Source organism: Gossypium hirsutum, chromosome D08, assembly GCF_007990345.1.
Source record: "Gossypium hirsutum isolate 1008001.06 chromosome D08, Gossypium_hirsutum_v2.1, whole genome shotgun sequence".
Classification (NCBI taxonomy): Eukaryota; Viridiplantae; Streptophyta; class Magnoliopsida; order Malvales; family Malvaceae; genus Gossypium; species Gossypium hirsutum.
The window spans coordinates 7,206,907-7,267,854 of NC_053444.1; the positions used below are offsets into that span (position 1 = coordinate 7,206,907).

A 60,948-nucleotide genomic window follows, 5' to 3' on the forward strand; every position below is an offset into this window, starting at 1 on the left:
ACAAAGGTTTCTTTAGAACACTCCCAGGTTTATAAGGGCGAACATCTAATAAGATCCATTTTCAATTATGCCTTCATATATGGTATTGATGTGAAAACTTCCCAACACTTTCTCATATATTGCGTTCACCCCATTGTTAATCATGATTGGGTGGCGAATTTTCTGCATTAGATGAGTCACCAAACTTGACGACACCCATGTTGATGAGCTTTCAACCAGTTTCTTGAAGGCTATACAGTTCTCTATGGAATGCCCCGTATTTCCCGCATGATATTCGCAATGTGCATTCGCATCGTGCCATTTGGGGTACGGTGGCTGTGGAGGTTTCGTGTAGAGAGGGGCGACAATACGTGCGTTGAATAAGCTTTGATACAACTCCTTATATGCCATCGGAATTGGCGTGAATTGAAGGTTCTCAGTGCCTTGCTTCACATACGATTCTTGTCTAGATGAAACTTGCTGACTAGTAATCACCTTTCTTGGCTGTGTAATCGATTTGTTGTAGGTGTTCACATTGCTCACCTCGTTTTCCTTCTTCTTTAAGTCTGACCTCCTATTATTTTCTCCAGCATCAATCTTTCCACTTCTCATGGCACTTTCAATCATTTCACCGCTCATGAATATGTCTGAAAAACTCTTCGAAGCACTTCCTAACATGTGGGTGATGAACGGGGCCTTCAATGTGTTGATGAAGAGCATCGTCATTTCTTTCTCTAGGAGTGGCGGCTGAACTTGGATAGCGACCTCCCTCCACCTTTGTGCGTATTGCCTAAAACTTTCATTAGGCTTTTTCTCCATATTTTGAAGGGTAATTCTGTCAAGGACCATATCAGCTACATGACTGTATTGTTTCATAAAGGCTTGTGCTAAATCCCTCCAAGAGCTAATCTGGATACGCGTCAATTGATTGTACCACTTAGACGCTGCCCCTGTGAGGCTATCTTGAAAGCAGTGTATGAGCAGTTGGTCGTTGTTGACGTATCCGGCCATACGCCTACAGAACATAGTAATATGAGCTTCTGGGCAGCTGGTCCCATTATATTTCTCGAATTCCGGCATCTTAAATTTGTAAGGAAGTACCAAATCCGGAACTAAACTCAGATCTTTCGCATCTATTCCACGATAGCCGTTGATACTTTCTATCGCCCTAAACTTCTCTTCAATCCATTTCCATTTCTCCTCAAACTGCTTTGGTAACTCCTCCTTCATCTTGTCTTTCTCCGCTACTTCATCGAAGTCTGGGACAACCAGATTATCGTCAGGACTAGAACCAGATCTGACCTGAAGGTTCTTCGGTATTGAAGCGTCACCTTGAAAGTGTTGAGGCCTAATTGAAACAGAAGATCTTCGTGGATGTGGTTCAATCTGAATTTGCGCTTGCGGAGGCGTGTATCCTGGAGAAAAAAGTGGCTCATCATTGTTTCCTTCTTCATCGCAAACCACAGGATTTTTCCCTTTATCCACTCCCTTGGTTATTAATTGCGTCAATTTAGTCATTAGTTCATCCTGAGACTCCTTCATCTTTTGTGCCATGTCTTTCTGGATCTTTTCCATATGTTCTTTCATTTGCACCTGTAACTGGTCTTGCATCTCTTTTTGCGTTTGCTCCAGTTTCTCTAATCTTTGATCCATTTCTTTGGCTTTGCGACGAGTACCGTAAGGATGTTTGGTTGATTGGTTTTCCAGATTAGCTGAAATAATTTTACATAATTAGGGTCACTTCGTGAAAATCTAATGCATATGATGCAATGCAATGCAAATGCATGAAATGAATGCCTAAAGAGACGTTGATTCTGATTCAATTACATTTAGGAAACTTTTCTAGAAAGCAAATTCCCTTACATAAAACGGATACATGTACGACCTCACCCTCATATTCCAAGAAACAACATCGATTTTTTTTTTTATCCGCATGTTTGAGGCAATCTCACCAATGGATGCCATTGCTAGCTCATTTTCTTGATCTTGGTCGCGATCCATCATCTGCCCATCTTCATAAGGCTTGTCAGCTTGTTGAAGGCTTTTGGACAATCGTCTCGAATCCCCAGGCCACCAAGCACGGTCACGAACTCTTCCATCGCTATTCTTGTGTTTCTCAGAATATGTTTGGGAAGTCGTATTGTTTTCCACTTTATCAAGGAATTCGTATTCCATGACAAGCTTTCTAATTTAGTAATTGGATTTGAATCCATATCTCTTTCCTAAAATGCAAATGCAAGGCAATCATAATCAGAACAAAACAAGATCGGTTAGTAAAAAAAACAGAAGCAAACAAGGAAAACAAAAAGTACCTAATCAGGTAGATACTAGGGGTTTGGAGTGGCTCTACCTAGGTTAAGTTCCTAAGTCTACCATATGAGGGTTGGTTCTAAAGTAAGGGTACCCGAACCAGCAGATTCCTCGATCCTCACCCATTATAGGCTCATACGGACTGAGTTCAGTTCAGGGGAATACATTTCCCTATGGCCATGCGGAGATGAAAATCTCACGAAGACATAGGTACGGATGTATCCCGAAAGCGATTCACTATCCCATGCGGAGGTGAAAACCTCACGAAGGCGTAGCTTCTCACTCCCACTTAAAAAGGGTATGACCAACGGTCATGCAATGCAATGTGCAAAAATAAATCTGAACTTAAACACAGCAATTATGAATCACAATGACGAAGATCATAATAAAGATAAATAAAAATACAATGAAAGGATCGTATATTTAAACTAGGTTTTTGATTTTTGACAAAAAGACAAAAAGTAATCAACTCATGGCTTGACTCTCTTATTTAAATTCCTCAGTGGAGTCGCCAAGCTGTTGACACCATTTTTTGGATGAAAAACGGGGTCGACTTGGGTTTTGACGAAAACAAAAAAACGGGAGTCGCCACCGATCTTTTTAGATGAGGTGTGATCGGGTCACCTCGAAAAGTGGTTGTTTTTAATAAACGGTTTGATTTTATTAAAACAACAAGTTTGGTCCATGAAATTCAGAAAAATGGGTTCGGGAGTCGGTTACGCACGAGGAAGGATTAGCACCCTCGATACGCCCAAAATTGGTACCTAGTTGATTACTTAATGTCTTAATGTCGAAATTTTAAATACGATCCTTTCTTTTTGAATAAAATGAATTGGAAGATAAAGCTCATTTATTTTAAAGAAATAAATTGTTACACTGAGTAAGTTAGAGTGCAACATTTCAAATCCTCAAAATTAAGCTTATTCTTCGTCTTTTAAAACCTATGCATTTTAAGGAGGATATCCGATTATCTGAGTCAAATGAGAAAATCAAAACCCAGTAAGTTAGGGTTCGATTTCACAAAATTTCTAAATATCGAGCATTGCCTTTATTTTAAAATCCTCGTCTCGAGAAAATAACATGTCATATCCAATGCGTTAGGATACAACGTGTCGAATTCCCGAGAATGAGCTTTTTACTTATGGGTTTTGATTAAAAAGGATGCTCGGTTATCTAAGTTCATCGAAAAATTTGAAGCCCAGTAAGTGAGGGCACAATTCTCGAGAACTATGAGAACGAGGCTTTTTTGAAAATTATGAAATAGGGTGATTGTAGTGCTTTGATAAAACACGATTTTTACAAATATGACATGATTGAAAAGTGATGTATGACGTAAAAGATAATATATAGTTCAAATGCATATCAAAGAATAATGAACAAATAATGAATTAATACTAACAAACATAGCAACAATAATCTCTATTGTACATTATGCTAATATCAATATCTACATTCAAAAACTAAAAGAAAACGAGTCAATTAAGGCAAATACGGACCAAATGTATGAGTTTTGAAATAACTAAAAAATATATAAAAATGAAATTATATTTATATTTTAGATAAATAATATATAAATGAATATTTGAAAGGAATTAAAAATATGGTTAAAAATAAATACTACATAGAATAATAGTGTCCAAATAGGTTTTAAAGTAAATATTATATAAGGAATAAGTCACAACACATTAAATAATATATATATATATATATGTGCACGTATACATGATGAAGATTAAACAATAATACATAATAATTTTGAAACGAATGTATAATAAACCCAAAGTGTTAATACTATTTTATTTATTATATAAAATAATACTACATTAAAAATACGTGATGAAATTAACCATTGATATAATAATACTCAAAGTAATAATATAAATAATAAAATTATAATACGTGTACATAGATAAATAAACATATAAATAATAAAACTAATGTTAACAATAGTAAAGATAATAAACTAAACAAAATTAGTAATAATAATGAAACAGAGGATCAAATTGACACCAAAGCTGAAATTAAAGGAAAAAATCTAAAATAAATAAAAGGGAAGGTCCGAATTAAAAAGCGCGAATGACATGGGGGACTAAAAGGGTAATATTTCCCACCCTCCAAAACGCAGCGTTATGACGAGGACCGAAATGAAGCGGACATCAAATTAAAGGGCGAAAATTAGAAATAAAAAAAAATTGATTTGAACGCGCTACAAAAAGGGGAGGACCATCTGCGCAAATATCCCCAAAATGGAAAACACGCGGATCCTCCTGGTAATGGGTCGGGTCGACGCGCGGATCCACCCCCACCAAAACGGCGCCGTTTTATAATTAATATAAATATAAAAAAAAGGCCCAAAAATTTCATTTTCATCATTTTTCTAAAGAAACAAAGGGCTTTCTCTCTCTCAGGCCCCCAAGGCCTGCCAATGTCCGGCCGCCGCTGATCATCGGGCCACCGTCCGTCGGCCACCGTGCACGGTGGTCGGAGTTCCAAAAATGGGCCTTTTCGACCTAAAATGATCTCCTGAACCCCGATCCGAGCCCCAAAATATCAAAAACACTCTCTAAACTTAAGAAAAGGATGAGGAAACCTTCGTTCCCCTCAGATCTGGTGCCGAAGACGAAGAGTCACCCCCGACGACGCGATCTCGGGATGACTCCGGTGAGTATCCCTTCCTCCTTTTTGACTTTATTTTAATGTATAAAATAAACAAAAAATAAAAAATAAAAGACGAAAAAAATGATGTAAATCTGAAAAAAAAACTTTTAGAAACGTGATTCTGTTTCTTTTATTTTCTTAATGTTTGTCAAAAGCCCCCTCTTTTACAACGTATTCGGCTTTTGCCGAAAGAAAAGAAGAAAACATAAAGAAAAAAACCATTACAGTTGAGGCCCCCCCTCATGATATTACATTTGTTTGGTTTTTATAAAAGAAAAATATTTGCTGCTCTCTCTGTTGTCTATTTCTTTGCGTGCTTGCAGGTGGCGATGGGACGTGGCGATAGACTGGTGCGAGCAGAGGGCAGGTACGGTAGTAACGTACGGCGCACATGGGAGCGGGACGGAGAAGCGGTGCTGTTAGGGCTTCTTGTTTTTTTTTTAAAATGGGTTTTGGGCTAGGGTTTGTAATTTGGGCTTGTTATGTAGGTTTTGGGCCTATTAGGCCCGGGTCAAAAATGGGCCGTACAAGCATTGTGTTTTATTTCTATTATTTCGTGTTAGATTAATTTTATTTGATGCATAAATTATGATTTTTGAATAAGCAAAATCTCGTGTTTAGATTCGAGAAGGTCGTACCCTAACTTACTGGGTTTCGATTTTCTCAATAAATCTAAATACACGAATCTTTTCAAACTCAAGTTTTAGACGATCTTGGGCATTAAAAAAGATCGTGTCCTAACTTACTGGGCATGATTCCTTTTCTACACCCGAGATAATTAAATATCTTTTTAAATAAGTAAATTTTCGGCATTTATTCTCGTATCGGGAATTCGATACGTTGTGTCCTAACACATTGGATATGACACGTCGTTTTCTCGAGATGAGGATTTTTCTAATAAATTTTCGGCATTTATTCTCGTATCGGGAATTCGAGACATTGTGTCGTAACTTACTGGATATGATTCTTTTTCTCGATTAACGTGAAATATGCCCATTTTCTCAAAAATTTTCAACACTTCAATAAAGGATTGTATTTTTAAATCTCTTTAAAGTTTTTAATTTTCGACATTAAGACATTAACTAATCAACTAGGTACCAATTTTGGGCGTTACGAGAGTGCTAATCCTTCCTCGTACATAACCGATTCCCGAACCTATTTTTCTGAATTTCGTGGACCAAACTCGTTGTTTTAATAAAATTAAATTGTTTATTAAAAACAACCACTTTTACGAGGTGACCCGATCACACCTCATCAAAAAAGATTGGTGGCGACTCCCGTTTTCATTTTCGTTTCCAAAATCCAAATGAACCCCGTTTTCATCTAAAAAATGGTGTCAACACTGAACATAGTAGTTTTGATTGAACAATAAACTCATTCATTCATTCATGAGTTTCTAATAATGCGTCTGTATATACTTGAATAAATACCAGTATTTTCCACAGGCTGTAACCATAAGGCATGTCCAAAATGTTACATCACATTCCTGATAAAACATGATATTATATGACCTATATATATATACTGCACATGATGTGAACTGAGTTTTAATTAGAGACAGCAACATCATAATTCGTTCATTCCCACCTTTTCTATGAACTTAGCAGTTGATTCCACACAGCTCTACATCTGGTCCAGTAACTCTAGTGGTGAAGGGATCAATCCGCACCCACAACAAAGAGAAAATGGAGGCAAGCAGAATTGACCATACAACAACGATGGTCGGTGTCCGGTTTTGCCGTCCCATCAGACCCTTCAGGAAGGGGTAGAGATGGATGATCACCCAGAACGCAAAGAACAACTTGCCAAAGAGAGGACCCCATGATTGATAACCACTGTTGATGGCATAAGAGATTCCTGCAACAACCCCCACCAAGTTTATAATAAGGAGAGTAGTCGGTGGGATGAGAAGGGTTGTCCATTTGAACATGTAAAGTTCCGCAAAATCTCCGTCTTCATCTGATGCTTTCGAGGTAACGGTGAAGTTAGTGTCAATGCCGGCAAGAACTTTGAGAAGCCCTTGAAAAACAGCAAAAAGATGTGCGGAGACACCACCAATAACCCAAAACTGTTCGTTTCTCCACCACTCATCTATTCCAACACCACTCCACCTCATTTCTAAAATACCAGTTGCGAAGATGGAAAGAAAGAGAGATATAAACCATATACTTGCAATGTTACTAATCTGCAGTCACAGCAAATCAAACAACAGAAATTAACGTAAGATTCACCCATTTGTAGCTTTCACCATAACAAAACGGTTGGGAGTTAGGGAGGCACTAATAATCTATCAAAAAGTATATGAATAAGGTCTTTTTCGAGAGAAGACTGTATCTTCACATGAATTATTTCCAGACTCATAACAGTTCAAATAACCTATAAAATAATAAAAGGATACCGATTAAAAATACAAATTTAAGGTAAATGAAAATCAAGTTGAAGGTAAGCGAAGTTAGTTATATGTGCAATTAAACCAGTTAATTCTCCTCAGCAGCCAAAAGCTCCCATCTAACCACTAGCCAACCTGATTTGACCATAAAAATTCAACAACTTAAACCATAAAAAGTTATCCGAACCAAAATCATAGGGACTGTATTGACATGGACCTGAATTAATTTGAACCTGAATGACCTTAAGTAAAAGTAAATTTTTCAAAATAAAAAATAATGAATATAACATGAATTATTAATTTATATTAATTACTTTAAATTGTTAATTGACCGACCTTCCTAATAGAGAAGTCTATGTTAGGTGATAAGTCCATGTGCATTTTTGCAAATGAAACATTGATTATGTAGAAAAGACTAACCTGTGGGATAATGAACTTGTTAGTGAGCAGACAGACAGCAGGCAATGTGCAATACATAAGAAGAGGAATAGCGGTGACTGGGTAGATGGTAGTGTTAACATATGCAAATCGTTCAAGCCACTTCAGCCTACCACCATAACCATACCAGATAGGACAATGCCTACTAAAAAGAATTTCCACAGAACCAAGGGCCCATCGAAGCACTTGGTTGAGACGATCTGAAAGATTAATAGGAGCAGACCCTTTAAAGGCTGGGCGTTTTGGCATGCAGTAAATTGACCGCCAACCACGGGCATGCATTTTGAATCCAGTAAGAATATCTTCTGTAACAGAACCATAGATCCATCCAATCTGTAGGCAAAAGGAACATGAAAGTTTAAGTCCACTATGGCAGATTGAAGGAGAAAGATGTTAGGAAGATTAAACAAAAATACATGCATAAATAAAGGACAAGAGACTATCCTGCACAAGCAACAAAAATTGAAATTTAAAATGGAATAAAAGCAAGCATTTGTCTAACTTCCCAGAACGGCAATTCTAAAATTCAAAACTGAGTTTTGAATACAGAGTCACTGATCTAGGAGCACAAAATGCACCCAAAACAAGCTTATATTCAACGGTAATTTTCTTTTGGGTTATATTATACTCTTTCTTTTCTTCTTCTAAAGCCCTAAAACAATCATTGTAAATAATTCAGTACATTATGAACATCAACTGAATAGCCATAAATCCAGATATCAATTTTACACATAAAGCAACCACACTATCTTAAGATGAGCAATAAACTTTTAGGTGCAGTGAAAAAAGGGACAAGAAGGAGAACAACTTACCTCACTTCCCCAGTCTGTTTTGTCTTCATATCCACAGCTGATAACATGAATTGCTTCCTTAAGAAGTGTTTCTGGCGTAGCAGACTGAGGAACACCGCCATTCTCCATAAGTGTAGAGGCAACAAAAACAGCAGACTGTCCAAAACGTTGCTCCAGGCTCATTTGCGACATTAGTAGCGACTTTTCATCGTCAAACCCAGCACCTAATTTCACATAGCACAAGGTAGGAAATGGAAGGGCTTTTCCCCGTTAGGCCAAAAAAGGCATGGAACTAATACATAACAATCACCACTTAAAAGACAAAAAAGTGCATTTTACCTTCAACACCCTCCTCTATATCATCTAGACTGAATACTGGTACAGTAGGATCTACAGGCTTGCCAGATTTCTTCTTGTCTGATCCCTTTTTACTTGATTTTGAACTCTTCTTCCGAGAACCCCCACAGAGTGAAGACAGCACCCCTGCCCTTTTATGCTTGGGCTGAAGTGGAGGTTCATATCCATATAATGCTGTTCTATTGAAGACACATCCCGTACCGACATAAACAGGTCCTTGAATGCCATCCAGACCCCTCAAGTTTATCTATAGTTTAACAAAGTATATAAGATGCATCAAAAGGAATTCTACTGCCAGTATGTTCTATAAAAAATTGATACACACAAATCATTCTACATGGCTGCAGTCATCTACATGAGTGAAACATTTTGCTTACATCAAAGAAAACAGTATTTCTGTTGGCATATCGATCATTCCGATCAATACCATCAAATCTTTGTGGGAACTGAACATAACAAACTTGCTTCCCAAGGTTTGGATCCATCAGAAAACACATAGCTTCCCTTATGGCCTTGCTATTATTTATGTAGTGATCACAATCAAGATTCAACAGGAAAGGTCCATTCGTAAGAACTGCTGACACTCGAACCTGCAAGAAAGATTCATTGAAAACTAGATTGACATATGATAGACAACAAAGAATACAAATAAAGTATTATTTAAGAAGTAACTTACGAGTGCATTCATAGCACCAGCTTTCTTATGGTGTTGGAAGCCTGGACGCTTTTCACGAGAAACATAAACCAACCTTGGCAGCTCATTGCCCTCAGCATCAAGGCCCCCACTCTGGCCTAAGAAAACCTACAAATTTTACAAAACCTTATTGTAGTTATTAATGGATCCAAATTACTTATACCTCTGGCAACCCAGTAAACTTCATTCTGAATAATGAAAACCATGTGGATAACAAAATAAATAAGCAATAAACTTGAAAATGGAGTGGAATAACTCAAGCAGATTTGCTTTCCTCTCATGCGTACATTAATATGCACTGTTGGAGTTTTTCCAGTCCACTTTGCCTTTGAGTGCATAGAATCATATAATCTAGAAATTAGGAACATATGCCATCCTGATCAGGGTTGGTGCATGTGTAGTGCATCTATGAACGCAAAAAATTGTCCTACCTGGATCATTCCTGGATGATCTCTGGTGTTATTACCGGGCCATGGTGTACCATCCTGCATAATCCATCCTTCTTCAGGAACTTTCTGTGCCTTTGCGACAAGCCCATTAATTCGAACTTTAAATTCTTCATATTCTCTCTGCAACAGAAACAAAGAATTGAACATGATGAAATTTTGAATATGGAGCAATATGGCACAACCAAGCAGACCCTTACCTTCATAGCTCTACGATCTTTAACAAAAGATGTTTGAACTTTATCCTTCAGGTAGTCAATCTTCTGTGCAAAATACCATTCTGGAGCCCGAGGTTCAATGTTATATTTCTTGCAGAAAGGTACCCATTTCCTGGCAAACTCTGATGTCTCAGACAGTGCTTCAAAGGTTAACATGGCAGCACCATCATCAGAAACATAGCAAGAGACCTTGTCAACTGGGTAGTCAACAGCAAGAATGGATAGTACAGTGTTGGCTGTCACAAGTGGAGGCTCCTTTAATGGGTCGACAGTACTCACAAATATGTCAACTGCAGCTAATTCCGACGGTTCTCCTTCTCGATCATATCTGAATTCATCCAAGGAATTGAAATCACAAGAAGAAAAATCACAGGGACTGAGTTGGCACAACAGCTCAAAATATTAGCAAGGATTCATGAGATTGGCAGGAAGAAACATTCCACCTTAAGGCAAGCCTATCAAGATACGTCTCACGATTAACAGGAAGCCATTTGGGGAACTGATCCAATATCCAGGATATTGCAAACCAAATCTCACATATCACAGATATCAACCATAGAGCATAGGCATTTGGAACAGGGTTTGTTATTCGGTAGTGCAAGAAAATGCAGAGAATAACAAGACGCAGTATGATGACCATCCGATAAGGATTTATTTTAGATGAGGAAACGGAAACCTTCCTTGATAGAGGCTGTCTAGCTTCATCATTCCTGCAAATTAAGAAGCAAGAGTGCGGACAATTAAACTAGGCAAGACAGATTCATAGCAGGACTCAGATTCCACACACCAAGAATTTCACAGTGATTGCTTAAACTAGGTTTCTCCTATTTCAAAATATGTATGAATATACACACACTTATATACATTGCAGGACTCAGAAATACCATACACAAAGTACTGAAGTGTAATCATGATTCATATAATTTTTTGACTTTCCCTGGACAACTATGCACAAGAACAAAAAACCTCACAAAAGTTCTAGAAATTAAACAGATAGGAACGCACAGTTGAGAGTCATCCACGAGCACATCAGTGCTGGCATCAATATCTCCAAGACCTCTTTCAGAAGTAGCCTGGCATGTACTCATAGGAACAGTATTCTTCTCCTGCTTCATCTTCCAGCCATCAACTCTCTCCTTCCAGGCTACATTGCCTAGTCCTGATGAACCAAACTCCCTCACTGGATCCACAACCCTAATACTCGCTGCACAGGAATTACAATACTTATATCAACTACCCATAGGTACCTATCGACTAAACAATAAATTTCTGTTTGTGCAATTAATTGATCTCAGCCACATAAGGAAAAGGATTCATACATTTCCCACCAGCAACTCCAGGAGATGCCATAGAAAGCCGCTCAGGTGATGCAGCAGATAGCTCACCAGAAACCTACAATATTCCAAGAGAAAAAGAAAAGTTCCAATCCATCATTCTATGCATGATCAATCTCACAGAAAATCACTAGCTTTTAGACAGCAAATGAATTACCTCCTGCCCACTGGTGAGCAGAGGAATATGGTTATGAGAAATTTCTTTATCATAAGTTGGAGCACCAACATCCTCCCCTCTACCATACTTTGCATTCCAGCCCTGCATCCTTTCTGCAAGTTTCTGCTTCTGCTCTTGGTTTTCTGAGTAAATGAAATCACTGGCGCCATCATCTGCATCACCACCCGTTTCCCTGTCTCCAAGAATAGCAGGACTGCCTGGAACCAGTAATAACTATAATTGGAAAACCATTGATAATTATTGGTAAAATTGAAGGATGATTTGAGTACAATAATGTGAAAATGTATTCAACATTTAGTGTTAATGAACAGATCCTACATACAACAAAATATCTCACAAATATATATTTGTAGAACTTTGGACCATGTGCATATCTAGTGAAACATTAATGTTCAAAGTACCTTTTTGCCACTTGTATCTGGTCTTGCATTGAGGGCAAGACTGATTCCCGTCCTTCCTTTCATATTCATAACAAGGCCTGCATACAGGAAATGCACATATATTGCAAGCAATGAATGGATCACCATCTGTATTTTTGCCAACATTGTCACCACAGATTTGGCATGTCTGGCCACCAAGATTCTTCATGGGCTTGCCCTGATCAATCACAGAGTAACAATTCACACATTTAGCAACAGAAATAGACGACTTGTTAATCTAAGTATAAACATTTAAACCTAGCAAATATGTCCAACTATAAGTACTAAGAAAACAGAAAGTATAGGGAAATCATCACAAGCAGTGATAACTAGGTTGTGATTGTCATAATAAATTCAGGAAACCAATTGCAAACATGGTCAACTCGAACTCCTTAAAATCATGGAACCAAAAAGCAATAGTTTTTACTCGAGGACCTGTTGCAGGTATTTAGCTTAATTGGGATACAATTTTTAGCCAAGAAAAAATAATGGACCCATAAGTGGTTTAATTTTCTTTTGCCTTCAATTTTTCCAATCAATAAAGCAAACAGCAAACCGGAGACAACTATGAATATTTCTTTCATTTCATACCCCAATATCTCCTTCCGATTCCATTGTCACGTGCTTCTTTCTTTATCTGAGAACAAGGGATATAACAGGTCGTCCAAATATCAATAAGAGATGTGCATGCCTTTTAGATGAATGTAGCAATTCACTTCAATTAATCCTCCACTTCAAGAGTAAGTTGTTGATCGCAAATCTGAAAAAATAAATAAATAAACAATGAGAAAAGAGATTATCGTTCACTAACTAACATTTCCCATGCCTCGGAAACTATTTCCAAGAAAGTACTTTTAATGGAAAATGCAACTAAATTTGAAGTATCTTATTCTTAGAGATTCCACCGTTTAATATTTTCTTCAAATGTTCGATAAACGCCACTTAATTGAGTTCCAACTGAAAGAGTTAACCAAAATAACCACGATCTGAGCTTTCTATCCGAAATCAGACTGAGAAAATAGAAAGAGTTAACTACTCCGATTGTAATTTCATGAGCAAAAAACGTTCTAACGAAATGCGATTACAAATCAAACACAATATATTTCAAAATATTAAAACAAATCCGCGAATAAACCAAGAAAACATTATCCAAAGCTAAGGCTATATAACCACAAGTTTTAGAGTGAAAACAAACATGAGAAAAAGAGTTGGGCGCTTAAAAAGCGAAATCGAACTCAAAAGCGACAAATTGGCTTCAATCTCTTGCAAAAGGAGAACAAATCTACACCAGATCTTGTGGGAAAGCAGCGAGAGAAAGGGAAATCTAAGAGAGAAAAGTGATGTACCAACCTTGCAAATGAAGAATTGAGGAACGAAAGAGACAAGCAATGCAGAGTAACAAAGAGCTCTCTCTCTCTCTCTCTCTCTCTCTCTCTCTCTCTCTCTCCCTTCCCAAAGAAGATATAATGGAAATAATAGCTCTAGTTCTAAAGCAGAGAAATGCTTACTTACAAGAAACGAAAGTGACAGTGCAACAACGAGCTCTTCAACACACCCGGACCCGGACCAGTATCCGAAGACTGCCGACATTTAGAGATGGCAACCGGGCGGGCCGGTTCTAGCTCCGACCCAATCTGAGTTTTATACCTTCCACCAAAGTTTTTAAAATTTGAAGGATCGATCCAATTCATTAAAATAATGGTTGGATTATTATTTTTAATTTGATTAAATAAATTTTTAAAATATTTTAAAAAAATAAATTTAATCGTTCAATTTAAATAATTTTTAATTCGATTGAAATATTTTTCTGTAGACTAATATTATTTTACAGTCTAATTAATTCGATTAAAGGTCGAATTCAAACAACCATACTTTTCACTACTTAAATTTTCGAAGTCATACAAAATTTAATTTTTTTCACCTCTCACTCGACCTGAAATATTAAATAAATATTATATTATATTTTTTTTATAAAATTAAATAAAATACATATTTTACCTTAAGTTAACTAGAAATTGAAAAAAAATAATTAAATAAAATAAAAATATCCCGTACCTCTTTCTCTCTCCATCTCACCCTCCCGCTCCCTTTCCTTCTCCGTCTCCCTCTTCTCTCTTTCCTCTCCATCTTCTCCCTCCCACGCTCCCGCTCCCGCTCCCTCTCCCTCTCCCTCTCCCCCCTTCCCCCTCTCCATCTTCTCCCTCTCTTCCAGTTCCCCTCCCCCCTCTCTACTCCAATCATAAACCTGCAAATGAAGTTTGTTGTTAATTAAAATGAAATCACCTTAAAATTTTGTTAGCATTGTAACAGCAAATTAAATAAAATAACTATGCTTTTGTATGCATAAGGATTGTAGGGGAAGAAGAAGAGGGAGTAATAGGTGTGTTGAAACTTAATTAAGATCGAATTAATAGATCAAATTGATCTAATTTGGTTAACCGATTGGTTAGCCAATCAAGTTAAGTCGGTTAAAGGTTTTTTTGAAATTTTAGTTAATGAATAATTTAATTCGAAATCGGATAATTAATCGAATTAACTGAACTTAATAAATAATATTATATATTACGTATATTAGGCTATTACTAATTCGAATAATTCGGTCAAATGAATATTATCATTTTTTTATATGTTATATACTTATTTTAACAAAAAAAAAACAAAACATAAAAACTTTAGTTAATTCAGTTAACCGACCAAATTAATCAAAATATTTCGGTTTAGTTAATTTTAAAAAAAAACTCGGTTTGATTAACAAAAGATTAAAAAGTTCGATTAATATTAGTTCAGTTCGATTAACTGTTTGAACACCTCTTGAGAAAAAGGAAGAAAAAATTGGGGAAAAAATAAAAAGAGAAGTAAATAAATAAGAAAACAAATTAAAGGTTCACGTGCCACAATTTGATTGGTTATAGAATTATAATTTAAGGGTAAACGTCAGCATTGGTTATGGAATAATAATTTAGGTGGCAAAAAAAGGTTTAGATACCTAACTCAAAAAAGTCATAGTTGGAGGAAACCTTTTCACAAATACAAATAGACACACAATGTAAGCATAAATACAAGAAAATGCCAAAATAAATACAAATTAGAATCAAATCATTACAAAACATCTCGAACTTGAATACTTAAGATCCAAAATCTTAGCTTTTTACCAACTGTGCCAAGACTTGATTGAAATAATTATATATGTTTTAGATATTATATAAGCTAAAACAATTTATTAAAAAATATATAGTAAGAAATGGAAGTATAGATTGGAGTTCTCTTTTCTCAATTTGTATTTGGAAACTCTAGAAAATCATAAATGAATTTGTTATACGTTAGCGTTAGAATTGAACGATAAACTTACAAATGGTCTAAATGAACCTTATTTATAAACCCCTTAGGAGCACCCTTCGAAACAAAAAGGGCCTCACCGCTACACTAGACTCCAACTATCACGTCTCATCAGAGATAATTGAAAGCCTATTTTATCCCCACCTTACCTAGACCTATAGTAGCAAACCATTTGGCCACTTGCTTTTGATCCTCTTATGAGAACTCAACACATGGCACCTCGAGACCAAGGTTAATGATATACAAAGTCCAAAGCCTAGAGACCAGGAGCAAGTTCTCTCCCCTCCTTTTGATCATTCTCTTTTCCTACCTCAATATTCTCCTTCTTAACCACTTTAAACTGTGGCCTTCCACCTTGTGGTGATCCCGTCAAAAAGTTCATATTTAGAGATCATCATAGTAATAGCCTCACTATCCTATACTCCAGCTTATCGTAGGAAATCGTACTAGCACTTGACCTTTGAATGATGCATGTCTCTCTTGCTTACGGTAGCTTCAAGGTGTGGCAACCATCTAAAACAAATTGGGTCAAACTTAACACGGATGGTTCGGTTAGTCTCGATAGAAAGATGACAGCAATTGGTGGTGCACTCTGTAATAGTAATGGAAATTGGATTGTCTGTATTAGAAAAAGTATAGGGACTGCTATTGTTTTCCAAGCCGAGGGTAGGGCAATATTGAATGGCTTGCACTGATATGTGCAGGTTGAAAGTGAAAACACTTTATTGATTCGGACTTCGTGCACTTGTCTTAATGAAAACAATGGAATGACTGAGATTAGATAGAAGGCCATGGCATTTGGAGTTGTAACGTGTCAATAGGGAACAAAACAGGTGATTATTGTCGAAACCATCTTTTATTTGAAAAACAAAAAGTTTAGTTGTCGACTTAAAAACGAAAATTGGGAGTCGCCACCGATCTTTTATTGAGGTGTGATCGGATCACCTTGAAAATAATTTTAGGTTTGCGAATTTTGAGAAAACAGGCTCGGGAGTCGGTTACGCACGAGGATGGGTTAGCACCCTCGTGACGCCCAAAATTGGTACCGAAACGATTGTTTAATGTCTTAATGTCGAAATTTTGAAAAGATGTTAAAATACGATCCTTTTAAAAAGAAAATTCGAATAAAAATGAATTGGATGATAAGGTGCACCCATTTCGGAGAAATAAATTGTCACACTCAGTGAGTTAGGGTGCGACAATTCAATCTTTGAAATTAGATTTGTTCCTTTTTTAAGAAAATAATGTATTTTAAGAAGGATATTTGATTATTTGAGTCAGTCGAGAAATCCGAATCCAGTAAGTTAGGGTTCAATTTCTCAAAGTTCTCGAACATCAAATATTGCCTTTATTTCGAAATCGAGATAACAAAATGTTGATCCAGTAAGTTAGGATCAAACATTTGAAACCTTAAGAGCTTTATTTTAACGCTTGTGTGGCTTTAATAAAATGGGCGCTTGATCATATAAATTCATTGAGAAGAGTCGAAGCCCAGTAAGTTAGGGCTCAATTCTCTCGAGAACCTATGAACGTCAAGCCCTTTTTAAATTTTGTGGAATAAAACAATCACTAGGCTTTAACGAAACTCAACTCTTACAAACGAAACATGATTGAATAATGATTTAAACTTAATTAGAAGCAATTAAACTAATAATAAGCAAATACAAACATCGATTTAAATCATATTATGCAAACCTCCATATAAAAAAGCAACCCATAAATTCATAATCAATTAAAAACAAAAGGACAATAATAACAATGAACAATACAAATATTTGATATCATTTAATAAAGGAGAGAAATAATAAAGAAAACAATTTATGAAGGATTTTTTTTAAAAAAATGCAAGGAAATAAATAAATAAATAAATGAAGTAAGATAAAAATAAATAACTTGAAATTAATATCTACATTCTAGTTTATATAAATAAAACTTAGTAGAAATAATAGTAAATACCTAGTAATAATATAAACAAATTTTAGAGGAATAAGGTTTTCTTTTATGCATAAAAAATAGAATAAAATAAAAATCATTTGAAGATAGTAATACATTATTATGTATGCGTATGCTAAAAGAAAAGAAATCATGTTATATGCATGTATATAAAAACATAAAGTATAAAAATAAAAAATAAGTATAAAAATTAAAGTAACAATAATTTCCAAAAAAAAGAAGAAAAATATAAGAAGGATTAAATCAGAATCGAATTAACATGGCATAAATAAAATTAAACTAAAGCGAGGGACCATGCTGCAACACGCGTATTACATGGGGGCCCGATTGGGAAATATCCCGCTCCCCAAAACGCGGCGTTGCAGGCTGGGTCGGAATGAAGCAAAAACGAAAATGCAGAACAAAATTAAAAAAAATAAAAGGGGTCGATTTAAACGCGCCGTAAAAAAAGGGACCATTTGCGCAAATCGCCCAATTGAGGCCAAAACGCGCAGATCCTTCCCCGGGTCGGGTCACCGAGCGGGTTGTTAGGGTTAATCGGTCAACACGACACCATTTAAGGGCCACTGAAATAGGTCCTAAACTGTGCCGTTTTATGCGCTATAAAAGGCCTCCCCATAACCCTAAAAACAGTCTGTTGAAGACAAACCTCAGCCTCCCCTCCTGCGCCGTTTCGACTCGACGTCCCAAAGCTTTCAAACCTAGCCTCAGCTCCGATGACTGCGGAGAGAGCAAGAGTTCGGCTACCAGGTACGTTTCTCCCCTTCCTTTTATTATTCCTCTTAACAAGCAATTGATAAACACGGAAATCGAAAAAAAAAAGAAAGAAAAGAAAACCAAAACTAATAACCAGCAAGATTAGAAAGGAAAACAACCCAGAAATCACCTTTCAAACTTTTTTCTTTTTGATTTCTCTGAATACTTTTGTATACAATATGTGTGTTTTTTTTCTTTTTTTGTAACCCCCTAAGAGCTTTTTTTGCCCTCGTTTTATAGGTCGAGAAAAATAAAAGTAAAAGAATACAATTTTTTCTGCGTTCTCTTTGCTGTGTTTTTCGTTTGCGCTTGCTGCAGGTACGGCGTGCAGGGCTGGGGACGTGGCATGTACGGAGGCGAAGGCGCATGTGTGAGGGCAGAGGCTTGGCACGCGCGGAGGAGTTTGGGCTGCTGCGGCATTGGAGTTTGCTCGCTACTAGGGTTTCTACAATTAGGTTGGGATTTGCACTGAGTGATTTGGGCCAGGGTCTTTAATTGGGTTTAATTCAGTGGGTTCATTGGGTATTTGGATTTTGTAATCGGGTTTGGGCTTAGTTTTTTGTAATTTTGGACATTAATTTACGGGACTTTTATATTTATTTATTGGTTTTTCATTTGTGCTTTTAGGCCCGAGCAAATTGGGCCTATTACAGTTATCATTAGTAAAAAATTGTAGGAAATTAATTTGGAAAGGTTACCTTTTGACTAGAACTTCATAAGCTCATTATAATACCTTAAAAGAATTGTTTGCGACTGAAACAAAAAAGTATTTTGGGTTATGCTTGGTGACATAAGTGAGCAAATAAGAGCTAATTGAAAATTTTGTAAAGCTGTGTTATATGATAAATGCTACAAGGATGACCCTCTTAATTAGCCCAACAATGCATGCTAAAATTAATAGTTGTTCAGTTTTGTAACTATTAAATATCATTAATTAAGTTTTTGATGTGGTTATTTCTTATGCAATTCTTAAACACTTGCAAAACACCATGAATGGGTTGTCTTATTAGTGGATGAATCTCACCATGTATGATACCATGATTTTTAACCAATTAAGATGTTGACGTGGTGTTTTCTAATTGAGTAAGATGTGGATGTGAAGATTTAATGTTTGCAAAATGAAATATTAATGTTTAAATATTATATTATCAAACTTTATTTAATTTGTTAGTAATTTTACCTATTACTATTTAATATAACATCCAATCCAATCAAATATAAAGTTAATTAAATAAACAAATATAATTAAATAAAATAAATTACATCAAATATAAAGTTAATTGAATTAAACAAAAGAAACAAACAAATTATATAAAACTTAATTAAATATATACAATCATTCAAAAAGTTGTAATGCCGTTTCACAATGTAATTGTCTATAATTAAATGTTAAATTTTGCCGATATATTGGTTATACAAATCTTCAGCCTCACCTCAATCTTCACCTTGAGGTAATAAGATAAATGAACTTACTTGAGATGGGTGGGATAAAAGCAAACTCACCACCCAAAGGGTCTATTAATGAAGATGATGTACCGGATAGAAGGGACAATCCATGGACACACTCTCCATGTTTGCCAACATTTGACTAGCTTCATTCCCAAATTGATATGATGATGCAATCAAGTGTGGAGGTTAGGCATGTTAGACATACGATTTTCGAGGCCTCTATTGACAACTCAGTGGTATATGACATTGCAAAGGTCAAGAAGGCCATCCTTCGCCAGTGGGATACGATTTTTTATGGGTTGTATATCAGTCAAAGTATGCCATTGATTGTGCAAAATTATAGTTCAAGATCATGCATCCTCCACAATATTTTAAAGATGAACATTCCAGTAATCAATCCATTAGGCGAATAGGTGTCGTTCTTCCCATACAAATCCAGCCTATGAAGCTCATCGCGGTTCATCGAAGGTATATGAGCAAAAGATGGTACCCAATAGGATATCCACACAATCTGTAAACAATTGTATAGTTAAATGTATTTATGATAATAATTACTTTAGTTAAATTCAAATATACAAATAAATTACCTATGTAAATACAAATAAGTCAATTTGTGTATATTTTGTATAATCCAAACAAGTCTATATTTGTTAAAATATCAAATGTAAATGTTGAGAGAGGGTTGAGAGCTGAGAGTGTGTTGATAAAGTGTAGGCTTAGTATTCTTGAAGGGTTGATTCTTTCTTCATCATTCCTAAGAGTATTTACAGGCAAAGATCATGTGTCATATAATGTTAATGTGTTGGGCTTGTCATCTAGCTATTATTACAAAGCGCATGGAAGGATGTCTTTGATGAGACGAAGATATTTATGACAGAACAGATCTTATAATTTATTCTAACTCTGATAGAATAAAGCAGTTAAGCCTATGTGATGTTTGGTGACCAAACAACTTCATATTCACAATGAAGATTGGTCCATCCGTTGTTCGGATAATCATTCCGGGAGATTGAGTTCACAAGTGACCTCCCGGGTCGCATAACAATTCTTATATTTCACTTAAATCAATTTACTAGACATGAAAAAAATGTGCTTCAAATTTAATTTAGGCTATCTTTGAATTTAACTTCAATTGTCAGTAACAAACTTTTTATTTTACTAAATTATATCATTCAACTTCTATTATTAATAAATTGAATCACTTATATACAAATTTTGCTAATTGATTTTATTGTAAAATATATACGATACATTTTTTAAATAAAATCAATTTTGAAATTTTTGTGTTGAGTAATGTATGCATTTTGAACGAGCACTTCCATAAAAATTATTTAATTAAGTTACCATAATTTAAATGATATAATTTGATAAAATTAGAAGTATATGAATTGCATGAATTAAGATACCTAAAATGTAATTACCCTTCAATATATAACTTCCAACATTACTACTAATATTTTGAGTCCTCTATGTTTATTTATGAATTTAATAACAATATGTTAACCAAGTCAATTTACTTAGATGCAGGATGTTTAAACGGTTAATCGGTAAGTTAACCAAATCGAATTAGTATTAATTGAATTAATTAAATTTTTTAATCTTTTAATTATTAATCAAACCGAAATTTTTAAATAAAAAAACTAATCGAACCGAAATATTTCGGTTAATTCAATCAGTTAACTGAATTAACCAAAATTTATATTTTTTTTGTTAAAACAAGTATAAAACATATAAAAAAATAAATTGATAATGTTCATTTGACCGAATTAGTAATAGCCTAATACATGTAATATATAATATTATTTATTAAATTCGGTTAATTCGATTAATTACTCGATTTTGAACCAAATTAATCATTAACTGAAATTTTAAAAAACCTTTAACCGACTTTCAACCGAACTAAATCGGTTAATCAACCGATTAACCGAATTAAATTAATCGATTAATTCGGTTTTAACCGAAGTTTGAACACCCCTAGATGCAGGAAAGTGAATAAACTAATACTACTAGTAGGGTGGAAACTATTATGTAATCGTTTCAAGGGCAATGGAAACGTAACGTCGTTAAAAGAAGCAAGACAAGATGAACAGGGTTACAAATTAAAAATAGAAAGGATAAACTACACCATTAGTCACTAAACTATAGACAAGTTTTCATTTTGGTCACTTAACTAAAATAAGTTACAGTTTGATAGTTGAACTATTTGGAAGTTTTCATTTTAAGTTACTGAACTATTCAAAAGTTTTTATTTAAATCTTTGGGATATTAAGTTTTTTTTTAAAAAAAGTTTCGCCAGTAAGCTCCAAGCGATGATTCGACGATTTGTATGGTGGAAATAGCACCCATCAATGAGTAGAAGAACATGCCTTAAATCTAAGTCAATCTAACAGTCAATGTCAGAGATTGGAGAAAAAAGTTGTTTATATTTTTGTTTACAAATTGGTAACGTCCAAAGTTGTTTCATGAAAAAAAATTAAACTGTAAAAGAGAAGAGAAAGAGAGCTTTTGATTGATGTAGGTAGTGCAAACAAAAAAAGCCATATATCATTTATTTTAACAACACGGTGACTTAGATGAAAACTTTTAAATAGTTCAGTAATCAAATTGTAACTTTTTTTATTTATTTTAGTAGCCCAAATGAAAAATTACCCATAGTTTAATGACTAATGGTGTATTTTAGGGGGTTTTTTACCCTAATAATATAAAAATAATAATTAATTACGAAAAAGGTATAAAAAATAGAATAATTACAAAAATAGACATTTACTACAGTGTTCTAACGGTGCCATCTGACATATTAGTGGCACTAGACTAAAATGTGATGATCTAAAAACTCCAGGGACCTTATATGCAAATTTCCCATTTTGATTAGGTGTTGAAAAAACACTTCAGAGGGTGCCAGTATGGCAAACTTAAAAAGGATAAATTCACCCTAAACCCCCTTATTTATTATTTTTTTTATCCTCTGTTAACACCAAAAATAGGTTGGCCTCTTATTAATTAGTCTAAAAAGTTTTTCTACCAAAAAGTATTTTTGTAAGTAAGCTGATTCCAACTGGAAATAAATTTTATTTATTTTTAAAAAAATATTTATAATTTTATTATCAATTTGATTTACGAACATAGTATAAAATTATAATTGTAAAAGCTTTAGAAAAATTTTATTATGTATAAATTATAATTATTAGTTAAATTTATAGTTTTCAAATATAATGAGAGTAAAAGAAAACTACTATAAATACCGTTAACTGTTATGTCAAACATAATTTGAACAATAAAAATATTTTTTGAAAAATAAATAAAATTTATTTCGAGTTGGAACCAGCTTACTTACAAAATACTTTTTGGTAGAAAAATATTTTAGACTAATTGATAAGAGGTCAATTTATTTTTGGTGTTAAAGGAGAATAAAAATTAATAATAAATAAGGGGTTTAGGGTGCAATTTACCCTTCTAAAATTTAGTGCCTGTCAGGCAGCACCCTTCAAGGGTCTTTTTAGCTACCAATTAAAAAGGAAATTTTCATATAAGGTTCCTAGAGTTTTTAGATCATCACATTTTAGTCTAATGCCGCCAATATCTCAAGTGGCCCGTCAGAACACTTTTTTGTAATTATTTTATTTTCTATATCTTTTTCATAATTAATTGTTTTTTAATATTATTTGGATAAAAAATCCCTTGTATTTTACCCTAATAAAAATGATGAAGACGTGACAAGACCTGAAAAGGATGGGCCCCATCATTATGTCCTAAGTATGATATGTTGTATGTGTATCAAACGTGTCATTGTTGGTGCTGGTTAGATCAATGCAAGGGTAAAGTAGTTTGCCTAGCTCAGACCGGGCTTTGAATAAAAATTTTTGCATCTCGAGCCAGGTCCAATTTAAGTAATATTTTTATTATTATTTAAATTTAATTATAAAAAATATAAATTAAAAATATTTTATTAAATTTTGAATTGTGAAACGAACTTTTTCGACAAGTCGGCTCGAAAATGAGCTTGGACTTAAATTTTTTTAGTTGGGCCTCAACCTGACTTGACCTTTCCCATGAACGACTCTAGTATCAGTTGACAATTGTGTCTAAGTGTTAGTATGAGTCCAATCGAGTTATCTATTTTGTGTTTTATAAATAAATGTGAAAAAAGAACTTATATCAAAGCGCATTTATATAAAAAAAAATGTAGAAGTTAAATAAGATTTTGAAATGGTAAAATTGAGATTTTGTATCTATTTTGAGTTTTGTTATAATAATAAAGTTATTAAGGTGTTGGACGATACAAAGGTAATAATTTACATCATAAGAGATGTAAAGAATGACTGGGATGGAGGTGATTCATATCGTAGATAGTGTGAAGAAGAGTCTCTAAAATTAGTGATTTAGAATTATATGTGTAGAGTATAGGTTATGCATTTGGTCTTGTTCCTTTCTCTTTATTAAAAAGAGATATTTATAGATGAATGAGGGCTTGGGGTAGACCCTTAATCTTATGATTGCATCTTTAGTATTGTTAAATTTAGGCCCAAATTAGAGTATGGCCCAAATATAATTGTTTTCGAAATTGGTTACCTTGGAAAGTTTGAAACATTAGTAAGATTGGATTTGATGTAGTAAACACTCTTAGTGGCATCACGATATCTTTTTTATGGTTGTAAGAGGTGTTCATACAAGAAGACGTGAGAGACATTCAAATAAAATATTTAAAGATATTAATGTCCCACTGATTAATTTGATTAAAAAAATAAATATAATATAGAGGGTGATGATAGGTATAGAATGTTAATGGGGGCGCTATCCTTAAACACAAACGAAAATGATATTTAAATATAAGTTTGGATCAATCCATGTGTCTCGTAATGATTACCATCAAGAAGGGGGAATTTTTGCCGGTCATTCAGCTTGCCTATATATTTTATTCATGTAATACAAAAATGGTGGTGCTGGCCGATAGCCATTTTCATTATTAGTTTATTCCCTGTAGAAACCATTTGACTTTCCGTGGATTTAACAACAAATTGAAAATTTTGGGTTTAGAAAGAGAATTTTCCCTTTAGAAATTCTCAATTCTCAATTAATTTATTTTAATTGAAGTTAATTAGTCAAAATTTTATATATATATATATTCGATATTATGAAGTGGTATAAAATGTAGGCATATATAAAGGTCAGTTTGGTTGGATTGGATTAAGTAATAAAAAGGTTATAGATTTAAGTGATGAATATTAGTGGGACGGCGGCTTGTTGTAAGTTGGAACTTCCACTACGTGCTTAATCGCTTATCCATAATACCAATCCAACACATTTGAGTTTGATCTCCAATTTGTTTTCTTTTCGTAATTTTCCACAACCAAATCTATTTTGCACTGTTAGGTTTAGGTATAGATACATGTCACTCGAATAAGATATTTTTTTATTATTCATGTAATTTTCTTAATTATTTTATGGTTTATAAATATTAATCATTTTAAAATTTATAATTAAATCTTAAATTATGAAAAATACAATATAACTTTCAATAAATAAAAATGCAAGAAAAGTATAATTGGAGAGGCTCAGGACTGAAATTGTGTTGGCATTGACTACAGCCATACCTTCATGAATCACGGCATCTGCATGCTATGAGAAGGGCTAGGGGTAGTGGAGGTCGTTTTCTGAATAAAAAGAAGCTGGATGATCACATCACCAGTCCTAACTCAGAAAAGGGTATGAATTCAGATGAAAACATTTCAGCTAAATCAGCTCACTTATCTGGGTTTGAGTGCTTATCTTCCAGTGGTACTGGAAATTTGAGTTCCTTCTACGGACAGCAAGAGGGAAATGTGTCACTAGTTAAGGATTTGCATAAAGCACAGCCTTTAGCTAATAGTACACTCCACTTATCATCTAATAATGCTGAGAAGGGTAACTACTTCCGCCAGCAGAGGGATATCGTGCAAAGGAATGGGGCACAACATGGGGCCCCTTCAATTAAATGAGATTCCTCCTTGAGGTGGGTGACTCTATCCCACATCGCTCTGCATGTTTAGTGTTTGGTAACTCGTGTCGATTTTATGTCTCTGTATCTAATGGAGTCTTTTTTATATAGGCAGCGCTGGAGGTATTTGCCCCTTAGATGTTGGGTGGCGGAATCCCTCCCAGAGTGGCGTCTCTCAGGCAAATCATTCTTGGCTTTGGTTTGGTTAAGGGGTTATCGTATGAGGAAGTATGTGGTCTTTGGTTTTATCCACACACTGCTGTTCCTCCTATTGATCCCGTTGTAGAAAGATAATGTGTGGTATCGTGTGTGGTATCGTGCTACCTACAAAAGTGTATAATTTGAAACAACTTATATTAGAACTTGTGTACTGAAGCAGAATTTACGTATGACTAAAGAGTTTTAGCATTTACATGAGTGTGGCCTTAATAATGTATAAGTGCTTCCTGCTGTTGCTTCTCTCCTTTCCTCTTATTTTTCTAGTTCTTATATGAGAAACGCGTCTAAATGATAAAAAGACAAATCTGAGGCATTGAGATTTTTGGTTAACGCTCTGCTGGAAAACGGAGGTATATGCAATGCATGCTTGATACCTTTTGAGGAGGCTCGTGAATAGCGCCAAATATCATCCCCTGGCCCCGAGAACTCTATACAAATGAAGACCTTTCCCATTGGCTAAAATTTTAAAAGTATGGTATTTTTTTTACATGCCCAAGACAGTTATAAATGTGTATAATACAGGAGAAGCATTATTGGTCTTACAGAAAAAGAAAAAAAAAACCAGTTGTCAACAACACTGCTGTCAGCTGGTAATATAATGCGTCTTGTCTCTTAATTTGTCTGAAAATAGAAGTCTCCAACAATTTCTAGTTTGCTTGCTCTTTAAGTTGTTCCTGTTCCACGGGAAGCAAAAGCCAAAAAATCACACAAAATTAGAAAAGCAGAAAGATTTTATCATCTCTAGATGTTAAATTATTTGTTATGCTTATACTAACCTCTGTCACAAAGAAAGCATGAAACCCATAAGGAACCCTGTAGGGTAATTCAACAACTGCATCAGGATCTGCTGACATCGTTTTTGCATCAATCACATTCACTGCTGATTTTCTGTTCAGTCGAAAACAATAGTCAGAAAAGACCGAGCAAACGAAATATTCAGATAGTGTATGGCAAGGGTAAGGGAGAGACATACCCAGTATTTTCATCATGTGCAAAGAATATCAAGTAGCCATCGTCTTCTTCACAAGTGGTCCCAGGCTCACGAGGCACAAAAACAGCTTCTGAACCGAATCTACCAGGACCCAAGTCAAATACCCCAACAACATTTCCCCCAACTTCAATCTTTTCTTTTCCTGCCTCTGGTTCCGTGTGCAGATCAAATTTCACAATCCCCTTGACTTTCGCAATGCTGTCCAAAATGGTTCCATACACATACCTTTGTTTTCTAAATTCACACAAGAGATGGAAAAAAATGACAAGTCAGAAGTATAAACTTCGATCAAAGAAGGTAAGCATATCATACGTTATGTTTTTAGATCATGTACCTGCCAGTGTAGTATTCATTCACCCTGGGGAAATCCACAGCAGAAGCTGATAGTTTCTTCTGTGAAGCAAGACCACTTTTCATGTTGAACCTCATCTCATACCTGATTTAAATGATAAAAATGAGAAACAACCTTGTACAAAGGTCATTTGCATATGCACATAAGAGGCCAGAGTTCTCACAGCTCATTTGAGAAATTTTCAAGCTTCTCTTTGACCTCCCCATTGACCATGTCTAGATCTGGGTTCTCAAGACGGCAAGTGATCAGAACAACTTCGTCTCCCTCCTCCCAAGCATTCGCTAGAAACAGAACATCATAAAAGCAGTTAAGTGTCTAATCCATCCATGTACTTGATAAAATATTAAGCATATAACAATTTTATCCAAACTGGAAGTAGGTATAAATAAAGGATTGAGTTAAAAAAATGATAAAATGCATACAATACCATTGTGGAATATAAAGCAATTAGGAAGCTCAAACCATCTGATTAGCAGGTCATCCTTTGCATATCGTGGAAGGACACCAAAGCGAGCCTTCTTTGAAGCATCAAATGAGTATATCAGCTTCTTGTCTTTAACCATATCCTGAAAATTTAAATGTCAACAATCATAAGATGCAATTACTATGATTCTCAACAATGATGTCAGAAGCTAAATTCTATTATGGTACATCAATAGTCTTAATTACCCACCAAAAATAAAAGTTCTTGACAAATCATAGAACATTTTAGGCACGCAAGTCACATATCAACCTCAACAAGAGTTTGAAAGCTGGCATCTGATAGAAAAATAAACAGAAATTTCTATTGAAAGTGGCATACCTTTGGTCGAAAATACAAGGGAAGATCCAAGAAAATTGCATAATTCTCAGTAATTGCAAAGTCATGCATCATGATTGGTTCTGATATTGTTATTGGAACTGGGTCGTGCATGAAACCATCTTTTGAAATAACTCTGTATGTAATATAAGGTGGCCCTTCGTGTCCATAACCAAAAGTAAACATCTCACCTGCATGCAGAAACATCATAAATCAAAAGTGTTTCACCACCAGTAACTAATAACTTATCTCCTTTTTAAATAATGTGTCTCACCAGTGACTGGATCAACCTTTGGATGAGCAGTGAAGGAATGTGCCAACCGCTTGTCATAGTCAATCATGCCAAGAGTTTGGAGATCTCCATCCTCCAAAACTTTGAGCACATCTGTTTGTTATAACAGGCAATACAATTTAGTACCCAAGCTTCATCAAAGAAATAATAAGAAATGCAAATAGATGTGAATGTTAGCATCCTTAAACCCCCATTCTTTCTTAACAGAAAACTGAAAGAGAGAAGACAAACTTACAAGGTTTATCGGCCTCTTGAAGTGCCAAAAGTTTCCCATGGTGATATATGAGATTTGTATTAGCTGTTCAATTATTATATGGCAGGTCAGAGTCTCACATCAATAAGATAAATATTTTAAAACAGGTAAACTACCAGTGATGAGCAACAACAAAAAAATGGAAAGGGTGAAATTGTTTTCAGATTGCATTTTAAGGGATATATGTGCCACTGCCAAGGATCATGAAATAAATTAAAGGACACATAAGTTTCGGAGCCCCCATCTGGAAATGTACCACATCAACTCAATGGATCAGAATGAAGATGTAATCTATAATACATTCTAACTCACTCAATGTTCTACTAACATTTCCTTTCTATGAAGGTTTGGAGAAATAACATAGGCATCTTAGAACCATGCAGCCATATCTTTACTCTCTCTATATGGAACAGACACCAGAGCATACAAATACTAGCACTCAATAGAGATAAAGCACAAATGCATAAGCAATAAAATCCTTTCTAAAAAATTTGTGCAACTGTATATTAATGGAACATCACATGTAATCCATTGCATTATCTTTGCATTTAGCAGAAACAGACTCAACAAAATTACCTGGAACATCACATGTAATCCATTGCATTATCTTTGCATTTAGCAGAAACAGACTCAACAAAATTACCTGTTCCATTTCCGTATGATAAATCTAACACTTTAGCCTTTTCTCTCAGCTTATATATATTGACCATGAGCAATCCAAATAATCCTTTAAGGTCTCCAACCTGAGAAATATCATATTCAAGAAGAGGATAGCGACATGCCAAGCATTTGCAACAGAGGTTTTACACAGTTAAAATTGAACTTAAAGCTTCTAACTGCAGGTCAGTCATTGCTGTTTAGTTTTCAAAAGGCCCCACTACTTAGAAGCAGCTTAGTGGAATAAAAACATAGCCGGTACAACTTAGCTAACATTACAATGAATAATTTCAACCTTTTGTGTCAAGAAGGCAACTTGCAAGATATACCTTCATAAATTTTGACCCCCCGAAAAACTCTTCTTGTTTAAGACGCGATGTCTTGACAAAACGAGACACATATGTTGCCTTTCCATCTTTGATGCGCAGACCATGAATCATTCTATAAATTCCACAATCAACAAACAGGTTACATTATGTTAATTCTGTCATATCATGCAAGTGCAACCACATCAAGTAAAAGGTAAGAAGCAAAGAACAAGATCTGAATTGGCACTATGACAAGCATCCACATAGTTGGAGCAATACATAAAGCAGTTAATCAGAGAACCAGTGGGCAACTAAAGCAAAGAAGTAGTGCTATATAAATGGTTAAATTGAAGCAAACATACCCATCTCCATCAAACCTGGAAGGCAAAGAAATTACGAAGAAAAAAAAGAACAAAGAATTAGAAGTGATGACCATGAAAGTTAATTCACAAGAAAAAAAAACAGAAGAGTTGAAAATAAACATACCAGTGATATGCAGCAACAGGAGGAAACTTGGGGTTAGGCCCAACCCTTACAAATTCACCATTCAAACATTCCTGGAAAAACACATACAAAATTCCCAGAAAATATTATATTACTAATATCACACAATAATAAACAATGGAAAACAAAAAGTAAAACTATTTAATTCATTAAGTGAATCCAAATAGCAATCAGTTTCAGCTAAATCAGCTTACAGGGAGATGGCCTTTGACGGGAAGATTATGGGTGGGAGGAGTTTCGGTAGGAGCAGGACCGAAGTTACCCGATAGATAATGTTGAGGCTGAGAAGAATCATACATAAGCTTAACTATCAGCTGCTCCAACCAGTCAATCAGTGTCGATTTTAGACCTTTTTGGGGGCTGGGTTTCACCTCCAGGATTCCCTTTTCAGCTCCCACACCGTCATCGTTCACCAGCTTCGCCTTGTCCTCCGCCATTTCTCTCCTATTCTGAAACTGATGGTGGTGGAGAAACCGGGGAAGTGTGCATAAATTATTGTATCCAAGTGGATGGTACTTGTTGGTATATAGGGGGCCACGTCATTTTAGAGATTAAATTATATTTTGGTCTAATTTCTAATATCGGTTCTTGTACTCTTCATACTTTTAAAATTTAATCTAACTTCTACTATATTTTAATGGATTTATACTTGATGAACTTGGCGGTGTATAATCCTATTAACCATTGATGAATAAAATAATCACACAATCAAAAAAATAACTAAATTGAATTCAAATTACTTAGTGATGCATCATGCATCAAATATTAATTCAAATTGATTATATTTTATCAATATTAACCTAATTTTTAAATCTAATCTTTGAATAGTTTAAATTATACAAAAATTCATCAATATTGTTATCAATTAATATTTAATTTTCAAATTAAATAAAAAGAAATACTAATTTTAAAAAAAAAAAAATAAAAGCAAAGGGTTAAATTTTTAAAGGCTGGATAGCACAAGGATGCTCCTTAAATATAGTGGGGAAGCCTAATTTGGCATATCAAATTACGACATATCAAACTCCCCTACACTTAATTCTTTACTTGTCCTCAAGCAAACATATAAAACATGCAAAAAGACTACCCTTGAACTAAATTGGACAATTAGCTCACATGGTGGCAAAACATTGAACTTGTATGAGAACTAACTCACATGTAACTTAAGAGTGATATCTAGCTAACTGGGATATTCTTAATGCAAACACAATTAGTTCAATAAGTTAAAGTACTAATAAATATAGAGGCAATTAAAATGAATGTATGCACAAGTGTTATCCATCAAAATGAATTATATGGATTACTCATAGATATCTAAAATGAATTGGCCATTCATCCGGACAAATGCAAGCAATTCAAAAAATATTATGTTAGTGAATTATTCTGGTTCCAAAGGTCTTCTAGGCTTGTAACGTTTTAAGGTTTAAGGATGGTTCGGAGTTCAAACAAAAGATATCTCAAATTGGTTTCAAGCACTAAAAATGGTTAATTACATGACATTTTTTCCTATTTGTCCCTAATTAATTTACAAGCTCGCCTTCTTCTCTCACCTATCTTATTTCTCCAAAATTTTAGAATATATTGTGCAATATTAGAACATACAAAACTAACAAGTACTAATACATTATGACATGAAAGATTTTCTTTCCGAGCTCGACTTTGATTTCGTTTAAGCTCTTTTTTACATTTTGCACTCTTTCACTCACAATGCTTTTAACCCTCACAATGCTTTTATTCACTCGTCATTTTTCTTTTTGTATTTTTCTCTTTTGTTTTATGACTCGACTTAGCAAAGTTCTATATGTTTCACACAAGAAATCAACATAACGTTTCTACCTAACCCTCAATGTCCATGGCCCAACGTCCATTACATAGTGCGTTTTAGCATTCAAGACAATGAAGGGTTGGGTTCTCGACTCATTTAGGCTGAAGGCTTCCATATTAAGACTTAATAAGAAAAGGATACTTGTGACTCAAAATATGGGAACTAGTGGTATATAGCAAAAGGTAAAGTTTTTAGACTCTAGGCTAAATGAACAATGCCTAAGGTCTTTCCCGAAATATTCACAAAACACAATTCCAATCATGCATGCATTTATTCAAATGAACAATTAACAATTCAATTTATTTATCTATAAGGATCCACACACTTTATTCATCCTATGACACGCTGTATACGTTACACACTTTATACGTTTTCATTAAAATTTATTGTCTCTACTCTGTTATACAAATTAACTAATCGAACTAATTAGTCTATAATTTAGAACATCAAGTTATCTAGTATTAATCAAAATTTACATGCTTGGCAATTCAACATACTTATTTGATATTTACCACCACTGGTCTATTGCCCAATGATTGTCCAAACACCATGCAAATACACAAAACAAATAAAATAAACAAAAATATTTTTGGAATTTTAAATTTTTTTTTTAAAAGTGCTTAAAAACTGAAATAAACACAAAAACACAAAACAAAGAAAACAAAACTATGTGCACCCCCCAATTAAACTACAAATTATCCGTAATGTGTGCATAAAATGAAAGATAAGAGGTTACCGAACGTCCTTAGAAGGAGTGTTAGACTAGCTCGAGTCATCCACCTCCTCGTTAAAACTCGAGATTGTAGTGTAGCTTTGGGTGATCGGTTGCACATAGAAACAAAGGAACACAATACAAACGTAAATAATAAAAATAAAAATAACTAAAAACAAATCCAAAATAGTTCAGAAGTTTAAATAGTTTACATGCCACAAAAATAACAATAAAAGACTGTGTAAACATGTAACTAATTCGAATCATCTCCGGGACCCTCACTCAGTCCCGTGATCCCTTTTGCCCTTTCCCTTGACGACCTTCCTATTATAAGATTGCATGGGTTGGTCGTTAGGGTCTTTGATGATGACGCTCTTAGTGGACGGGTGCGCAGGCGCAAAGACCTCTTCAAAGTCGTCATGGTAAGGCTAGAAGTCATCGGCCTCCGTCGCCTCATAATCCTCATTTTCTCTTGTTTCTTCCTTCGAGTGGTAAGGCTAGTCATGGTAAGGCTAGTCTATCAAGAAATGGTCTCATTGCCCCTATCATGCGAGTGGTGCGATGCATCTCTTTGAACAACTTACGTTGCCAATCCGTGCCTTCCTACACCCTCTTTTTCATAGGTTTCTTCAGTGGTGCCGAAGGCAAATCCATCTTGTTCTTCTGCCATTGATTCCACTCACGGATTTGCTTCCTTTGTAGCTCCTAAAATTGTCAGAGCATGGTATCTTCTATTATGCTCTATGTGGGGCGATGGAACTACTCGGTTGGATCTATGAACACCCCTACTCGACAGCACAAGTCCGTGATTAGGTGCGAAAAATATATGCCAACCTTTATCCCTAACACACATTGTCAGATTTCTTTGTTGATCCATCTCCCAAGACAAATTCTCTTTCTCTGCAAAATACAATATAATACGGCAGCTCGAAACATGTTAACAGTATTAGTGTTAAGCAGGGGACAAATACGAGTGCAGATAAACTGCAGCTATAGTTTCGCAATCGGAAACATGATAGCTTGTTTAAAAGACAATAGGTGATTAAAATACCCCTCACGCTTCCACTCTCCTCGACCTTCAGTTAAATATGATAAAACGACATCCATGTCAACATTAATAAATTTTTTGAGGTACAAATTAGACAACTTATCCCTTCTATAATGAGGGACGCCATAATAATCGCGAATGGAGTAAAAAAAATTTTACTCTTAACAAACACATGATTTTTTTTTAAATTGGAGTAAAACTCTAAAACTACTGATATAACGACCTGTGTTGTCAGGACTAAAGAGAAATTCATCCAACCATGAAAGCGTACAAGATCCCATATCTCTTCGCAATGCGATGCAGTTGGGTTGAAACCTCTTTCAAGGATGAACGTTCGTCCTGGAATGGTTAAGAAAAAAGCTTCGGTCTCTTTCGATTTAAATTTAACCAGAACATACTTCAGCTATGAAGGTGGTTCTGGTTGGGATCTCGTTCCCTTTATTGTTCTTGGAGGCATGTTTTCTATCTTTTAAATTTAAACTATCTATTAAATATACTAACCAACTAACCAAAATCTAATAACAACAAAATTAAACTACAATAAATTCAAATAAGCAAAATAAAAATAACAATAATAGAACTTAAACAAAAGTAAAAGAAGAAAGGAACTGTAAATCGTTGCTAATGGTGGCAAAGTGGATTGAATCGATGAAGCACCATTTTTCTCGAGTTTCTTGAAGAATAGAAAAAAAAAACATTGGTTGAAGAAGATGGAAAATAAATTTCTAACAGTAAAGCACCCATTGCTCTTTCCTCCAATGCATTATCGAAGAAAGGTTTCCAAAAGTTTTCACTTATCTTCCTCTCTCTCTCTCTCTCTGTATATATATAAATATTCAATGCTCTTTTGGTTAATTTATGTTTCATTTATGTGTTATATTTAGTAAATTTCTCCTTCTTGGGTTCCTCTAGTTTACAAAGTAGCTTCTAGTATTGCTGATTGTGAATATTTCAATATGTATTATATCTTTGTTTTGATATGAGATGAATTATAATTTTACATATATAGATGTTGAAGAAAATGGTGAAGTATATTCCAAGCTATCGGAACCTATGCATGAAATTTTTTTACTAGCTGATTCCAATGTAATATTTTGTTATTTGAATAATGGTGCTTTAAGACTTTGTAGTTAGTAGAACAGATGTAATGTTGATGTCTTTTTTCATAGTTCTCCAAAAAAAAAAAAAAGAGAAGCATGGCAGATAAGATATTGTATGAACTTCTTCAAGATGGTGATTCAGCTAAAAAATATATGTAAGGATCTAGAAGTATTAAATTCGACAATTGAATCCTTCTTGATAATTTTGTTAAAGGTCTACTTATGTCTATCAACTCTCAAATTAAGGCTTTGAAGAACCACTCTAAGCTCTCTAAAAGACATATGTCGATGAAGCAACTTAAGAAGTTTGGAGAATTTGAGTTGTAACACTCCTAACCCGTGTCCGTCACCGGAGCAGGGTTATGGAGTATTACTGGATCTATCGGACAATTTACAATTAATATACAAATAATTATCAAATACAATATAAAATAATCTTAAAGTCCCTTAGATAAACCCTCGAGGCCTATAATACGAGTTAGGAGTGATTCGGGACTAATTCAGAAACTCGAGAATTTTTTTTGTGCGAACTCAATATAACCCATTTATAAATATCTAACATTCCCTGCAATTCAACCGCAACCAATTTACAATCAATATGGAACCAACACATTTTCACGTTCAAACATATTTAAATCATGCCTAAAACATTTACTTATCAAATTGATCAACAACATTCATAATACTATATAAAAGTTAACTAATAAACTCCGTTCATTTCATTTCAATTTTAGTACCAAACTAACTCAAAAGTATATCAATTTAACTTACTATAACCATAAGTTCATCTTAAGTTCAAACATGCATTTTCTTAACACTTAAACAACCAATTCATATGGCCAAATACACACCAACCTTTATAAGCCAAATCTAATGGCTAATATCATAACTCAAAACATACCAAGATGACACTAGCCTATACATGCCATATACCATATATATACAATTCAAAAGTACCAACTTAGATGTCCGATAGCGCGATGATGTTCCCGACAACTTTTGGATTCGAGCTAGCCTTGATTCTCTATAAAACATAAGAAAATAACACGAAGTAAGCTTCATAGCTTAGTAAGCTCGTAAGTGAATGATTCAATACATCAAATACATACAATTCAACTAATTGTACATAACATCACCATATATACAATTACAACAAACCTTCTCATGTCTTGAAACATGATCAAATACCATTTCATTATCTTTCTCCATTAAATACTCGAATAGGTTCTATACGTACCTGTATCGTCTCGTACTAACCTCTTTCTCAATCATCTCATTCATTTACTCATTGAACCATTCAGAATAGAAATCGGATACTCAAATGTCTCATATGATAAGTACCTATACCATGGCCCGTAGCCAAATCAAGGTAACTTATCCAAAGAACTATTATTATGGCCCGAAACCAATTTATCCGATATGCATGGCTCGAAGCCAAATCGGTATAAATCACACCTGAAGTGCTAATATCATGGCCCGTAGCCAACTCATCCTATATGCATGGCCCAAAACCAAATCGGTATATCAACTTATAACGTTTCACAAGTATCCAATTCTATTCCTAAGGTTCAACCGAGATTTCTAGCTTGTCGATTCTACCTTCGGATATATCCGTAAAGTCGTATTTACAATTCATACATTAATGAAAATCTCGTAATCACAGTTTAGGCATAACCAAAGCATTTAACATGCATTATAATGAAATCATCACATTACGAACTTACCTCGTACTCGGAATTGACGAATCGGATCGATTACTCGATAATTTTACCTTTCCCCCGACCTAATTTCGGATTCCTCTTTTCTTGATCTATATGTATTGAAAATTAACTTATTTAATCATATAATCATTCAATTCAGCCCAAAAACACATATTTAAGCCAATTTGCACTTTGGCCCTAAACTTTCATATTTCTTACAACCCTATTTCATAAATACACAAAATTCATAAAATTCAACAAGACTCATGCTTGGCCGAATTACCATAGTGCCCCTAGCAGCCCATATTTCACATTTACTCACACTTTTAACCCCACATTTTCATCTTTTCACAATTTAATCCCTAATTTGCATTTTCATAAAAAAATCACTTTATAAAATATGAAAATCTAACATCAAATATTCATATTTCACCATTAAACATCAAAGAACACATAAGCTCATCAATGGAAACTATCAAAATCTTTAACAATTTTAAAATCGAAGACACGAGCTAGCTAGTACTAGTTGCAACGATCACAAAAACATATAAATAATTAAAAACTGAACAAAAATATAGGCAAGAATGAGATTGTCGAATGCTTAAGCACAAAAATGCTTCCAAATCCCTAACTTTCGGTTGAAAGTGATGAAAGAAAGATGGTAACTTAATTTGTTTTATTATAATAATCATTAATTACCAATTTACTTAATTAACCTTTAAAAACTTTAAAAATTACACAAATGCCAAGCCATTAAAATTCACTATCAACTCCAATGGGCTAATTACCATATAAGGACTTCCACTTTAAAGCCCTATAGCTATTTAATACTTTTAGCTATTAGAACTCAACTTTTACGCTTTACGCGATTTAGTCCTTTTTACTGAATTAAGCATTCAAACAGTAAAATTTCTTTACGAAACTTTCATCTAATAATTCTATCATGCTGTAAACTTTAATGTAATAATAAAATTAATATTTTGACTTCAGATTTGTGGTCTCAAAACCACTGTTCCAATTTGACCCAAAAATGGGTTGTTACATGAGTTGCCTCAAGCTATGCAAAAGTGAGTATTATAACAAGGACAAAATTGATGCTCTTTTCCCTTTTTCTATTGTTGTAGGATTATTAATTATATGTCGTTGTGTTGCATTGTTCTTCACTTCGCATTGAAAGAGTGAGGATATTAGCAAGTGTTTACATATGTGTATTTGGAAATAGATTACGGGGGATGTTTTTGTTCCAAATATGAAGAATAATAAGGATAAAATAACAAATCAACTTGTTGATTATTAAAACGGAAAGGAAAGGAGATTAAAACTAAAGGATTTTAGTTAGTATTTCTTTGTTAATGGTATACTTTATTTACTTTTTATACGTTTGTGGTTTAGTGATGATGTTCATTTCTACCATTTATTTTGAAAATATTTGGCATGTCTTTGATCTTCAGATTTGATACATTTAAACCAATGCATGAAATGTGGAAAGGCTACGTGAATCAACTTATCAAAACTACTAGGTGAGATATCATCTCATTTTACTTATTGTTGAGTGTTCATTTCTCTCTTCCTCCTCATGGAGGTTCATCTTTGTATTTATAAGGCGTGATACACTGATGTCATGACGTACTAGGGGTAACTAGGCGCCATGCTTGGTGACACGTTACAATAAAATGTATATAACAAGCCTCAACTGCAAGACTTGTTTGTGTAAGCTTGTCTCAGAAGAGTCATTTTATAACTCTCCTTCGACAAGGCGGGAGAAAAGTTGTCTTATATAGGATATAGAGCATGCTATAACCCGATTGAATGTTTGACCCAAACCAACTTTTCTATCAAGGACACGTGTGCTCGTCACTCATCTCAGTCCACAAGGTATAGTTCAACTAGCTACTGTCATGCTTGCTCTCCCCTGTTCACCAACATTCTATTGAGGGCACCTAAGGACTTGCGTCACCCCAAGGGGGTAATGTGTCGCCACGCATGGTGCCTAATTACCCCTAGTACATCACATCAGTGGGCCGTACATTATTTTATTCCAATGATACATCTATTACTCACTCAATTGCAGGAAAAAACAATTGGCTCAATGTCTTATCGGTGCAGATCTACATGTTGCTCTCATTCTAGGTTGTCTATACTTTACTTTTATAGCAATAATTCATATTGTTTGTGCAGTTTTATCTTTTATGAAGTAGTAAATGCATTTAGACTCTACCCACTTCAATCAACTTACAAATACGTAAACTGTACCAATATATGTTAATTTGATGGGAACGATTAGGTATTTGAAGGAATGCAATAATAAAGTTTACTTTGAGGAATCTTCATTTTCTATGTTGTTATGAAAGAATTTATGAACTTCTCTCGTTGAGAATAGAATGATTCTTGAAATTTCAAAAGCCAATTTGAAAAAACAAAAACCCATAGGAGCCATTATAATTTCCTCTGTGGGTACCCTTTATCTATTCATTTGTCACAGTTTATCTAAATCAATTCAAAAGGGTAACTAAAGATTCGATTTGTTGAAAGCATGTGTAACTAAAGAATGTTTGTGTATGCTATTTGAGTTGGACAAGGAGCACACAGGCTTAAAGAATGCAGTAGTTACTAATTGAATTCATTTGCAAACCTTTTTCAATTTTTTTCTTGTTGGTTTCTGTTGTAATCTTCTCTATATTTTTTGACAGTGGCCGAGTGTAAGGTTACTAGTTTCACTGGAGTGAGTGGTATTATGATTCGTCAGACTGCCTGGTCTAATAACCCAGGACACTAAATTCCCATGTAATTCAACCATCTCTTTTAAAAACTTTTATCAAACTTTTGTTGTTTTTGTGAATTTTTGTTATAATTTATTTGATTTTAACAACAATGCTTTAACCATTCAATTTTATGCTGTTTGCAGTTGTCCCCAAAAAGTTCTCTCTCTTCATATTCCAAGTTCATTGCTGGAAAATTACACGACAAGGCGACAAACTCACTTCAAGAAACTCGGGTTTGTGATGTTTTAACATTTATACTAAACATTCCATTTTAGGCTTCCCTTTTCACTCAAAGTTCCACGTTGACTTCTGGTAAATGATACCGTGTAAGATTATTTTTCCATGTAATTTCCAACTAATATATATATATATATATTAATCTTTCCAAAAATTTGGCAGCTTGTCTTCTTCCCTCACCCATCACGTTTCTCCACCATTCCAATTCCATCCATCCATATTGTGTTTATGGGGAAAAAATTGGCTATGGAAGACACACATATATAGATACATATACCCATGGCCCTTGTAATTTTCACTGCCTTGCTTCTAACCATATCATGGCTCAGTGAACTTAAATCCAAAATTGAGGTGATAATTAAAGATCTTCATTTTTTTGAGGATTTTGATCTAATACTTGTATCAAAGATGATGAATAGTTACCACTTACCAGTTTAGTATTGAAGGGTGTTTTATTAATATAATTCTTTTTTACTTTCTTTCATTAGTACATTGGTGTTTGAAAAACTGCTCAAGTGAAATTTGAGATTTGAGTTTAATTTTAATTTTAATTTTTTTAATCATGAAGAAATAAATTGAAAAAAGAAAAGGACAAATCTTCAATAGCCTTTCTTTTTTTCTCTAATTGCTGTATGTATAAATGGGGAAGGAATGACGAAGTAGACCTGTCCATGAGCTGGGCGGCCCGGCCCGGCCCGACGGCCCGTCTGAAATATGAGAGGGTTTGGGTAAAAATATAGGCCTGAAATATGGGCTTGGGCAAAATTTTAGGCCCGTTTAAAAAATGGGCCGGGCCTCGGGCCAGATTTTTTTGGCCCGGCCCAAAAAATATTAAATATATATTTTTTATTTTTAAAATATAATAGTTTTTTATTTTAAGTTTATTTACTTTTATTTCCTTGACTAGTGTTACAAAATAATAATAATAAAACATCAAGTTTATTTTACTAATCAAATGTTAGATTTTGTTACAACAATTAATATAATTAATACAATTAATAATTTGATAAATTTACTAATCAGATGTTAGATTTTATTACAACAATTAATACAATTAACAATTAATAATTTGATAATTTTACTAACAATTAATTTTAATAACAATTAGTTTTAATTTTATTAAAAAAACTAATTTTAATTTTAATTTTAGTTAAAAACGGGCCGGGCCAGGCCGGGCTCGGGCCTCATATTTTTTCTTCGGGCCGGGCCTGGGCAAAATCTCAGGCCCATATTTCGGGCCGGGCCGGGCCCGAACCTAGTAAGCGGGCTGAAAATTTTTTGTGGGTCCGGCCCGAACCCGGCCCATGGACAGGTCTATGACGAAGAGAGGTTAGAGGCGTGGGAAGATAAGTGCAAAACTTTTAAAAATATATTAGTTGGGAATCACATGCCGCATCAGATTATAGATGCACTATAGTTGACGTGACAGGAAGAGTTTAGTATTAATTTCTCTATAATGGGCTGGAATTTGTACCTAATACTAACCTTTTTTGAGCAATCGCTTTAGGATACTTGGCCCAAATCCAAAAACTTGGGTTCGGATCATCTAAACTCTTATTTAAAAAATAAATTTATACTTTTACAATTAAACTTAAATAAAATAAAATATTTTTATTAGTAAATAGTAATTTGGGTAACTGGTTTTAGTTTAAAAAAAATTATTCAACGCCCGACCAATTGAACCCAAACTCTTAACCTAATGGTACTGGAACAGTCCTCTTTGTGGTGTGTGAGTTAATTTGATCCGAGAGGTATGGGAATCAATTATAAATTAGAGTGGCAACATGTTCAAGTCTTACCATTTTTTCCATTTATTTTGAATTTAAATTGTTCAAGTCCTTCTTAATTGGTATTTAAAAATGAAAAATTAAATAAATAAGATAATAATAAAAGATAATTATTTGAGTAATTGTTTTGTCCTGCAAAAACTATTTAATTATTACAACTTTAATTTTTATATATTTTAATTTATAGATTAAATGTAAATTCAGTAGATTTGATAATCAATTAGTGGTTTCCTTGTAAAAAAATCTTCTATTAAACTCAATTGAAATCACCCAATTTTAAAAGCAAAATTAAAAGACAAAATTTCCTTAAAATATTTTTATTAGTAAACAGATAATTATTTTCAACGTAAGAGGATGTGAGTTCAAGTTCGCTGAAATGCACTACCATCCTATTTATAGGTTGACTATTTATGAATTAAAAAGAAAAGCAGATATGATCAAAATTTATGATTTACATTATTTTAAAATAAACATAATTTATACCAGAATTATATGCAAACCTAAAATGCAAATACAATAATCTCTATTTTTGACCTTTCTTCCATAACACACCAATCTTTCTCAACATATTGTTCTTCTTTTTCGATAAATCATTGCCATCGTCGTCATCGATTCTTTCCCATTTCAGTGGTCCGATAGTTATATCGAAAGGTATTGTCTTGTCTGAATATCTCCCATTGTTAGACAACATAGCAGTAGCTGCTTTAGCTACTTTTCTCCATTGATTTGCTTGTACTTTAAGTATCTTCAACTCGGCTTCCATTTCTGTGTTTGCTGCTTGCGCTGATTCAAGCTCTTCGGTCAACCGAGCTGCTCCTCAATTAAATTTATCAGTTTCTTCAGTTAAATATCCAACTCTCATCAATGCTGCTTGCTCTGAAGCTTTTGATGCTTCTAACGACACAACAACCGATTCATCACTCTTCATTTTGCTCTCAATTTCCCTTTTGAGCATTTTGTTTTGCTCGGTTATGGTATTCAGTTCTGTTTCCTTGACGGTCAAGTTATCTTTCAGTTCTTTCAAATCAAATTCTAACTTCTTCAACCCCGCCGCAAGTTCAGATTCCCGAAGACCTTTGTTTTTTTGTCTCAATTCTTCAACATTGGCTTTGGTTCTAGTTAATTCGGCCTTGAGTTTGGCTTTCTTTTGGGACAACTCTGTTTTTATGCATTCCACTTGTTCATAAGCACTCCTAATTTGCAATGTGCTTTTGATATATTCTTTTTGGTACCTCACTTCAGCTTCATCCAATGCCAATCTCAATTGACTGATTTCAAGTTTCGCAAAATTAAGCTCGGTTTTAACCCGTTTTATCTCCTCATTTTTTTCATTCTGTTGTTCGGGATCCTTAATGCAACCATTAACAACCAGTTCTACTTGTAGCTTACTAACAAGTCCTTCTAATGACTTAACTCTACATTTTGATTGTTCCAACTCCAATAGTAACATGTTGTAAGCTTCAGTTTCTTTGGTTGCATTGGAACGTAGGTTTTCGATTGTTTTATTTGCTACTTCGAGTTGCATTCGGGTTTTGCTAACAAGTTCAAGACCCCATGCTTCAGACTCTCGGCAATCAGTGAGCTCAGACTTGAGTTTTTTGACCAAGGAAAGAGTTTCGGTCAATTCAATTTTCATATTCTGAATCTCAGCATGTGCAGATTTAGCATGCTTCATTTGAGTAGATTAGATTTATAGACCTTTTCGAGCTGAACTTTAAGCTTTTGAATTTTGTTCATAGCGGAAACCAATGAAGCCGAATCCATTGAGTGTTGTTTCTGGACAGCCTCAAGTTCGGACTGCCATGCTCTATCTCGATCTTTCGAGATTTTACAGAGTCCTTCCACTCGATCATCTTCAGAAGCAGAAATTTCCATCAATTGTCGTTCGGATTCTTCAAGCTTAGCTGACATTATCGATACCTCATTCTTCGCCTCCTCAGCCTTCTGTAAGACCAACCTCTTTCACGACTCAGATACAGTTAGCTGATCATTCGTCTTCTTCAAATCACCTTGGAGTTGATCAAGCTGTGCTTCAAGTTCTGTCACTCGACTAGGTTCATTCTTCTAGAACTCTGTTAGGATCATCTCGATTAAGCAACAAGTAACAAAAATAGCAGAATAAATTGAGAAATTGAACACACAAATTTAACGTGGAAAAACCCCTCCAAAGAGGATAAAAAAATCACGGGAAAAGATAATTTTACTATAGTGGCAAAAGAACGAAGAGTACAAAAGATGGAGATAAAACTAAACCCTAAAAACCCGAAAACAAAAAACCCTCAAAACGTAAACACAAAATTCTCTAAATGTGTTATGAGTTCTAATATCTAATGGGTGTCTTTACTAAGGTTGTAAAAGAGCCTATTTATAGGCTAAATTTCTTATGTTAAATAATAATAAAATAATCTAAACTAATCTGTGTTTGACTGAAACAAATAAACAGAGTTTAACCAAAAGATTATTTCTCAAATTTGACTGAAAATAGGAGTCATACTTAACAAATCTCCACCTTGGCTCGTATTTCCACAACGCCATCTTTGCCAAAGCTCGCCACAAGCCTATCTTGAACTATGTAGGGAATTAACTGAGTCGAATCTATGCTTAGAAGCTGGAAGACTTCTAGCCTTCGACTTGTGCACTGCCAAATCAAAACTAACCCGGGTCTGATTTTCACGAACACAGTGCCCTAACTTTTCAAAACCTGCATCCAAAAGAGAAACTCTCTTCAATGAAACGATCATACATTTTTCCCTCCTATGACCAAGTTGCCTCCGCTCCAAACGAGTTGACTTCGACTCTGTAATGGATGAGGGACGTCTAATTTCACCGGTCATAGTAAAACCTTCCAGAATATAAAGACTGCCAGTTCTTTTACCTTTTAACAAAATGAGAGCTCCACGAGATACTTTAATATCGCTCGACTCGATGTTGATTTTGCATCCTTTCAAGTCTAAAATACTCAAGGAGATGAGATTCTTTCGTAAATCAAGTACATACTTGACATTTGAGAGTGTCCTAATTGTCTCATCGTGTGTCCTGATTTTAACAGTTCCAATACCAACTACCTTACTAGATGAATTGTTTCCCATGCGCACAACTCCACCTTCAACCAAACTGTATGTAGAGAACCATTTTCTATTAGGACACATGTGGAAAGAACATCCCGAATCTAGGATCCACTTGGACGTGAGCTTGGAGTTATCGCTCGTTGACACTAACAAGAAATCATCACCTCTTTTATCGGCCAAATTAGCACCAGCTACATCTTCCTCGTTACTTTCAGTAGCTCTTTTATTTCACAGTTTATAACAATCTGCTTTGGCGTGACCTAAATTTTTACAATAGCGACACCTTTTGTCTCGTTTCTTTGATGCTACTAAAACGGAAGCTTGCCTATCTGCCTTATTATCCAAATGAATCTCATTGTCGAATTTGTCTCTACTCAACAAATGACCCTTCACATCTTCGAATGAGATTTTGTCTCCGCCATAAATCAGGGTATCCTTGAAAGACTTGTATGAAGGGGGTAAAGAGCACAATAATAGCATAGCTTGATCTTCATCATCAATATGAATCTCAATGTTCTTTAAATCATTTAAAAGAGTAGTGAATTGACTGATGTGATCTCTAAGAAGCTCACCTTCATTCATGCGAAACGTAAATAGATGTTGTTTCAACACTAAACGGTTAACCAAAGACTTAGTCGCATAAAGAGTTTCTAACCTTTTCCACAAGGCGGATGAGGTCTTCTCCATCAATACCTCCTGCAATACCGTATTTGCGAGGCACAACTGGATTGCAGACAAGGCCTTTTCATCAAGCTCTTCCCATTCTGTTTTATTTAGATTCTCAGGCTTTTTCCCGGTAACAACCTTTTTCAAACCGGATTGAACTAGAATTGCCATCATCCGAACTTGCCACAGATTGAAATTTGTCTCACCATCGAACTTCTCAATTTCAAACCTTGTTGTTGCCATATCTGAATGGACTGATCTATGAAAATTGAACTCGCTCTGATACCACTTGTTAGGATCGACCGATTAAGCAACAAGTAACAAAAATAGCAGAATAAATTGAGAAATTGAACACACAAATTTAACGTGGAAAAACCCCTCCAAAAAGGATAAAAAATCACGGGCAAAGATAATTTTACTATAATGACAAAAGAACGAAGAGTACAAAAGATGGAGATAAAACTAAACCCCAAAAACCCAAAAACAAAGAACCCTCAAAACGTAAACACAAAATTCTCTAAATGTGTTATGAGTTCTAATATCTAATGGGTGTCTTTACTAAGGTTGTAAAAGAGCCTATTTATAGGCTAAATTCATATGTCAAATAATAATAAAATAATCTAAACTAATCTGTGTTTGACTGAAACAAATAAACAGAGTTTAACCAAAATATTATTTTTCAAATTTGACTGAAAATAGGAGTCATACTTAACAAACTCATACAACAAATGGCAATCACACAAGCTTGTGAGTAAATAACCAAATGTTTTATATAAGTGACTAAAGAATACCTCAGACATCGGTCTTTTCAATGCTTTACACTCAGTAACCTTAGGACTTCGGACTTTCGACGCCTTAATTGTCGTATTTGGCGATGAAACAGAACCCGAATTGGCTCCGGGTATTCTACTGTCATAACATAAAAACTAATGAAGCCTATGGCTAAAAGCCTAAAACAACACAGTGCATCATACGACTCAACCATCGGTTAAAATGGTCGGTCAAGCCAAGAAGCTGATGGTTGCACCATTTCTAACAATATGACATATAAATCTTTACAATCTAAATCACCAAAATGCAATAATTAGATCGACTGACAATTGATCGTACCTTGCTTTCGGCATTTGCATAAATACCCCGAGTTGAATCGAAAAAACGGAAGGATTTATATATGTCCTCTGCTTCAAAAACCTGTAAATAGTTCAATCATGGACTAAGAACCTATATAAATACATATATGCATGACCTAACTAACAAACAAATAATGCAAATAATTCCTTCAAATTAAGAAACTCAATAGGAAAAACATCCACTACCACCAACCATAACCAATTGAGACAAAGTTTAAAAACAAAGGAACAAAATAAGGTTGCCATCAAATGAATTCAATTAAATATCATTACACAAAACAAAACAAAAAAAAGAAACATGTTTCCACTTTGTATTGTCTTTTTTGGGTCCTTCCATTATTGAAACCAGAAATGAAAATTATGATTTTGGACCAAAAAATGAATCATTTTGTCTTTAATGAAAATTATGTTTTATTCATTGAATCCAATCAAAGAAAACAACTCTTTTTTTAAATCTAAAGTTCCCAATTTTTTAATGTAAAAATTTAAGATGAACTTGAAGAAAACAGAGTTTCAAGGATCAAAGAGAAAAAAAAATTATCAGAGAAAACTAAACTCTGGGTAGTAGAAAGCTAGCTGTAAACAAGCTTTGCAGAACAAAAAAAATGAAGCCATGAATTTTCTTTTCCGAGAAAATGGAATTTTCTTGGAAAATGAAACAGAAAAAAGGAGATAAGCAAAACCCAGACAGAAAATCATAAGTATTGAAAACATTACCAAAAACATCACATACTAAGAAAAGTACAATGCTCAATAACGAAACGTAACATGAAACAACACAAATATCAAGCAAAAAGAAATAAAAGACTTGATTTTTACCCGAAAGAGTGGCTTAGCTTGAAAAAGAAAAAGGCTTGGAAAAAAAAAACAGACAATGTAAAGTTCTATTTGAGAATTCAGCTGTTTGTCTCATTTTCCCTAAAACAAAAGTGGGGATTTTTACTAAAATATTACAAAAAAAAACCAAAATAATATAAACTTTTTTTATTTATCAAAATAATATAAAAAACAGTTAAAAAAATATGTTTGAAGGAGTGCCTACCATAGGCGGCACCTTTGGTGCCTGTGGCAGAGGCGGCACCAATTGTTCGTATTTTAGCCTTCTGTTTGTATTTTTTCCCAAATTTTATTATTTTTAAAAAATATTTTTTTTATTTTTTTTATTTTACATTATTTTAGTACATTATATTTTAAATGTATTAATTTAGTGTGTTTTTTATTGAAAGTAATAAAATTTGGGAAAAAAATTCGAACAAAGGGCCAAAATAATTTTGTTTTTAAAAAAATTTATTTAAAAAACACACTAAATTAATACATTTCAAACATAATGTACTAAAATAATGTAAAATAATAAAATAATAAAATAGTATATTTTTTAAAAGTAATAAAATCCGGGGGAAAAATACGAACAAAGGGCCGAAATAAAGGTTTTTACTAAATTTATTTAAAAAACACAGTAAATTAATACATTTCAAACATAATGTACTAAAATAATGTAAAATAATAAAATTAGAAAAAATATATTTTTATTGAAAGTAATAAAATTCGGAAAAAAATACAAACAAAGGGCCAGAATAAGGTTTTTTTAATTTATTTAAAAAACACAGTAAATTAATACATTTCAAACATAATGTACTAAAATAATGTAAAATAATAAAATTAGAAAACATTATATTTTTTTAAAGTAATAAACTTTGGGGAAAAAATACGAACAAAGGGCCGAAATAAGAGTTTTTTTAAAATTTATTTAAAAAATACTAAATTAATACATTTCAAACATGATGTACTAAAATAATGTAAAATAATAAAATACAAAAATAATATATTTTTATTGAAAGTAATAAAATCCGGGAAAAAAATACGAATAAATGGCCGAAATAAAGATTTAATTACTTTCAATAAAAAACACACTAAATTAATACATTTAAAATATAATGTACTAAAATAATGTAAAATTAGAAAATTAGAAAATATTATATTTTTTAAAAGTAATAAAATCTGGAAAAAAAATATGAACAGAGGGCCAAAATACGAACAATTGGTGCCGCCTCTGCCACAGGCACCAAAGGTGCCGCCTGTAGCAGGCCCTCCTTCAGACATGTTTTTTTTTAACTGTTTTTTTTGTATTATTTTAATAAATAAAAAAAGTTTATATTATTTTAATATTTTAGTAAAAATCTCACAAAAGTGTAATAAAAATCTTTCCTTCTTTATTTCTATGTTTCACTTTTTCATTTTTGTTAAGCAATGGCAACAATGGCTTCATATACAGAAAAGCTTGTGAATTTTTTTATTAAAAGAAGGTGAATGTTCCTAATAGTTGTCTCTATTATAGGTTATATGGATGAATTTAATATTTGTTTATTAAAAAGAATCAAATAAGATTAAATTGGAATAGAGTTAACCTTTACTATTTAATAAAATTAAAATTTTTAAAATTTTTATAGTTCTATAAATAAAAATTTTTATTTGAAATTGAATTGCAATTAAAAATAATAATTTTCAAGATAGATTTTATACAATAAATAATTCTGATACAAATTAGATTTATTTAATTCTTTTTAATACTAAAAAAATTAAATTGATAGATTTAATAATAATGGGACTAATTTAATCTAAAGTCTTTATAACACAAACCTTAAAAGAAACTATACACTGCACTCTCTCACGATCCTCATTCACGTGCCATTTTCCTTATTTTAGAACTTTTATTACAACCATTACAAATGACATCTTACTCTTTGTCGTCTTTCCTCCTACTATTGCCAACATCAAAGATAAAACGACATTTAGGATATTTTCATAGAATTTCTTGCAACCCTAAAATTCTTATATATTTATATATATTATATCCATTTAGCATTACGATGAAAACTCAATTTTGAACTCTGCAAATGGTAATATTGTTGAAAAGAGTAATCACAAACTTTAAAAGAATTAATCTTCATGAATCGTAAAACAAATATAAAAGATATCATGATTATTCCATTAAAATTCAGAATCTAATTCAAAGCTCTTGATACAAATTAGTGTAAAAAATTGAAAAAGATTCACACAAAACGTTGAAAGATGTTACTAATGGTTACTAAGTGTGGGTGAGTCATGATAAACTTTGTTAGTGAATTCATATAGAGATTGGACTTTGGCACAAACCCTCCCAAACATGTGTCATTCTATGAGAGGCTCATAGTAAAGCCATGAAATGTTATATTTGGATGCGATCTGATTAAACTTTTATAAATCAATGGTAAAGCTTTTGAGAGCTTTATAAGATACATGAGGAAATTTTTAAGTGATTTTTGATGTGATTTAGTGACGATTCACATAATAAGTATATAAGAATTTTTCGATTCCATTAAACGAACTATTCTCTAAATGAACTACTCTTTGATCAAAATAATTAACTCGGTAAATTTTTTTTAAAATACAACAAAAAAAAGTCCATCCCAATGTAAAATCCACCTCATGATTATATTAGACCATGCCTTTCATAATCACTTGATTACATTTGAATTAGTTTCCGATCTTTCTTTCTTCTTTCATCCTTACTTTTATAATCTATTTCTTTTATCTTCAAAGTATAGTTTTGGTAATTTTATTATGCTCAATTTCAGGATTTTATGTTTTTAATTTTATATATTTTGGTTCATTTATTTTCAGGGTAAATTACACGTATAATCGTTCTAAAATAGGGTATGTTCTATTTTGATCACTTCAATTTTTTTTCTTAATTTAGTTACTCTAAATAAGATAATTGTGTGAATTAGTCACTGCTGTTAAAATTTTTGTTTTCTTTTAATGGATTATTAATATGACACATTAGCTCATTGAGTAATTGACATGTGTCATTCTTTTTATTGACTTTTGACTCAAGCTTAGGGATCTCCCTATAAAGTTTAGGAGGAAAAGTTTTGGACTAATTATAAAGAGGTCCCTAAACTTTAGTCATAAGTCAACCAAAAATGCCACGTGCCAATCACTCAATTTGCCATGTCAGCAATCCATTAAACGAAAATGAAAATTTTAATAGTAGTGACTAATTTGCACAATTATCTTATTTAGAGTGACTAAATTAAGAAAAAATAGAGTGACCAAAATAGGACAGACCCTATTTTAGAGTGATCATGGGTGTAATTTATCCATGACTAATTCGCACAGTTATCTTATTTAGAGTGACTAAATTAAGAAAAAAATATGGAGTGGCCAAAATAGGGCAAACCCTATTTTAGAGTGATCATGGGTGTAATTTATCCTTATTTTTATAATATTATCAATTAGTATAAATAATTAACACTTTTGAGTATTCAATTAAAGTATTAACATATATTTTTTTTCAAAACATCTCTTTTAATTCATTATATTGAATGAGAACTTTTTAAGAAAAAGATCGTAACTATTATAACCATAATAGTTATCAATGTTAATTCTTTAAACTAATTAATAACATTATAAAAGAGATATCAAATTATGCCAAGCTAATGTATAAGAATTAAATCCTAAGTTTGAGTATAATAAAGGGACCAAATTCAAAATTTGACATTTTCCCTATGTAGAATTTAGCTGACTAACGCTTGCATGGATTTATTTATACATTTTCCTAGAAAATTCCAAATTTTCCTTTTGGAACTTTCCTTTTGCATTGGCAATGGTGAAATTTGAGACACCCTAATGAGCCAATCCAACCTATATATATACATATATATATTAATTAACATGAAATTAATTAAAATTGTGGGGGCTTTGGATCCTAATTTCAAGTTTCAACCAAGCAATTCACATGCGAAAAGCTTTGTGCTTCATGGCATCATTTTGTTTTGTGTGGATCCCTAGAAAATAAAAGGTTAAATTGCCCAACAGGTCCTCGTATTGTAATATTCAAGCAAACTAATCCCTCAACTATAAAAGTGAGTAATGTAATTGTTAATATTATAATATATATTTAATTTTAAAGCAAATACGTAATCTTAAACTTTAAAAAATGCTACCTTACCAAGAACTCATCTCTATCTCTTAATACGAAAAAGCACTCTTAGCGTAAGGTTGATCAAGGGCGAAACGAGAAATTTTTTAAGATGAGTAGAGATTAAGTTAAAGATTTTTAAAAGAGTAAAATCGTAATTTTACTATTGTATTAACCTATAGATTTCAAAAGGACTAAATCAAAATTCTAGCAATTTTGGAGTCAAACTATAATTTTAATATATATTAACTTAATATTTTATGAATTTTGGGGTCTAAAACAATAATTTCCCATTTTATAGGGGCCAAGGTACATCATGTGTTGTTCCAAAAAATGTTAAATTTCGGGCTTTTTTGTGATTTTAAAACACGACAAGTGCAACTTTTTAATGCTTAAAGTTACTACCATTTAAAATATATATATTTTTTACTTCTCCTCAACCTATAATACAAAGAGATGTCAGTCTCAATGGCAAATAGATCAATATAAATATCACAAAGTGAACGCTTTGCACAACATCATCCATGATCCTTTTCCAATTATTTAATGATATTTTAGTAATTTTTCAATGTCAATAATACATAATTTCGGTAATTTTTACCCTAAATCCCAAATCCAAACCCCTAACTTGAACCCCAAACATTCAACCTCAAACTCAAACCTTAAATCTTGAACCTCAAATCTTGAACTGTAACACCCCTTACCCGTATCCAACACCGGAATAGGGTACGAGACATTACCAAAACACATACACTTGTAAACATATTTAACCGAGTTATAAAATTTCATCTAAATTAAAACTTTCAAAATAAATAACATGTTTCTATAACTTTTCACAATATATCCTCAAAATATTATAATCATAATAATTAGGGCATACAAGACCCGATACATACTTATGCAATTTAATGCTTCATTTCCATTTCATCCAATTCGCAATTTCTCATGCTCACAATTTAAATCATATCACTAACAATTTCCATTTAATTCACCTACAATTCAATGACATTAAGTTCAACACTAATACGTATTTACCATTTAACTCAACTTTTATCGATTATACCATTCAATAACACATTTATGAAATTCTCAATTTTGCAATGAAAATATCACTTTAGCTTATATAACAACATCATCCTGGTATAAATACACTACCACTTATCCATTTACTTTAATTCTTTTGGGCCCATTTGTCACTTATCGTCCTTAATCAAATTAGAGAATGGTAACGGAAAATTGAGTACTTCACTTTCACTTTGCCATAGTATAACGATGGTCTTACGTATGACCACTTATCACTTGTCCCTGATCAGATAAGTGTAGCTAGGCTACCACTTATCACTTTGTCACTTGATCAGATAAGTGTAGCTAAGGCTACCACTTATCACTTTTTCACTTGATCAGATAAGTGTAGCTAAGGCTACCACTTATCACTTTTTCACTTGTCACTGGTCAGAAGTACTCCAATCCGGCGTTCCGCTCATTTGATCATTTATTCAGTTTTCACATTTTTATTTTATTCTCATTTCAACAATAAATATATCTCAACATACATTATATAACTCATGAAATTAACATTTAATCGTTGGATTTCAGTCATATGAATTTACTATTTCAATGCATAACTTATAAATTTAACGTGGCATAATCTAGCCACTACTTGACCAAAGTCTAAGCATGTACACTAAATATGTTAGCCAAATACACATATAGCATAAGCATTATAAGCATGGATGAGCACAATATTTATTCATGTATCACGCTTACCAACATGTGTTAATTCATAAACCATTCATGATATATTTTTTTTCATGCCAAATCATATACCAAATATACCATACACACATTCTATGAAACTTTATTTTCATACATGAGCTTAGACCATGACCAATAATGCACAAATATAAGCATCATTTCTATTTCATCGTTTATCAATTATAATCAAGAATATAACCAATTATACACAATTCATTCATATACTTTATTGTTCTCCTCCTTCTCTCCATCCCACATCCTTGATGCATATAACACACTTAAATAGCATTATACATAATTTTACTATTCACTTATATTTAAATCCAAAGCTGTCTAGTCGAGTTACAGTCACTAAATCATTTTTATATAGAGCTACAGAGCTCCAAATTAAGATCCGTAAATTTTTCCTAAAACTAGACTCACATATCTTCTTACCATAAAATTTTCAGAATTTTTGGTTCAGCCAAATAATACATTTTATTCTTTAAAGTTTCCCCTGTTTCGCTATCTAACAGTTCCGACCACTCTTCACTAAAAATTAATTATCTAATTTTACAGAATTTGGATGATGTTTATGTTTATTTCCTTTGAAAATAGACTCATTAAGGATTCTAAGCATATAAATTATAACCAATAATTATTTTTATTCAATTTTTTATGATTTTCCAAAGTTAGAACAGGGGAACCCGAAATCATTCTGACATGGTCTCACAAAATTTATTATATCTCATAATTTACAATTCCATTACTTGCACCGCTTCTTCTATGATAAACTAGACTCAATAAGCTTTAATTTAATATTTTATTCACCCTCTAATTCAATTCCCAAAATTTTTGGTGATTTTTCAAAGTTATACCACTGCTGCTATCCAAATCTGTTTTAGTGTAAAATGTTGATTTCATTTTTGCCCCAAATTTCACAGTTCATACAATTCAGTCCTTGATCAATTAACCCCTCTATTAAGTTATATTTTCTCAATTAGTACTTTACCTAGACATTATAAATTATTTCACAACTATTGAAATTCAGAATTTCCACATAAAACTCTAACTTCAAACTCTTTTACTATTAGGTCCCAAACATTCACTTTCTATTCAATTCTTTCAATAAAATCAGCAAATGAACAATTTAGAGCTCTAATTTCATGATAAATCATCATATACTTCCAGCATGTATTCATAGCAACTTTCAAATTCTTTCATAGAATCAAAAACTAATGAATACCATAAGTGGGCCTCGTTGTAAAAGTCACAAAAACACAAAATTTTCAAGAAATAGTCAAGAATTGAACTTCCCTGCAGTAAAAATAGGAAGAACCAGCTTAAGAAAACCCTTCTATGGTGTTTTAGCTGATGAGAATGCAAAAAAATGAAGAGAAATCTAGATAATTCCACTTTGGTCCTAACTTTATTAAGTAAATTTTGCAATATTCCAATTTTGCCCTTAATTCTCCTGACTTTGTTGCTGATTTCATGCCTTTGCCGTCCAGCCCAAATAGACCTTGGGTCTATTTGCCTTTTAAGCCCTCTTCCTTTTATCATTTAAGCTATGTAATCATTTCCCAAAAGTTTGCATTTGTTACAGTTTAGTCTTTTTAGTTCAATTAATTATCGGGACTTTAAAATTTCTTAACGAAACTTTAATACTAACTTTTTAAAACTCCATAAATATTTATAAAAATATTTATGGCTCGGTTTAAAATCTCTGAGGTCTCGATACCTCATTTTCGATTCTAATTATTTTAATATTTATTTCTAGTGCACTATTCACTATTTCAAAAATTTTCCTAACTTCACATTTAACTTATACTCACTAAATTAATAATATTTTCTACCCAATTGTCGAATTTAGTGATCTCAAATCACCGTTCCGACACCTCTAGAAATTCAGGCCATTACATTTTTCCTCGTCGGATTTGTGGCCCCAAAACCACTATTCCGACTAAACCCAAAATCGAGCTGTTACATGAACCCCCAAACCTTGAAGCCTAGGGTTTGGGGTTTAAGGTTTGGGTTTGTTTTTGATGTTTGGGGTTTGAGTTTAAGGTTTAGGATTTGAGATTTTAGATTTAAGGTTTTGGGGTTTGTATTTAGGGTTTAATATTTAGTGTTTGGAGTTTGGGACAAAAATGATCAAAATTATGTATCAATGACATGAAAAAATTTACTGAAATATCATTAAATAATTAGAAAGGGACTATGGATGATGTGGTAGGAAGTATCCATAAAATAAATTTTACAAAGTAATCAATCAAAATGGGATAAAAAAAGAACTAATTTTTTAGGGTTCTAATTATTAGAAAGCAATCAAACTTTTTTTTCCCTTTGTATATGAAAGGATAAGCTTGCAAAAAAAAATAATAATAAAAGAAGAGAGAGAGATAGGAAAGAGGTGTTTTCATGTGTTTTAGATCTTCGCTTGTTAGCAATGAAAGCAACAATTAATAATGTATCACTTGTCATCTTTGAATTTTCTTTTTCAAATTGGACAATAAAGGGACTAAAACAAATAACATGAAAACTTAGTTATATATATGTATAAAAAGTGAAATAATAATTATTGACACTACTCAAAAGGAAATAATTAATAATAAAATAAGTCCAACAAAAATATGTTTTTCAAGAGTTCGAATTTGATTTTGCAAGGTGCACCAAGCTTTGTGATTCATAGCATTTTAGATCATCTAGAAAATAAAAGGCTAAATTATCCAGAAGGTCCTTGTACTATAAGCTTCAAGGAAATTAGTCCTTGAACTATAAAAGTGAGGAATTTAATCGTTATACATTTAATTTTGAAGCAAGTAGATAATATCATAAACAACAATAAAATTAAGGACGTACTTGGTTGGGTGAAAAGGTGGAGGGATGGAAGGAGAGAGTAGAAAAGTGAAAAGAAAATAAATTTTGAATGTGCTTGATTGGGAAGAAAAATGAGAGGAAAGAAAATAGGAGGGATAATTATTTTTCATCCTAATGCATGAAAACCAATCTTTCTAAATTGGAAAGACAAGAGGAGAGAAAATAAAAGAGATGCGTATGTTAGTTCAAACTTATGCATTTTTTATTTGTTTCATTTTATTTCCTTCCGTTTTTCAACTTTACCGAGCAATGAACAGAAAGAAAATTACTTTTTATTTCTATTTTTTCATCTTTCCTGCTAAGCACACTTATGGAATGAAAATTTATATTTTCCATCATTCTAGATTTCTACCCCTTCAATTTTTCATCAATCCAGTTTTCTTTCCCCTCTACCAAGCAAATCCTAAACATTAAAAATGTTACCTTAAGTTCCAAAGTTGAAAAACATTTTTACAGAAGCAAAATGTTAGATTAAGAGTTACATGGGTAAAAGTATCATGGAGGTCCCTGTGCTAGGAGTCAGATTGTTTTTTCCTCCTTTTACTAAAAAAATGAGTAAATTAGTCCTTGTACGTTAGATTAAAGAGCAAATTGATCATTTCTGTTAAAAAAATTCATCCATTTCTATTGTTAAAACCCAACGTTGCTAGCTGAATAACCAGACAGTCACACGTGGTATGCTACATGTACTTTATTCTGATATAAAATGATAATTTTTTTAGTAAAAAGAGCAAAATACAATCCAACTCCTAATGCAAAGATTTCCATGATACTTCTACTGTAGTACATGAGAGCCATACCAAACACATTCTAATAGTATACTTGTCATCCAACACCTAAAATAATATAGTAGTGTATTTATTATGGCATAAACACGATTATGACACTTTCAAGGTATTTATCTTAAAAAAGGAATACTATTTAGTAAAATATGTCGTACTCAAGGTGTGGATGGAAAAAATTATGTAACAAATATATTTATAAAAATTGGTGAAAAAAATAGATGAAACTTTGGTTGAAACGATTAAGTTAGAATGTTAAAACCCATAATGTCTTAAGTCCAAATCCTCTCATGTGCATTTTTTTAGGTTTTACATAAAATATAAAAAAAAACATTTATAGTAATATTTGTTGCTTTATAAATAAAATGTGTTTGTGATGATTTTTCAATTAAGTTGGGATCCGATTGATGAGTAAGACTAATTCAATCAAACATTTAAATAATATAGTGCCTATATAATATATATGTTATATACATTATATAATAAATACTTGATCGCTTCGGTCTTATTAGATAATTGCTTCGGTCAGTATTGTTGGATATTGAGTGGAGAAGATAGATCCGGAGACGATATTTAATTAAACAGTAGACTTCGAGGCGTGAGTGACGCTTTTTAAAGAGAAATATTTACCTCCACAGAAATTTGCTAGAGGGTTAAGACAAAGGTCCTCTAGAGATGCAACGAAGCTTTTGAATTTCCTTTGATTAGCAAAATCGAGGAATTCCCTAACTCTTACTTTAATTTTTGAAAATAAGATTGATTGTAATAATTTTGTGAGCACCATAGACCCTCTATCTATATGCACTTAATGGATACTACTTTGAAGAGTCACAACCCTTCATCTTGGACTTACTTCTTAGAAGAAATATGTCCCATGGAAATGTATACATTGAATGATAAATCATCACTTTCTAAATTTGAATAAATGCTCATCAATAATTAAATTTGCAATCTACAATTTTCAACAAGTATGATTGCTTTGGACTTATCAGATGATGCATTACAATGCTAGATTGGGATACAAGTTGGTTGATCTATGTATCTGGCTTGAGCTCGAGTGAGATTAATGAGATTATGACATATGAATAGGTTAAATGAAATATGAATTGGATTTAAATTATGATTTGATGATTTGAATGTAAATTGTTATACATGAATATCAATAACATGTGAAAAACTATGCAAATTAATTAAACGAGTTTGAGGACCAATAAAAAAATGATAGCAAACTAATTAATTGATTCGAAAATGAAATGCCAATAACCCCATATCTTTCTAGCTAAATTTCGAGAACAAAATTTCTTAAGAGGGGGAGAATTATAATAATTCGGTACAGCGGTGTCAAAAATTTCAATTTTTGGACCCTGTTTTCGTAAACCAAATCTGTATATATTTAATAAAATATTTACGGAGTTATTGTTTAGGTAAGATGAAATTTTGGATAATTAATTTTGCTAAATTAATGATTAATTAATGTTCAATGACTAAATTATAAAGTTAAATCGCTATAGATTTTAATTAGAAAATAATTAAGGGAATTAAAGTTGAAATTAACCCAAAAGGCCTTAAGTGGCAAGTTACTTTGTTGAACATTTGTGAATGGAGGTTTAAAGAAAAAAAAAAGAAAAAGGGTGGGCCTTAATTATTATTAAATATATTAATTAAAAATATATATGTATAAGTTTTTATTTTTCTTTCGTCTTTTTCATGCTTCTGTCGAAACAGGAGAAAGAAAGAAAAACCTACAAGCTTCAACTTTTAGCTCAAAAATTGTAAGTATAATTTAGTTCGTCCGTTATAAATTTTATATTTTTTGAGATCATGGGAGTTTAATCTAGTTGTTCAATGTGTTAATTTGCAAAATTGTTTAGATTTTGAAAAGTTTTCATTAATGATTTCTCTAAACTGTCGAGGCTAGATGGTTATTGAAAATATTATAGATCAAGAATTGAACCAAATAGAGGCTAGTTGTGGAAAAGCAAAAATTATCGAATAGTCCTTAAAAGCTCATTTAGTTGTTGTTTTGTCAAATAATTATATTTGTTACATATTTATTTTGTTTTGCAAAGTATGATATCGAGGTAAATTGAAAATGATTATTTGAGTTTAAAATGCTATGTTTGAGATTGATTTTTGAACTAAAGGACTAATTTGAACAGAAATGAAAATTTGTAACTTAGTTATTATATGTTTTTGACATTGAATTTAGTTGGAATGTATTATGTTATATGATATGAGAAAAACTTGATCAAATCATGGAAAGGCAAAATGTTTCACTAAACACTTTATGGGCAGCAATGGTAGTACAATTTTGAAAATTCTCTAAAAAAACTGTAAGAATCGAGTTAGAGGTTGAATCAAATATGGAATTAAATTTTATTGAGTCTAATTTTTCATAAAAACAACAATGAAAGCAATGGAATTGTATAATATGAGATATAATAATTTTTATGAGATAAGATCAGAATGATTTCGGGTTCCCTTTTTCTAACTTTGAAAAATTATTATAAATTTTAAAAAAATTAGGATATGAAATTTATATGCCTAAAATATTAATGATTCCTTTTTCAAAGGAAACAAACTACAACATAATATAAGATTTGTATTGAAAGATATTTAATTTTTAGTGAAAAAGAGTCGAAACTGCCTGGAAGCAGAACAAAGCAAGTTTTTTCTTTTTAAATGTCCCATTTACATGAAGTGTTAAGAAATCAGCATGTTGGAATTTTTTTTTGTGCTTAAGTAATTTTCGTGCACCTACCGTTAAAGTTATTATTATTTTTATTTGGAGTTTTTATTGATTTTGTTTTGGAATAATTTATGGATTTTTATGCATTGTTTTATTTATACTTTAAGTTATGAGTGAGTCAAGCATGATAAGTTATTTTTTAGAAATATTATTTTAAGTTGTCTCCCTAAATCGAAATATTATTTAAAAATTTTAAATTTGCAAGTTTGACATCAAAACCATAATTTTTTGTGAGCTTTTGAGTCTATAGACCATATATTTATTTGTGCTCATTTTATTTTTTGGTTGTGATTATGTCAACTTGATTTATTTTTCTAGAACTTCTTTTGGTTATACATGTGGAGACCACATTATTGACTTGATATACTGAGATGATAGAGACACTTAGGATTTAATCCATCTAACCTTTAATCAGCTTACCTGTTGCATTATCCCTTAGTAAACTCTGTTGATCCTAACACATTTTTTTTCTTCTAACCCATAATGTTAACCCATAACCCTTATATATGTTCTAAAATTATCTTTTTTATTGACTCCCTTTTTGTTGAGATTTAATTTGATTAGTTGCCTAACTATGTTTCATTATTCAAATTGTTGAATTTTATTTTGTTCTCAATAAAAAAATAAAAAAAAAGAGAGAGAAGAAAACAAAAAAATAAAAAAATTGATTAAGCTTGAATCATTAGTTTCATATTTTGCTGAAAAGCTCATTTTCATTTTTTTATTCTTGTTTATGTAAATTCCGTTCATTCGGCATTTGATTTTTCTAGTTTGGTAACTTATCAACTTGACTTTCGATTATAACCAATTTTTTTGACCTTTTCCATACCCTTAACCTAAGTCCCATTACAACCTTATAAAGACCTCTTGATTGGTGTGTCCTCTTATTTATAGTAGTGGAAATTTGATTTTCAAGCAAGCATATGGCATTAATATTTCTCGTTTGACTATTGAGTGCATATTACTTGAACCTTAAACACTTAGTGTTTTGATTGAATCTTTATTGAGGATGTTATTTCTTATTGAGTTTGAATTTCAAGTAATTATTAAGATAGGGGAGATGCCTAATGCTTTAATGCCTTAAAAATTTTCTACTTGGATTGCTTGTATTTTTTAGTGTAATTTTAGTTTGAATTTCCAATGCATGATTATCTGTAAATTATCCTAAGACATTATCGGTGAAAATAATAAATTGAGGAAGTTAACTTGAATGTGGGTTGAGGATTTTGCCTAAGGACAAGCAAACGCTTAAGTGTGGGGATATTTGATAGGTGCTAAAATTAACATGTTTTAATCTCATTCTTAATGCGTTTTTAGGTGATTATTCGATGTAAATGGTGAATTTTATGCTCCTAATCCTTTAAATTCATGTTTTTATACTTAGGAGAGCATTTGGGAGCAAAAAGAGCGAAAAACAAGCGAAAATCGAAAAATTAGAGTAAGGTATAGAGGCCACACAAGCTGGACCATTCCTCACGACCTGGATACACAACTGTATGAGACATACGAGCTACCACACAGCCATGTGGCAAGCTATTTTGATTTTGCGAATTGCACTCCAAATAGCGGAAAAACATGATTTTTAGGGTTTTTCAGGCATTTCGAGACCTATATATGACAAAAATAAGAAGATATATAAGAGTGAGTCATCATAGAATATTCAAGAAAACAACTCGAAAAACACCATTGAAACTGATTTTGAAGCAAATTTCCGTCAAGATTGAAAACTCCTAATTGATTTCTCAAGAGATTAT

The 60,948-nt window shown here is 32.9% G+C and overlaps 3 protein-coding genes, 1 long non-coding RNA gene and 1 pseudogene across 10 annotated transcripts; 2 read left to right on the top strand and 3 right to left on the bottom strand.

The window, feature by feature from the left end:
• Window positions 1–6,302: 6,302 nt before the first annotated feature.
• Window positions 6,303–13,847, bottom strand: LOC107915763 (cellulose synthase A catalytic subunit 3 [UDP-forming]). 7 transcript variants are annotated; one of them, XM_016844931.2, is made up of 16 exons: window positions 13,562–13,730; window positions 13,117–13,221; window positions 12,803–12,971; window positions 12,194–12,389; window positions 11,772–11,989; window positions 11,600–11,672; window positions 11,286–11,484; window positions 10,724–10,990; window positions 10,263–10,608; window positions 10,048–10,185; window positions 9,599–9,724; window positions 9,300–9,512; window positions 8,905–9,169; window positions 8,587–8,789; window positions 7,757–8,107; window positions 6,303–7,132 (listed from the first exon to the last, which is right to left on the bottom strand). In XM_016844931.2, exons 3-16 carry the CDS (start codon window positions 12,824–12,826, stop codon window positions 6,548–6,550), a joined length of 3,204 nt encoding a protein of 1,067 aa, XP_016700420.2. In that variant the 5' UTR covers window positions 12,827–12,971; window positions 13,117–13,221; window positions 13,562–13,730; the 3' UTR covers window positions 6,303–6,547. The 7 variants fall into 7 exon arrangements, with proteins under 7 accessions (XP_016700420.2, XP_040955651.1, XP_040955653.1 ...); XM_041099717.1 differs by having other exon boundaries at window positions 13,117–13,168; window positions 13,562–13,689; XM_041099719.1 differs by having other exon boundaries at window positions 13,117–13,168; window positions 13,407–13,688.
• Window positions 13,848–25,160: 11,313 nt separating this feature from the next.
• LOC107915790 (uncharacterized) lies at window positions 25,161–26,140 on the top strand. Its single transcript, XR_005917422.1, has 2 exons — window positions 25,161–25,694; window positions 25,791–26,140. It is a non-coding gene; the product is annotated as an uncharacterized lncRNA (long non-coding RNA).
• Window positions 26,141–26,329: 189 nt separating this feature from the next.
• LOC107915783 (carotenoid 9,10(9',10')-cleavage dioxygenase 1) lies at window positions 26,330–30,549 on the bottom strand. The gene is made up of 14 exons (XM_041099721.1): window positions 30,249–30,549; window positions 30,037–30,107; window positions 29,913–29,927; window positions 29,572–29,683; window positions 29,229–29,328; window positions 28,568–28,630; window positions 28,315–28,425; window positions 28,044–28,231; window positions 27,669–27,807; window positions 27,405–27,522; window positions 27,224–27,325; window positions 26,872–27,123; window positions 26,675–26,786; window positions 26,330–26,572 (listed from the first exon to the last, which is right to left on the bottom strand). The coding sequence occupies exons 1-14, from the start codon at window positions 30,489–30,491 to the stop codon at window positions 26,546–26,548; spliced, it is 1,653 nt and encodes a 550-aa protein (XP_040955655.1). The 5' UTR covers window positions 30,492–30,549; the 3' UTR covers window positions 26,330–26,545.
• Window positions 30,550–33,965: 3,416 nt separating this feature from the next.
• Window positions 33,966–39,442, top strand: LOC107908408 (ribonuclease P protein subunit p29-like; annotated as a pseudogene).
• Window positions 39,443–42,042: 2,600 nt separating this feature from the next.
• On the bottom strand, window positions 42,043–42,900 carry LOC107908413 (interactor of constitutive active ROPs 2, chloroplastic-like). The gene has a single exon (XM_041099962.1). It carries the CDS (start codon window positions 42,898–42,900, stop codon window positions 42,043–42,045), a length of 858 nt encoding a protein of 285 aa, XP_040955896.1.
• Window positions 42,901–60,948: the final 18,048 nt, after the last annotated feature.

Coding starts and splice junctions, on each gene's coding strand:
- LOC107915763 (XM_016844951.2), bottom strand. CDS start 12,826: ATGGAATCGGAAGGAGATATTGGG. Junction 11,485..11,599: donor TGGAGTTGCTGGTGGGAAAT/GTATGAATCCTT, acceptor ATTCCTGTGCAG/CGAGTATTAGGGTTGTGGAT. Junction 8,108..8,586: donor AAACAGACTGGGGAAGTGAG/GTAAGTTGTTCT, acceptor TTTTGCCTACAG/ATTGGATGGATCTATGGTTC.
- LOC107915783 (XM_041099721.1), bottom strand. CDS start 30,491: ATGGCGGAGGACAAGGCGAAGCTGGTGAACGATGACGGTGTGGGAGCT. Junction 28,232..28,314: donor AAAGGTTGATCCAGTCACTG/GTGAGACACATT, acceptor TTCTGCATGCAG/GTGAGATGTTTACTTTTGGT. Junction 27,326..27,404: donor GAAAATTTCTCAAATGAGCT/GTGAGAACTCTG, acceptor CATTTAAATCAG/GTATGAGATGAGGTTCAACA.
- LOC107908413 (XM_041099962.1), bottom strand. CDS start 42,900: ATGAAGCATGCTAAATCTGCACATGCTGAGATTCAGAATATGAAAATT.